Source organism: Rutidosis leptorrhynchoides, chromosome 7, assembly GCF_046630445.1.
Source record: "Rutidosis leptorrhynchoides isolate AG116_Rl617_1_P2 chromosome 7, CSIRO_AGI_Rlap_v1, whole genome shotgun sequence".
NCBI lineage: Eukaryota > Viridiplantae > Streptophyta > Magnoliopsida > Asterales > Asteraceae > Rutidosis > Rutidosis leptorrhynchoides.
In genome coordinates, this window is record NC_092339.1 from 26,847,452 (window position 1) to 26,919,540 (window position 72,089).

The 72,089-nt window shown below is 34.8% G+C and overlaps 1 non-coding gene across 1 annotated transcript; it reads right to left on the reverse strand.

Moving 5' to 3' along the window:
* Positions 1 to 52,538: 52,538 nt before the first annotated feature.
* LOC139860721 (small nucleolar RNA R71) lies at positions 52,539 to 52,645 on the reverse strand. Its single transcript, XR_011763347.1, has one exon. It is a non-coding gene; the product is annotated as a small nucleolar RNA R71 (small nucleolar RNA).
* Positions 52,646 to 72,089: the final 19,444 nt, after the last annotated feature.

The following is a 72,089-nucleotide window of genomic DNA, read 5'->3' on the forward strand; positions in this document are numbered from 1 at the left end:
TCGTGAATCAACCAGTGGCCAAATCTTACTTCCCGACGAAGTAAAAATCTGTGAAAGTGAGTTATAGTCCCACTTTTAAAATCTAATATTTTTGGGATGAGAATACATGCAGGTTTTATAAATGATTTACAAAATAGACACAAGTACGTGAAACTACATTCTATGGTTGAATTATCGAAATCGAATATGCCCCTTTTTATTAAGTCTGGTAATCTAAGAATTAGGGAACAGACACCCTAATTGACGCGAATCCTAAAGATAGATCTATTGGGCCTAACAAACCCCATCCAAAGTACCAGATGCTTTAGTACTTCGAAATTTATATCATATCCGAAGGGTGTCCCGGAATGATGGGGATATTCTTATATATATGCATCTTGTTAATGTCGGTTACCAGGTGTTCACCACATGAATGATTTTTATCTCTATGTATGGGATGTGTATTGAAATATGAAATCTTGTGGTCTATTGTTACGATTTGATATATATAGGTTAAACCTATAACTCACCAACATTTTTGTTGACGTTTAAAGCATGTTTGTTCTCAGGTGAATATTAAGAGCTTCCGCTGTTGCATACTAAAATAAGGACAAGATTTGGAGTCCATGTTTGTATGATATTGTGTAAAAACTGCATTCAAGAAACTGATTTCGATGTAACATATTTGTATTGTAAACCATTATGTAATGGTCGTGTGTAAACAGGATATTTTAGATTATCATTATTTGATAATCTACGTAAAGCTTTTTAAACCTTTATTTATGAAATAAAGGTTATGGTTTGTTTTAAAAATGAATGCAGTCTTTGAAAAACGTCTCATATAGAGGTCAAAACCTCGCAACGAAATCAATTAATATGGAACGTTTTTAATCAATAAGAACGGGACATTTCATTTTATGCTGAGGTCCGTGGATTTCCTACTGATTTTAGTGATGACTTTTCTAGATTTTTCGTCAACCTACAGCTGGTCTGGACGACAACTTCCTGACCTAAATCAAGAAGCGCGTTTCTTTTTCGGAAGACTTTACTTCCTTTTAATGATGGAATTGATTCATCGTGTAGATCCATCTCTTCTTTTCTTTCATCGGGTAAAACAGTTTAGTTTAGTCCAAAGCAAAAGTATTTTTAGTTATTTGTACAAAAATATGTGACATATGTTTTGAATAACTTGGAGAATTTTCCCACACTTGGCTTTTATTTTCCTTTTTATTGTCCTCTATTCCATTTTAAATGAATTTTAACATTTTGGTTTATTTCTCAATTTATGTCCTTTCCGAGGTAACAATAATTTCGGTGTTAAAACCTAGTTTTATCATTCATAAATATGTATAAACATGATTTTGAGTTCATTTAATTGAAAATTTTGAAAAATTTTACTAGAATTGGGTAGTCAGTATATAAGACTAGGGCTGTTCTTTATTATCAGAGAGCACTAGATTCTAATACAACTACTACTTTACTAGTATTTTTTTTTTAATGGTAACCAAGTGTTTAAGATAAAAATTTTAAAAATCCGAAAGAATTTAACCCCTTTCCACACTTAAGATCTTGCAATGCCCTCATTTGCAAGAAATCAGTAACAATTTAAATTATTGAGGGTGATTTGTGTGAAAATGATTAAATTTTACCAAAGTTTCCAAATATATTGGCGTTTGTTTGCTGAATGATAAATGGTGCACATCATTTGTTCATTCCGTCTTGTTGTTATTTCACATATATTTTGCATCTTGTCGTCAAAATTAGTTGCTTTTGCTGAACTTAATGCCAGTCTTTGAAAATGCGTTGTTTTACCCTGTTGTGTACATAAGATAAACTGCAAACATATATACATATTTTTGAAGTTTGGTATATTACCCCACATTCAAAAATTATTAAAATCTAATAATAAAATTTAGAAAATAATAAAACTATTACAAATCCAACATAAGTATTAAATGTATCAACATTACAAATAATAAAATAAAATAAAAAACTAAGTAGACTAGGGATGATACTGATACCAGAAGGGGTTCCATGCATAACCATAGGTGCTATAAAATGCTTCGGCTGGGTTATACGTAGGATACGGTGGTTGAATTTCTATAGACCAGGGAGGGAATATGGGTAATGGAGTAGGAATATAATTTCTACCTATATGTTGGCAATAAGCTATGATTTGGTTTTGATGAACTTGCCAATCTTCAAATGCTCTATGTCTAGCATTTTCATACTCTTGTGAAGCTATAAACCTTTGCATTTCTGCCATTTCATTTCCCCCTTCTACATTACCTTGCTGTTGGTTTCTCTCAACCTGTGGATGTCTACCATGGTATTGTACTGCGGCGTTATTTCGCCTCTTCAAAACTTTCGTACCATGGTATACATTTAAACCTATTGTATCGCGGGGTTCTGGTTCTTCGACTAATAATCCCCCCCCCGGCTTATATCCACACCGAGATATTCAGCAACCAAAGTAATAAATATACCACCTCCTATTATGTTATGCGGTCTCATCCCCCTAACCATAGATGATAAATAATAACCCACACAATAAAGGATACTTACAGCGCTTTGTGGGTCTCGAATACACATATGGTAAAACAAATCCTGTTCATTTACCTTTTCCTTGTTCTTACCTCTTTGTGTAATCGAATTAGCTAAAAACCTATGAATTACTCTTAATTCAGCTCTATCTATATCCAAATAAGAGTAATTTCCCCCTTTAAATCGGTGATGGCTAGTCATTTGACTCCATACACCATGCGTATCAAAATTTTGGTCTATCTTTCTACCATTTAGTATCAACCCTCTACAATCGGCAGATGCTAACTCCTCAGGCGTATATATACGTAAAGCCTGAGCCATGTCTAGTAAAGACATGTGACGCATCGAACCTCCTAACAAAAATCTAATAAAAGATCGATCGGTTAAACTAGCTACCCGATCATTTTATTCTATACTACACAACAATTCTTCACACCATACTTTATATACAGGTCTACGCATGTTGAATAACCGTTCCCAATCGTTAAAAGTAGAATTACCATACCTCTGTGCAAGTAATTCCCTAATTGGCCCGGCCAATTCTACAGCTTCTAATGGTCCCCATTCTATGACCCTAGGTACCTCAACAACTTTAGAATGAAGAGTATGCAAACCCCTTTGGTATTTTGGATAATCTATCCAAAGTCTGTCAAATCTCAGGTTCGGGTACAAATCTTCCAAGTGCATATCAGAAAATGTTATGACTGGATGAGGTATATCTTGTTTGTAGTAGTTATCCACCTCCTGTTGTTTCGCATTCTCAGCAGGAGCATTGCGAGCTTAGGATGAAGATTCACCCCTTTCAGTCTGCAAAACACATCAAACACAATTTTTGTGCATCCAAATATGCATTATTGTCAGCAAAATCATCAATCAAAATAATTACAATGACATGATCAATTTATATCAAACTTAAGCTCATTTTCATATTTTCATCAAATCTACACTTTTTCAAATAAGCATATACGAAAATGTTCGCCAAGTTCATAAGCATTCAACTCAAATAACATGTCAAAATAATCATTACTAGCAATTAAACAAGTTTCAAATGGCATTATCTTTCAAAAATCAAGTTCATGAATTTTAGACTTGAAAAAGTCCACTTTAATTCTCAAAATCATGTTTAGGCTCAAAGTTTGGATCATTTAACTACCTAAATATGTTACACTACTTAATTTAGCAACAATTCATGACAAAAATCGGCCATAACCTGTTTATATCAAAAAGCCCCAAATTGCTCAAGAACACAAACCCTAGATTACTCAAAATTTGAAGTTTAAGGCTTCTAATCATGTTAAATAGCATCAATCTAGGTTATACAAGCATAATACATAAACAATTTAAGCATAATTACACTAAAAAGCATCAAAATCAGATTGGAAAAAAAATTGCTCAAGAACACTAATTTTCGGATTAAATGGTGTTTAGGTGTAGAAATTTACCGTTTTTCTTGAGTAATTCCTTGATAGCATCCTTCTCAACATGATTTTAGTAAAAGATTTGATGATTAACGGTCAAAAATTGTGAATTTGGGGGTGTTTTTTCGGGTTTTTGCGGGTTTTATCGCAGTGTTTTGTGTGTTGTGGTGTTCAACGGATCAGTTTTTTGCGTTTTATTTTTTTTTCTGTATTTCGGTCCCTCCGCGAGTCGCGGAGTTTGTATTTATTATTTTTTTTATATCTTATACTAATTAAAACAATTAAGTAATTAATTTTAAAATTTTGTTTCCCTTGTTATTTAGGACGAGGTCGTTTCGGATCGATGTCCTAGTCCGTCCTTCGACAAAATTTTAAAATTTGTCTTTTTCAAGCGATTGTTTTAAAAGCTTAGATTTTTTTTTAGTTTTTAATGTTTTTGGCATACTTTAATTCAATAAGATTAAAAATAATGATAATAAAAGTTCTCGTCCCTCCCTTGGGTAAAGCAATTTCGGTTTAACGACCTAGTCTTCAACTTACGACGAATTTTAAAAATCATATTTTTAACTTAATGAGATAAGTAAATTTTTATTTTTAAATTCACACCAACTTAAATTAAAAATACATAAAATTCAAAATTAATATTAAAAATTCACACTAAACTTAAAATTTGAAATGCATAAAATTAAAAATTCATATTTTAAAAATTAAAAATTCACACCAAAATTAATTTAAAAATTCATATTATAAATTCACACCGAACTTATATTAATTTTTCAAATATTTACAATTTTAAATATATTGATTTTACAAAGTTTACAATATTAATTTAAGATTTATATATTAATTTTAAAAACTTGGTAAAAATAAAATTAAAAATCTTTTTGGCTTTTTATCCCACTTTAATCAATCAAATATTATCAAAAATATGCGCCCCTTTTTTCGGTAAAGTAATTTCGGTTCCAAGACCTAATTTAACTCATGACGAATTTTTGAAATATTTTGGGTTGATTGATTAAAGATATTTATACCTTAATAATAAACGTTAAATTTCGCAGTGATGTAATAAATTTTTGTATGATATCAATAATTTCGGTCACCAAACCTAATTTTATTTAATACCAATTTAATACTTTATAGCGAACAAATTAGCGTTTATTATCAAAAGGTTAAAAATAAAAATAAAAATAAAAACTGTACAGACTTACCTGTGAGATAGTATTCTTAGTTATATGATCTATCCCATTCATAAGATAGTCGGTTTAATTGGTTTTCCATGGCTACATAGGCGTAACCTCGAGCATTCAGTGTTTTTTCTTCTAAACATATGAACGGTCCATCTCTGCATAAAGTAACAAATTCGATATTTGAATAGGTTTGATTATTTGAACATTTACCTCCATGTGACCATTTTCCGCATTTGTGACATCTTTCTAGGTGTCGTGCTCTTCTTTTCGCTGCGGATTTTGATTTTCCTTTACCAAATTGTAACTTATTATCTTCGCATCTGGATTCTTTTCTTACTCCGTCCAATCTTTCTCTGATTACTGATACTATTTCACTCGGAAGTGTGTCATTATTATGTTTAGTGATCAAAGCGTATAGCATTAGACCATGGTTTATTTCACAGGCATTCTTCATATCGTAAAAACCTAAAAAAATAAAAAATCAGAATGGGAGGAGAAGACTAGTTCTTTAGGGTCTGCTAGGGAAAGACCATTCGGGTTCCATTTTCGAGAACTACACGAAAACAGACAATCTAACTCTAACAGAAATACATATTATCCTTTAAAGACTTGATTCTCCCCACACTTAGTTAGCTGTGGTGTCGAAATTGTGATTAACTTCGTTGTCGACTTCCATCGGACTATCTATGTAGTGTTTAACTCTGTGACCATTAACTTTAAATTCAATCCCATTTGAATTTATCAATTCTACTGTTCCGTATGGAAAAACTCTTTTAACTATGAATGGTCCAGACCATCTTGATTTCAATTTTCCAGGAAATAGCTTGAATCGTAAATTGAAAAGAAGAACTCTATCTCCTTCTTTAAATTCTTTTGAAGTTCTGATTCTTTTATCATGCCATTTCTTCGTTCTTTCCTTATAGATCAACGAATTTTCGTATGCTTCATGTCTTAATTCTTCTAATTCGTTTAATTGATTTAATCGTAGACGTCCAGCTTCATGTAAATCAAGATTACATGTCTTCAAAGCCCAAAATGCTTTGTGTTCAATTTCTACTGGAAGATGACTTGCTTTTCCATAAACAAGTCTAAAAGGTGTGGTTCCAATTGGAGTTTTGTAGGCTGTTCTAAAAGCCCAGAGTGCATCCTCCAATTTAATGGACCATTCCTTCGGATTTGATCCTACGGTTTTCTCTAGAATACGTTTTAAAGCTCGGTTAGTATTTTCAACTTGTCCACTTGTTTGTGGATGATAAGCAGTGGAGATTTTATGAGTTACTCCATATCTTTTAAAAACTTTTTCAAGTTGATTATTACAGAAATGAGTTCCCCGATCACTTATTAAAGCTTTCGGTGTTCCAAACCTTGCAAAAAGATGTTTTAAAAAATTGACTACAACACGTGCATCGTTAGTTGGGAGAGCTTGTGCTTCCGCCCATTTAGATACATAATCAATGGCTACGAGAATATAGAGATTATTATGAGATTTTGGAAATGGACCCATAAATCAATACCCCAAATGTCAAATACTTCACATACTTGGATGACATTTTGTTGCATTTCATCACGTTGACTTATTTTTCCGGCCTTTTGACAAGCATCACAGGATTTGCAAAGAAGGTGTGCGTCTTTGTAAATTGTAGGCCAATAGAATCCAGCATCATAAACTTTTCTTGCTGTTAGTTGAGGCCCATAATGCCCTCCTATTGGTCCTGTGTCACAATGGTTTAATATTTTACTGGCTTCATCTCCGAATACACATCGGCTTATTATTCCATATGGACAACTTTTAAACAAATGTGGATCTTCCCAGAAATAGTGTTTTATATCACTGAAGAATTTTTTTCATTTTTGGTACGATAATCCTTTTTCAAGGAATCCACAAACTAAGTAATTTGCATAGTCTGCAAACCATAGAATTTCTTTATAATCTATCTTCAATAGATATTCATCAGGAAAGTTGTCTTGTATGGCCGATTCATTTAGAACTTCTAATACGGGATTTTCAAGTCGAGAAAGATGATCAGCGGCGAGATTTTCTGCTCCTCTTTTATCTTGGATTTCAATATCAAACTCTTGTAAGAGTAAGATCCAACGGATTAATCTTGGTTTGGCATCTTGTTTCGAAAATAGGTATCTAAGAGCAGAATGGTCGGTATAGACCACCGTTTTTGCTAGAACGAGATATGAACGAAATTTGTCAAAAGCAAAGACAATAGCAAGGAGTTCTTTTTCAGTAGTTGTGTAATTTGTTTGTGCTCCTTGTAACGTCTTACTAGCATAATATATAGGTTGAAATCGTTTTTCAATCCTTTGTCCTAAAACGGCTCCCATTGCAAAATCACTTGCATCGCACATTAATTCGAATGGTAGATTCCAATTTGGTGTTATCATGATCGGCGCATTAGTGAGTTTCTCTTTAAGAATATTAAAAGATTTGATACATTCGTCTGAAAAGATGAATGGAGCATCCTTTTCTAGGAGTTTATTCATAGGAGTGGCAATTTTAGAAAAATCTTTTATGAAACGTCGGTAAAAACCGGCATGCCCTAGAAAACTCCTAACTCCTCTAATATTGGTGGGATGTGGAAGTTTAGCAATTACATCTACTTTAGCTCTATCCACTTCAATTCCTTCTTTTAAAATTTTATGTCCAAGAACGATGCCTTCTTTAACCATGAAATGGCATTTCTCCCAATTAAGTACTAGATTTGATTGTTCGCATCTAATAAGCATTCGTTCCAGATTAGCTAGACATGATTCAAATGTATCACCGAAGACTGAAAAGTCATCCATGAAAACTTCCATGCATTCTTCTATCATGTCATGAAAAATCGCCATCATACACCTTTGAAAGGTTGCAGGGGCGTTGCAAATTCCAAATGGCATGCGTTTGTAAGCAAAAGTACCATAAGGGCACGTGAATGTGGTTTTCTATTGATCTTCGGGTGCTATTGGAATTTGAAAATATCCGGAAAATCCATCTAGAAAACAATAGTAACTATTTCCGGCTAATCTTTCCAACATTTGATCAATGAAAGGTAAGGGAAAGTGATCTTTTCTGGTGGCGTCATTTAATTTTCTATAATCAATACACACACACCATCCTGTTACAGTCCTAGTAGGAATAAGCTCATTTTTCTCATTTGTAATGACAGTCATGCCACCCTTCTTAGGCACGCATTGAACTGGGCTTACCCATGGACTATCAGAGATTGGATATATCAAACCTGCATCTAGCAGTTTAATAATCTCTTTCTTAACTACATCTTGCATATTAGGATTTAGTCTTCGTTGGTGTTGCACATACGTTTTATGACCTTCTTCCATAAGGATTTTATGTGTGTAATACGAAGGACTTATTCCTTTAATATCATGAATCTTCCATGCAATGGCTGGTTTATGAGCTTTCAACACAGAAATGAGTTGTGATTTCTCATTTTCAGTAAGAGAAGACGATATTATTACAGGTAATTCAGATTCACCATGTAAATAAGCGTATTCCAAATGGTTTGGAAGTGGCTTTAACTCTAATTTTGGAGGTTCTTCTATCGATGATTTATATCGATATTTGTCTTCTTCTTTTAGCATTTGAATTTCTTCTGTTGTTGGTTCATATCCATTAGCTATAAGTGTAGCTAACATTTCAGCTTCATCAATTGGTTCATTACCTTCTCCTAAAGAACATTCTCCTGTTCCTTGTAATTCTGGAAATTCTTCTAATAATTCTGCATGTGCATCTATAGTTTGAATATAATAACATGTATCATCTGCAGATTGCGGTTGTTGCATTGATTTATCAATTGAAAAGGTAACACTCTCGTCCTCTATACTTAGGGTCAGTTTCTTACCGAATACGTCTATCATTGCTTTAGCCGTGTTTACGAATGGTCTTCCTAATATGAGAGGAACTTGAGAATCTTCTTCCATGTCCAGAACAACAAAATCTACTGGAAATACTAAAGTACCAACTTTAACTAGCATGTTCTCCATTATCCCTCTAGGATATTTTATTGATCGATCAGCTAGTTGTATACTTATTCTAGTTGGTTTCAATTCTCCAAGGTCTAGTTTAGCGTATAGTGAATACGGCATTAAATTTATACTAGCACCTAAGTCTGCCAATGCTTCTATTGAACTAAGACTACCCAGAAAACATGGAATTGTGAAACTTCCTGGATCAGATAGTTTTTCTGGTATCTTATTCAACAGTACTGCTGAACAATTAGCATTCATAGTAACGGCCGAGAGTTCTTCCATTTTCTTTCTATTCGTGATCAGATCTTTCAAGAATTTAGCATATCTAGGCATTCCTGAAATCACATCAATGAAAGGAAGATTTACATTTATCTGTTTAAACATATCCAAGAATTTGGATTGCTCGGCTTCAAGTTTCCCTTTCTTCATTTTACTCGGGTAAGGAAGTGGTGGTTGGTATGGTTTAACGTAAGGTTTAGCCTTAGCTGTGTTATCTTCATTAATCTTTTCAACTACCGGTTCTTTTTCCTTATCTTGATTAGGTTGTGGTTCTTGTGGAGTAGGAATAGCTTCATCAGAAGTTACAGGTATTTCAGGTGGTTTAAGTGTTGTATCACTTCTTGTGGTAATAGCTTTAGCTGTTTCATTCCGGGGGTTAGCATTTGTATCACTAGGTAGACTTCCCGGTTTTCTTTCACCTATTAACCTTGCTAGGTTACTTACTTCTTGTTCCAGATTTTGAATAGAAGCTTGTTGATTTCTAAATGCTTGAGCATTTTGTTCATTAGTTTGTTTCTGAGATGTGAAAAACTGCGTTTGAGTTTCAACTAGCTTCGTCATCATATCTTCTAAATTCGGCTTTTTATCATCGGTTTATTGTGGTGGTTTGTTTTAAAAATTAGGTCTTTGCTGGTTGTAAGTATTATTGGATACTTGTTGATTGCTAGGACCTTGTTGGTTGTTGTATGGAATATTTCGGTTATAATTCTGATTTTGATTGTAAATCGGTCTTGGCGGTTGATAATTATTCTGATAATTATTTCCAGGCCTTTGGTTTATGTATGAAATATTTTCTCTTTGTTCCATTGTTAATTCAATATTGAGACAATCTTTTGTCAAATGTGGTCCTCCACACTGCTCACAACTAATTCGTATTGAGTGAATATCTTTAGTCATCTTTTCCATTCGTCTCTCGACAGCATCTATCTTTGCGGAAATGGAATCTAAGTCATGGCTAGAATCGGCTCTAGCTGCTTTAGATGATCTAACGATATCTTTTTCTTGCCACTCATGTGAGTGGGAAGCAGTGTTATCAATAATTTTGTAAGCATCAGTTTCGGTTTTCTTCATAATAGAACCACCAGCTGCTATATCTATGTCTTTTCTTGTAGTGATGTCGCATCCTTGGTAGAATATTTGTACTATTTGACAGGTATCTAAACCATGTTGCGGACATCCTCTCAATAACTTTCCAAATCCTGTCCAAGCCTCATATAGAGTTTCATTTGGCTTCTGTGTGAATGTAACAATTTCTCCTTGAAGTCTTACGGCTTTAGATGCAGGAAAGAATTGTTTAAGAAATTTTTCAACTAAAACATCCCATGTATCGATCGCCCCTTCAGGTAACGATTCCAACCAATCTTTGGCTTCTCCCTTTAAAGTCCAGGGAAATAACATGAGATATATCTGTTCATCCTCTACTTCTCGGATTTTAAATAGTGTGCAGATCCTATTAAAGGTACGTAAATGTTCATTTGGATCTTCCTTCGGCGCACCACTAAATTGGCATTGATTAGTCACCATGTGTAGAATTTGTCCTTTGATTTCATAATCTGGCGCATTAATGTCTGGATGAGTAATTACGTGACCTTGGCCAGTGCGTTTAGCTCTCATTCGGTCTTCCATACTTAAAGGTTCCAGATTCTCCATAATTGAATTTGTTGAATCGGAATCACTAGAGGATTCTGATTTAATGGTTCGTTCCTCAACAATCTCTGTTTGAATGATTGGTGGTTCCGGAGGAAAATTTAATGGTTCAGGATCTATGAATCGTCCCTGAATATTCTCCTGATTCTCAATTGTGAGGTCGGGTTCAAAAAATGGATTATCGAAAATTTGAACTGGAGTACTTGGTCGACTGGATGACGATTCTAAAGAAAAATCAACGGCAGTAATATTTGCTAAATGTCTTGATCTAGTTACAGGTGGTGAACGTACAAAAGGTGGTGAACGTCTTGCTCCGTGCATTCACTGAATATCCTATTAGTTTTTAAAAGGAAAGAAAAATTATATAAGTTATCCAATCAATAGACTTTTCTGATTTTGCCCACTTTTCGAATAGCCAAAAGATGCAGCAGAGGGGCAGGATTCGTTTGGTCTCAATATAATTGAGGACTGTTTGGCTCCAATAACCCGGTCCACGTACAAATCCAACTATTACTACGAACCAGAAAATTTTGATGTCTATCAATTTAACTACTTAAAATAAATTTTCGTAATTTTAAGAAATTTAGATAAGAAGTAGAATAAAAATCTATGTCCTAAAAACTAGAATGACGAGAAATAAGAAAGAAAAAGAGCGTGTTGGAAAAAGATCGAAAAATAAAAATAAGAAAGAAAAAGAGTGACTTATAGAACTTAAAAACACTAGACTAACCCAACCTTATTACTATCACTAACTTAAAATTATAATCGCAAATTGAGATTACTAATTGGAATGATAATTGATACATAGTAAAAGGTGTCTAAAAATATTAAAGCTTACAAGAAAAACTATATCCCAAATGGCAATAACTTAAAAAGAAACTAAAACTTAAAAAGGCGTCGCAAAATTCTAAAGTACCTAAATCTTAGTCTAAAGAAAAGCACTTAAGGGATTTTAAGGCAAAGCCTAAAAATCTATAAATAAAAAAATAACTATGGCAAAAACTATGAATTAAAACTAAATACGAGCGAAAAATACAAAAGTTACGCTAAAACTATTAAAAAGGGACAAAATATAAAAATATACAAAAAGTTGTAAAAAGTACAATTTTTATAAATATAATATTTTTATATTATTTATTTTATAAAACTATTAATTTTATATATATTAAACTAATTAAAACTAAATAAAATAAGAAAATTAAAACTAAATATTATACTAATAATACCCTAATTAGGGTTTAAATAATAATAATTAATTAATTACTCCGTATTAAATGCGAGATTAGGGTTTCAGTCACGGGTGTCAGAGCTGCTCCGCGAGTCGCGGTATTCGAGGCTGCAAACTCCGCGAGTCGCGGGGTTTCAATTTTCAACTCAGGTACAGTTTAAAATTCGACGCGTTTTTTTTCTCTCTTTATTTTCTGTTTAAATAAAAATATTTATATAATAAAAACTTATATTTAAAAACTAAAATAAAAATAGAACTACTTTATAATTTTAAAAATATCTTAAAAATAGATTTATATATATATTAATTTTTTTTTAAATAAAAATATTTAAATAAAACTTATATTTTTATAAAATAAAAATAAAGAAACTTTATAAAACTTAAATATTTGACAAAATATTAAAAAAAATATATAAATTTTTTTTCTTTTTATATTTTCGAATAATAAAAAACGTATTTTTACAAAAGTGAATTTTAATAAAAGTAAACTAAAAATAAAAATCTTTTTTTTTATAATTATTAGCGTTGCGCTTCCGGCTTTTAAGCTAGATTTCCCCGGCAGCGACGCCAAAAATACTTGATGGTTAAAGCTAAGGGGTATAAAATACTATTATATTTTAGCAGGAAATACTATTAAATACGATACAATTTTACACAAGATATTTATTTATTTAGAGAATGGATATACATAAACCTTGCTACAACACTTATAGGCAGTGTACCTAATCGTACAGTAGTGTAGTTTTTAGTAAGTCCGGTTCGTTCCACAGGGAAAATCTTTAAACAAAGCTTAACGCTATATTAGTTTACTTTTATAAAAATACAAATATATATATAAGTAATATTATTATTATAAAGGGGGGTTTTTACCGTTTAATGACCGGTTTGTCGATTTTAAAACTTTAGTCGCAGTTAAAACCAAATGTAAAATAATAAATAAATACAAGACTTAATTTGAAGCGTAAAGTAAATAACGATAATGAAATTACGAATAATAAAAGTGCGATAAAATAAACTTGCGATTATTAAAAGTACGATAATTAAAAGTGCAATTAAATACAATAACAATAAAAATGCGATAATTAGAAGTGAAATTAAATATAAAATAAAGGAAATTAAATATGAAATAAAAGAATTATGCTTATTTAAACTTCCGTAACCATGATGTTTGATGTGTTAATTTTAGTTTTATGCCCATGGGTTAATTGTCCTTTGTCCTGGATTATTTAATATGTCCGTCTGGTTTTTGTCCATAACAGTCCATCAGTCATAAATATAAAGAGCGAAAGCCTTCGTCAAATTATTCTTATTCCCGAAGTCAAATATTCCAACTAATTGGGGATTCGAATTGTAACAAGGTTTTAATACTTTGTTTAATGAATACACCAGGTTATCGACTGCGTGTAAACCAAGGTTTTACTACTTTGTTAACAATTACACCAATTACCCTTGAATGTAATTCACCCCTGTTTCAACAAGTCTATTAACTATTAATCCAGTTCTGTGTCCGGTAAAATGAATAATTATTGGTATTTATAGATATCCCGCCCACCGTACCCAGTCAAGCGTATGTGGTTATATATAAATACGTCGAATTATAAGTTTGTATATTAAATTAACAAGGTATTGTTTTGTTAATATAAAACTCATTAATAGCCCATAGTTTAATTTCCATAAGTGTCGTTCTTTTATCCAAACCCCAATTATGGTACAAAGCCCAATTACTCAATTTTAGTAATTAGCCCAACATCATGATTACTTCGGTATTAAATAAGCATAATAATAACTTAGCTACGAGACATTAAATTAAAAAGGTTGAACATAACTTACAATGATTAAAAATAGCGTAGCGTTACACGGACAGAATTTCGACTTACCCCCTTACAACATTCGCTAACATACCCTTATTATTAGGATTAAAATTAAAATTAAAATTAAAATATAAATTATAAATATAAATATTACGTTTAGATAGATGGATGGATATATATGTTGTTTTTTTTACGATCAGAATGCGCGAGCTTTATAGGCAGTTTCTAAATTTGGGGCTCCGCGACTCGCGGCCCTTTCCTTCTTCAAACTCCGCGAGTCGCGGAGTTTGTTTTTACAGCTCACCCACATTTGGCTCTTTGTTTGCCGACGATTTATTTTATAAATATAATATATATATATATATATATAATTAATATAATTAATTATATATTATATTATATTTATATACATAGTTAACTTGTAATTTTTAGTCCGTTGCGTCAAGCGTTGAGAGTTGACTATGGTCCCGGTTCCGGATTTTTGAACGTCCTTGCGTACTATTTTATATCTTGTACTTTGCGTTTTGAATCTTGTACTCTTGTAATTTCGAGACGTTTATTATCAATAATTGAAACCTCTTTGATTGTATTTTGTACTTTTGAGCTTTTTGGTCGTTTGCGTCTTCAATTCGTCGAATCTGTCTTTTGTCTTCACCTTTTAATATTTAAACGAATATCACTTGTAAATAGAACAATTGCAACTAAAAGCTTGTCTTTCTTGGGGAATAATGCTATGAAATATATGATCGTTTTTAGCATTATCATAAATACATCGGGAAATTCTTTTGCGACGGGAACATCATTGATGCTATTTTCTTCAGTTTGTACTTTCTCGACGTGTGCTAGAACAGCATAGTAACCTTTTCTTATTAGTTTTTGTGCCTTCAAATTACTAATAAGATGTAGCTTCGTGTTGCCCTTTTCTTCGTACACCATTAAGGGTTTTCCTTTTTCTCGGATAATGCGAATTGCATTTTTGTAACAAACGATCTCTGCTTTCACTTCTTTCAACCAGTCCATACCGATTATCACATCAAAACTCCCTAACTCTACTGGTATCAAGTCAATCTTAATTGTTTCGCTAACCAGTTTAATTTCTCGATTCCGGCATATATTATCTGCTGAAATTAATTTACCATTTGCTAATTCGAGTAAAAATTTACTATCCAAAGGCGTCAATGGACAATTTAATTTAGCACAAAAATCTCTACTCATATAGCTTCTATCCGCACCCGAATCAAATAAAACGTAAGCAGATTTATTGTCAATAAGAAACGTACCCGTAACAAGCTCCGGGTCTTCCTGTGCCTCTGCCGCATTAATATTGAAAAATCTTCCGCGGCCTTGTCCATTCGTGTTTTCCTGGTTCGGGCAATTTCTAATAATGTGGCCCAGTTTTCCACATTTATAACAAACTACATTGGCATTACTTGCTCTGACACAACTTGCTCCGCCATTACTCGTTCCGACACCATTTGTTCCTTTCTTTCTGTTAACCCCTGGTCCGTAGACCTCACACTTCGCAGCGCTATGACCATTTCTTTTACACTTGTTGCAAAATTTGGTGCAGAACCCCGAGTGATACTTTTCACACCTTTGGCATAGCTGCTTCTGATTGTTGTTGTTGTTGCGGTTATTATTATTGTTGGGATGATTGTTGTAGTTGCTGTTGTTGTTATTGTTGTTGTTGTTGTTGTTGTTGGACCGTTTGTTGTAGTTGCGATTGATGTTGCGATTGTTGGGATAGTTGTTGCGATTATTGTTGTAATTGTTGTTGTTGTTGTTGTTGTTGTTGTTGTTGTTGTTGTTGTTGTTGTTGTTGTTGTTGTTGTTGTTGTTGTTGTTGTTGTTGTTGTTGTTGTATTGGTGATTCTTATCACCGTTTTCCTCCCACTTTCTTTTGACTTGCTTCACATTGGCCTCTTCAGCAGTCTGTTCTTTAATTCTTTCTTCAATCTGGTTCACTAGTTTGTGAGCCATTCTACATGCCTGTTGTATGGAGGCGGGCTCGTGTGAACTTATATCTTCTTGGATTCTTTCCGGTAATCCTTTCACAAACGCATCGATCTTCTCTTCCTCATCTTCGAACGCTCCCGGACACAATAGGCATAATTCTGTGAATCATCTTTCGTACGTGGTAATATCAAATCCTTGGGTTCGTAACCCTCTAAGTTCTGTCTTGAGCTTATTGACCTCGGTTCTGGGACGGTACTTCTCGTTCATCAAGTGCTTGAATGCTGACCACGGTAGTGCGTAAGCATCATCTTGTCCCACTTGCTCTAGATAGGTATTCCACCATGTTAACGCAGAACCTGTGAAGGTATGCGTAGCGTACTTCACTTTGTCCTCTTCAGTACACTTACTTATGGCAAACACCGATTCGACCTTCTCGGTCCACCGTTTCAATCCGATCGGTCCTTCGGTTCCATCAAATTCCAAAGGTTTGCAGGCAGTGAATTCTTTGTAGGTGCATCCTACACGATTTCCTGTACTGCTAGATCCAAGGTTATTGTTGGTATGTAGCGCGGCCTGTACTACGGCTATGTTTGAAGCAAGAAAGGCACGAAATTCCTCTTCACTCATATTCAAGGTGTGTCGAGTAGTCGGTGCCATTTCCTTCAAAATAGTCAAATGAAACGAGTTAATCATATAGAATATCAAGAGTAGTCAATAGTATTTCGTAGCGTAATATGAACTTATTTATAAAAGCTCTTTCTTCATATTAGCGTTTTATACTCTTTAATTCAGGTAGTACCTACCCGTTAAGTTCATACTTAGTAGCTAACATACCATTTCAACTACTACAATTCTATATGAAAAACTAATCACAAAAAAATATATATATCATATTCAAACCTTTATACAATAACTTGCAAACTTACAATACCGCTATTTTACATATAGCATGAAATATAGCACATAAAACTTTGATACAAAGTAGTTGCGAAGATAATTCTAGTTAATAAATAAGGCGTTCAGCAAAGGTAACAAAGACACGTAATTCATACGTCCAGAAACAAGTCATGCATTCTGGTTTTACTAATACCACTTCCCATCCTTGGTCTTGTGGAACGTAACCGTTGTGACCGATAGTATGACAACGTGTTGTAACGTCGTCAAAAGGACGAAGGTTACGTAATGACCAACAGTCTCGTAATAACCTAAAAACCTCATTTCTTACCCCAATTACCGACTCCGTCACTTGTGGGAACGTTTTGTTTAATAGTTGTAGCCTGATGTTCTTTTTCTCACTTTGGTGAGAAGCGAACATTACTAACCCGTAAGCATAACATGCTTCTTTATGTTGCATGTTAGCCGATTTTTCTAAATCATGAAGTCCTATATTCGGATACATTGAGTCAAAATAATTTCTTAACCCGTTGCGTAAAATAGCATTTGGGTTCCCCGCAATATATGCGTCAAAGTAAACACATCGTAACTTATGGGTTTCCCAATGTGATATCCCCCATCTTTCAAACGAAAGCCTTTTATAAACCAAGGCATTCTTGGAACGTTCTTCGAATGTCTTACAAACTGATTTTGCCATAAATAGTTGTGCCGAGGAATTCTGACCGACTCTAGACAAGATTTCATCAATCATGTCTCCGGGTAAGTCTTCTAAAATATTGGGTTGTCTATCCATTTTGTGTTTTTATACTGTAAAATAGACAAGAGTTAGATTCATAAAAGATACTTATTAATACAAGCAATTTTTACATATATCGTAAAGCATAAGCACACTATATTACATATATTACACCACACGAATACAACTATCTTATTCCGACTCGCTCGTTTCTTCTTCTTCAGTTTTGGTTCGTTTTGCCAAGTTTCTAGGGATATATGATGTTCCCCTAATACGAGCCGTCGTTTTCCACATTGGTTTAGAAAAACCTGGTGGTTTAGAGGTTCCCGGGTTATTGTCACAACTTAAGAAATACGGGTGTTGACGATACATATAAAGTTCATCGGGTTTGGAATCAAATTTCTCTATTTTTATGCCCTTTCCCTTATTGTTCTCTTTTGCCTTATTAAATTGTGTTGGGGTAATTTCTATAACATCATCGGAATCCTTGTCGGGATCCGATTCATCAGAGAATTGGTAATCCTCCCAATACTTTGCTTCCTTGGCGGAAACACCATTGACCATAATTAACTTTGGTCGGTTGGTTGAGGATTTTCTTCTACTTAACCGTTTTATTATTTCCCCCACCGGTTCTACTTCTTCATCCGGTTCCGATTCTTCTTCCGATTCCGATTCTTCTTCCGGTTCCGACTCTTCTTCCGGTTCCTCTTCGGGAACTTGTGAATCAGTCCACGAATCATTCCAATTTACATTTGACTCTTCATTATTATTAGGTGAGTCAATGGGACTTGTTCTAGAGGTAGACATCTATCACATAATATCAAACGCGTTAAGAGATTAATATATCACATAATATTCACATGTTAAAAATATATAGTTTCCAACAAAATTTGTTAAGCAATCATTTTTCAAGTAAACACGGTCGAAGTCCAGACTCACTAATGCATCCTAACAAACTCGATAAGACACACTAATGCAAAATTCTGGTTCTCTAAGACCAACGCTCGGATACCAACTGAAATGTCCCGTTCTTATTGATTAAAAACGTTCCATATTAATTGATTTCGTTGCGAGGTTTTGACCTCTATATGAGAAGTTTTTCAAAGACTGCATTCATTTTTAAAACAAACCATAACCTTTATTTCATAGATAAAGGTTTTAAAAAGCTTTACGTAGATTATCAAATAATGATAATCTAAAATATCCTGTTTACACACGACCATTACATAATGGTTTACAATACAAATATGTTACAACAAAATAAGTTTCTTGAATGCAGTTTTTACACAATATCATACAAGCATGGACTTCAAATCTCGTCCTTATTTAAGTATGCGACAGCGGAAGCTCTTAATAATCACCTGAGAATAAACATGCTTAAAACGTCAACAAAAATGTTGGTGAGTTATAGGTTTAACCTATATATATCAAATCATAAGAATAGACCACAAGATTTCATATTTCAATACACATCCCATACATAGAGATAAAAATCATTCATATGGTGAACACCTGGTAACCGACATTAACAAGATGCATATATAAGAATATCCCCATCATTCCGGGACACCCTTCGGATATGATATAAATTTCGAAGTACTAAAGCATCCGATACTTTGGATGAGGCTTGTTGGGCCCGATAGATCTATCTTTAGGATTCACGTCAATTAGGGTGTCTGTTCCCTAATTCTTAGATTACCAGACTTAATAAAAAGGGGCATATTCGATTTCGATAATTCAACCATAGAATGTAGTTTCACGTACTTGTGTCTATTTTGTAAATCATTTATAAAACCTGCATGTATTCTCATCCCAAAAATATTAGATTTTAAAAGTGGGACTATAACTCACTTTCACAGATTTTTACTTTGTCGGGAAGTAAGACTTGGCCACTGGTTGATTCACGAACCTATAACAATATATACATATATATCAAAGTATGTTCAAAATATATTTACAATACTTTTAATACATTTTGATGTTTTAAGTTTATTAAGTCAGCTGTCCTCGTTAGTAACCTACAACTAGTTATCCACAGTTAGATGTACAGAAATAAATCGATAAATATTATCTTGAATCAATCCACGACCCAGTGTATACGTATCTCAGTATTGATCACAACTCAAACTATATATATATATTTTGGAATCAACCTCAACCCTGTATAGTTAACTCCAACATTCACATATAGAGTGTCTATGGTTGTTCCGTAATATATATAGATGGGTCGACATGATAGGTCGAAACATTGTATACGTGTCTATGGTATCTCAAGATTACATAATATACAATATAAGTTGATTAGGTTATGGTTGGAATAGATTTATTACTAACTTTCACGTAGGTAAAATGAGTAGTTTTTATCAATCTTGTTTTACTCGCCATTTCTTCGTTTCTAATCCGTTTTGAGTGATTCCAGTGGCCACGGTTTCGTATTGAACTCAACTTTATGAATCTAAATATAAAAAGTATAAGTTTATAGTCGGAAATACAAGTTACAAGTCGTTTTTGAAAGAGGTAGTCATTTCCGTTGAAAGAACGACATCTTGATGACAATTTTGAAAAACATACTTTCACTTTGAGTTTAACCATGATTTTTGGATATAGTTTCATGTTCATAAGAAAAATCATTTTTCCAGAAGTATAGATTTTAAATCAAAATTCTTCTTAGCTTTTAATTATCCCAACCAAAACAGCCCCCGATTTTACTACGACAGCGTATATCCAGTTTTATGGTGTTTATCGTGTTTCCGGGTTTTAAATCATTAAGTTAGCATATCATATATATATAGAACATGTGTTTAGTTGATTTTAAAAGTCTAGTTAGAAGAATTAACTTTATTTGCGAACAAGTTTAGAATTAACTAAACTATGTTCTAGTGATTACAAGTTTATAACGTTGAATAAGACAGCTTTTTATGTATGAATCGAATGATGTTATGAACATCATTACTACCTCAAGTTCCTTGGATAAACCTACTGGAAATGAAAAAAATGGATCTAGCTTCAAAGGATCCTTGGATGGCTTGAAAGTTCTTGAAGCAGAATCATGACACGAAAACAATTTCAAGTAAGATTTCCACTCGAAATAAGATTGTTATAGTTATAGAAATTGAATTAAAGTTTGAATATGATTATTACCTTGTATTAGAAATATAACCTACTTTAAGTAACAAAGGTTTCTTGATCTTGGATGATTACTTGGAATGGATTTAGAAAACTTGGAAGTAAACTTGCAATCTTGGAAGTATTCTTGATTTTATGAAACTAGAACTTTTGGAATTTATGAAGAACACTTAGAACTTGAAGATAGAACTTGAGAGAGATCAATTAGATGAAGAAAATTGAAGAATGAAAGTGTTTGTAGGTGTTTTTGGTCGTTGGTGTATGGATTAGATATAAAGGATAAGTAAGTTTGTTTTCATGTAAATAAGTCATGAATGATTACTCATATTTTTGTAATTTTATGAGATATTTCATGCTAGTTGCCAAATGATGGTTCCTACATGTGTTAGGTGACTCACATGGACTGCTAAGAGCTGATCATTGGAGTGTATATACCAATAGAACATACATCTAAAAGCTGTGTATTGTACGAGTACGAATACGGGTGCATACGAGTAGATTTGTTGATGAAACTGAACGAGGATGTAATTGTAAGAATTTTTGTTAAGTAAAAGTATTTTGATAAGTGTCTTGAAGTCTTTCAAAAGTGTATGAATACATATTAAAACACTACATGTATATACATTTTAACTGAGTCGTTAAGTCATCGTTAGTCGTTACATGTAAATGTTGTTTTGAAACCTTTAGGTTAACGATCTTGTTAAATGTTGTTAACCCAATGTTTATAATATCAAATGAGATTTTAAATTATTATATTATCATGATATTATGATGTATGAATATCTCTTAATATGATCTATATACATTAAATGTCGTTACAACGATAATCGTTACATATATGTCTCGTTTCAAAATCATTAAGTTAGTAGTCTTATTTTTACATATGTAGTTCATTGTTAATACACTTAATGATATATTTACTTATCATTTAACATAATTAACCAAGTGTATCAATATCTTAATATGATTCATATGTACCTAGTAAGACGTTATAACGATAATCGTTATATATATCGTTTTCGAGTTTCTTAATTTAATAGTCTCATTTTTATGTATATAACTTATTGTTAAAATACCTAATGAGATACATACTTATAATAAAATCATGTTAACTATATATATAACCATATATATGTCATCGTATAGTTTTTACAAGTTTTAACGTTCGTGAATCACCGGTCTACTTGGGTGGTCATTTGTCTATATGAAATCTATTCTAATTAATCAAGTCTTAATAAGTTTGATTTCTTAACATGTTGGAAACACTTACTCATGTAAATATCAATTTCATTTAATATATATAAACATGAAAAAGTTCGGGTCACTACATCCCACATGTGTTAGGTGACTCACATGGGCTGCTAAGAGCTGATCATTGGAGTGTATATACCAATAGTACATACATCTAAAAGCTATGTATTGTACGAGTACGAATACAGGTGCATACGAGTAGAATTGTTGATGAAACTGAACGAGGATGTAATTGTAAGCATTTTTGTTAAGTAGAAGTATTTTGATAAGTGTCTTGAAGTCTTTCAAAAGTGTATGAATACATATTAAAACACTACATGTATATACATTTTAACTGAGTCGTTAAGTCATCGTTAGTCGTTACATGTAAATGTTGTTTTGAAACCTTTAGGTTAACGATCTTGTTAAATGTTGTTAACCCATTGTTTATTATATCAAATGAGATGTTAAATTGTTACATTATCATGATATTATGATATATAATATATCTTAGTATGATATATATACAGTTAAATGTCGTTACAACGATAATCGTTACATATATGTCTCGTTTCGAAATCATTAAGTTAGTAGTCTTATTTTTACATATGTAGTTCATTGTTAATACACTTAATGATATATTTACTTATCATTTAACATAATTAACCAAGTGTATCAATATCTTAATATGATTCATATGTACTTAGTAAGACGTTATTATAACGATAATCGTTATATATATCGTTTTCGAGTTTTTTAATTTAATAAACTCAATTTTATGTATACAACTCATTGTTAAAATATCTAATGAGATACTTACTTATCATAATATCATGTTAACTATATATATAATCATATAGTTTTTACAAGTTTTAACGTTCGTGAATCACCGGTCAACTTGGGTGGTCAATTGTCTATATGAAACGTATTTCAATTAATCAAGTCTTAACAAGTTTGATTGCTTAACATGTTGAAAACACTTAATCATGTAAATATCAATTTCATTTAATATATATAAACATGGAAAAGTTCGGGTCACTATAGTACCTACCCGTTAAATAAATTTCGTCCCGAAATTTTAAGCAGTTGGAGGTGTTGACGTATCTTCAGGAAATAAGTGCGGGTATTTCTTCTTCATCTGATCTTCTCATTCCCAGGTGAACTCGGGTCCTCTACGAGCATTCCATAGAACCTTAACAATTGGTATCTTGTTTTTCTTAAGTCTTTAACCTCACGATCCATTATTTCGACGGGTTCTTCGATGAATTGAAGTTTTTCGTTGATTTGGATTTCGTCTTTCGGAATAGTGAGATCTTCTTTAGCAAAACATTTCTTCAAATTCGAGACGTGGAAAGTGTTATGTACAGCCGCGAGTTGTTGAGGTAACTCAAGTCGGTAAGCTACCGGTTCGACACGATCAATAATCTTGAATGGTCCAATATACCTTGGATTTAATTTCCCTCGTTTACCAAATCGAACAACGCCTTTCCAAGGTGCAACCTTAAGCATGACCATCTCTCCAATTTTAAATTCTATATCTTTTCTTTTAATGTCGGCGTAGCTCTTTTGTCGACTTTGGGCGGTTTTCAACCGTTGTTGAATTTGGATGATCTTCTTGGTAGTTTCTTGTATTATCTCCGGACCCGTAATCTGTCTATCCCCCACTTCACTCCAACAAATCGGAGACCTGCACTTTCTACCATAAAGTGCTTCAAACGGCGCCATCTCAATGCTTGAATGGTAGCTGTTGTTGTAGGAAAATTCTGCTAACGATAGATGTCGATCCTAACTGTTTCCGAAATCAATAACACATGCTCGTAGCATGTCTTCAAGCGTTTGTATCGTCCTTTCGCTCTGCCCATCAGTTTGTGGATGATAGGCAGTACTCATGTCTAGACGAGTTCCTAATGCTTGCTGTAATGTCTGCCAGAATCTTGAAATAAATCTGCCATCCCTATCAGAGATAATAGAGATTGGTATTCCATGTCTGGAGACGACTTCCTTCAAATATAGTCGTGCTAACTTCTCCATCTTGTCATCTTCTCTTATTGGCAGGAAGTGTGCTGATTTGGTGAGACGATCAACTATTACCCAAATAGTATCAAAACCACTTGCAGTCCTTGGCAATTTAGTGATGAAATCCATGGTAATGTTTTCCCATTTCCATTCTGGGATTTCAGGTTGTTGAAGTAGATCTGATGGTTTCTGATGCTCAGCTTTGACCTTAGAACACGGCAAACATTCTCCTACGTATTTAGCAACATCGGCTTTCATACCTGGCCACCAAAAATGTTTCTTGAGATCCTTGTACATCTTCCCCGTTCCAGGATGTATTGAGTATCTGGTTTTATGAGCTTCTCTAAGTACCATTTCTCTCATATCTCCAAATTTTGGTACCCAAATTCTTTCAGCCCTATACCGGGTTCCGTCTTCCCGAATATTAAGATGCTTCTCCGATCCTTTGGGTATTTCATTCTTTAAATTTCCCTCTTTTAAAACTCCTTGTTGCGCCTCCTTTATTTGAGTAGTAAGGTTATTGTGAATCATTATATTCATAGATTTTACACGAATGGGTGGTAACGAATCTCAAAGTCGTAGTCATTCAACAATTCAATCCATCTGCGCTGCCTCATGTTCAGTTGTTTCTGATTAAATATGTGTTGAAGACTTTTGTGGTCTGTATATATAATACTTTTGACCCCATATAAGTAGTGCCTCCAAGTCTTTAATGCAAAAACAACCGCGCCTAATTCCAAATCATGCGTCGTATAATTTTGCTCATGAATCTTCAATTGTCTAGACGCATAAGCAATTACCTTCGTTCGTTGCATTAATACACAACCGAGACCTTGCTTTGAGGTGTCACAATATATCACAAAATCATCATTCCCTTCAGGTAATGACAATATAGGTGCCGTAGTTAACTTTTTCTTCAACAATTGAAATGCTTTTTCTTGTTCATCCTTCCATTCAAATTTCTTCCCTTTATGCGTTAATGCAGTCAAGGGTTTTGCTATTTTAGAAAAATCTTGGATGAATCTCCTGTAATAACCAGCCAGCCCTAAAAATTGGCGTATGTGTTTCGGAGTTTTTGGGGTTTCCCACTTTTCAACGGTTTTTATCTTTGCTGGATCCACCTGAATACCTTCTTTGTTTACTATGTGACCGAGGAATTGAACTTCTTCCAGCCAAAATGCACACTTTGAAAACTTAGCGTACAGTTTTTCTTTTCTCAGCAACTCTAGCACTTTTCTCAAATGTTCCTCGTGCTCTTGATCATTCTTCGAGTAAATAAGTATGTCATCGATGAAAACAATGACAAACTTGTCAAGATATTGGCCACACACTTGGTTCATGAGGTCCATGAACACGGCTGGTGCGTTAGTCAATCCAAACGGCATAACCATAAACTCGTAATGACCGTAACGCATCCTAAAAGCAGTCTTTGGAATATCATCCTCCTTCACCTGCATTTGATGATATCCAGAACGTAAATCGATCTTCGAATAAACAGACGAGCCTTGTAGTTGATCAAATAAGTCGTCGATTCTCGGTAGTGGGTAGCGGTTCTTGATGGTAAGTTTGTTCAACTCTCGGTAGTCGATACACAACCTAAATGTACCATCCTTCTTCTTGACAAACAAAACAGGAGCTCCCCACGGTGATGTGCTTGGTCGAATGAAACCACGCTCTAAAAGTTCTTGCAATTGGCTCTGAAGTTCCTTCATTTCGCTAGGTGCAAGTCTGTATGGAGCACAAGCTATTGGTGCAGCTCCCGATACAAGGTCTATTTGAAATTCAACGGATCGGTGTGGAGGTAGTCCCGGTAATTCTTTCGGAAATACATCGGGAAATTCTTTTGCGACGGGAATATCATTGATGTTATTTTCTTCGGAATTGACTTTCTCGACGTGTGCTAGCACAGCATAGCAATCTTTTCTTATTATTTTTTATGCCTTCAGGTTACTAATAAGATTTAACTTCGCATTGTTCTTTTCTCCGTACACCATTAAGGGTTTTCCTTTTTCTCGTATAATGCGAATTGCATTTTTGTAACAAACGATCTCTGCTTTCACTTCTTTCAACCATTCCATTCCGATTATCACATCAAAACTCCCTAACTCTACTGTTATCAAGTCAATCTTAAATGTTTTGCTAACCAGTTTAATTTCTCGATTCCGACATATATTATCTGCTGAAATTAATTTACCATTTGCTAATTCGAGTAAAAATTTACTATCCAAAGGCGTCAATGGGCAACTTAATTTAGCACAAAATTCTCTACTCATATAGCTTCTATCCGCACCCGAATCAAATAAAACATAAGCAGATTTATCGTCAATAAGAAACATACCCGTAACAAGCTCCGGGTCTTCCTGTGCTTCTGCTGCATTAATATTGAAAACTCTTCCACGGCCCTGTCCATTAGTATTCCCCTGATTTGGGCAATTTCTAATAATGTGGCCCGATTTTCCACATTTATAACAAACAGCGTTGGTATTACTTGCTCCGACACTATTCGTTTCGGCATTACTTATTTCGACATTATTTGTTCCTTTAGTTCTGTTAAACTTTGGTCCGTAGACCTCACACTTTGTCGCGCTATGACCATTTCTTTTACACCTGTTGCAAAATGTCGTGCAAAACCCCTGATGATTTTCTTCACACCTATGACATGGCTCTTTTTAGTTTTTGTTGCCGTTGTTGTTATTGAGGTTGTTGTTGGGATTGTTATTGTTGTTGAAACAGTTGTTGTAGTTGTTGGGATGTTTGTTGTAGTTATTGTTAAGATTGCGATTATTGTTGCGATTGTTGTTGCGGTTGTTGGGATAGTTGTTGCGATTGTGGTTGTAATTGTTGTTGTTGTTGTACTGGTGACTCTTGTCACCGTTTTCCTCCCAATTCCTCTTGAGTTGTTTTGTGTTGGCTTCTTCGGCCGCCTGCTCTTTAATTCTTCTCTCAATCTGATTTATGAGTTTATGAGCCATTCGACTTGCCTTCTGTATAGAAACGGGCTCGTGTGAACTCAGATCTTCTTGAATCCTTATTGGTAACCCTTTTACAAATGTGTCGATCTTCTCTTCTTCATCTTCGAATGCTCCCGGACACAATAGGCACAACTCTGTGAATCGTTGTTCATATGTGCTAACGTCGAACCCTTGTTTTCGTAACTCTCTAAGTTCTGCCTTGAGTTTATTGACTTCATTTCTAGGACGGTACTGCTCGTTCATCAATTGCTTGAATGCCGACCACGGTAGTGCGTAAGCAGCATTTTGTCCTACATGTTCAAGATAGGTGTTCCACCACGTTAACGCAGTACGTGTGAAGGTATGCGTAGCGTACTTAACTTTGTCCTCTTCAGTACACTTACTTATGGTAAACACCGATTCGACTTTCTCGGTCTACCGTTTCAATCCAATTGGTCCTTCGGTTCCATCAAATTCCAAAGGTTTGCAGGCAGTGAATTCTTTGTAGGAGCATCTTACACGATTTCTTGCGCCGTTAGCTGCATTGCTAGATTCAGAGTTATTGTTGGTATGTAACACAGCTTGTACTGCGGCTATGTTTGCAGCAAGAAAGGTACGAAATTCCTCTTCACTCATATTCATGGTTTGTCGAGTAGTCGGTGTCATTTCCTTCAAAATAGCCAACTGAACCGAGTTAATCATATAGAATATTAAAAGTAGTCAATAGTATTTCGTAGCATAATATGAACTCATTTATAAAAGCTTTTTCTTCATATTAGCGTTTTATAAGTTTAAATTTGGGTACTACCTACCCGTTAAGTTCATACTTAGTAGCTAATATACAATTCAACTACTACAATTCCATATGAAAAACTGATTATAATAATATATCACATATAAATATTCTTCAAACTTACAACATCGCTATATTACATATAACATGAAATATAGTACACTTTGATACAGGACAGTTTTGAAGATAAACCTAGTTAATACGCAAGTCGTTCAGCAAAGGAAATAAAGACACGTAATTCATAAGTCCAGAAACAAGTCATGCATTCTGGTTTTACTAAGACGACTTCCCATCCTTGGTCTTGTGGAAAATAACCGATATGACCATTGGCTAGGCAGCATGTTGTAATGTCGTCAAAAGGACCTGGGTTTCGTAATGTCCAACAGCCCCGTAATAATCTAAAAACCTTGTTTCTCACCCCAACTACTTAATCTGTCACTTGCGGGAAGATTTTATTTAAAAGTTGCAATCCGATGTTCTTTTTCTCACTTTGGTAAGAAGCGAACATCACTAACCCGTAAGCATAACATGCTTCTTTATGTTGCATGTTAGAAGCTCTTTCTAATTCACGAAATCCTATGTTGGGATATGTTGAGTCAAAATAGGTTCTTAACCCGAAGCATAAAATTGCATTTGGGTTCCCCGCATTTAATGCTTTAAAGAAAACACGGCGTAACTTACGGTCTCCCCAATGTGATATACCCCACCTATCAAAGGAAAGCCTTTTATAAACTAAGGCATTTTCGGAAAGTCTTTCGAATGTTTGACAAGTTAATTTCGCCATAACTAAATATGCTGATGAATTCTGACCGACTCTAGACAAGATTTCCTCAATCATATCCTCTGGTAGGTCTTCTAAAATATTCGGTTGTCTACCCATAATGTCCATTTTGTTTTTATACTATAAAATAGACAAGGATTAGATTCGTAAAAGATAATTATCAAACAATACAAGCAATTTTTACATAGAACATAAAAGTACAAGCACAGTACAATACATACAATACACAACATGATTACAACCCTCTAATCTGAATCACTGGTTTCTTCTTCTTCGGACTTGGTTTGTTTTCTTAATGCTCTAGGAATATATGATGTTCCTCTAACACGAGCCGTCGTTTTCCATAATGGTTTAGAAAAACCTGGTGGTTTAGAGGTTCCCGGGTCATTGTTACATTTTAGGAAATACGGATGTTGTCGATACATATAAAGTTCATCGGGGTTGGAATCGGGTTTCTCTATTTTTATACCTTTTCCCTTATTATTTTCTTTCGCTTTATTAAATTGGGTAGAGGTAATTTCTATAACATCATCGGATTCCTCATCGGGATCCGATTCATCGGAAAATTGGTAATCCTCCCAATATTTTGCTTCCTCGGTGAAAACACCATTGACCATTATTAACTTTGGTCCGTTGGTTGAGGATTTTCTTTTATTTAATCGATTTACTATAGGTATCAATATTTCTTCCTCCGGAACCTCTTCTTCTTCTGGTTCCTCCTCTTCCGATTCCTCCTCTTCTGGTTCCTCTTCTTCTGGTTCCTCCTCTTCCGGTTCCTCCTCTTCCGGTTCCTCTTCGGGAATTTGTGAATCTTCCCAAAATATATTTGATTCTTCATTATTATTAGGTGAATCAATGGGATTTGTACTAGAGGTAGACATCTATACATAATATTAAACACGTTAAGAGATTAATATATCACATAATATTTACATGTTAATAATATATAGTTTCCAACAACAAAAATGTTAAGCAATCGTTTTTGAAGAAAAACACGGTCGAAGTCCAGACTCACTAATGCATCCTAACAAACTCGGTAAGACACACTAATTCAATTTTCTGGTTCTCTAAGACCAACGCTCGGATACAAACTGAAATGTCCCGTTCATATTGATTATAAACGTTCCATATTAATAGATTTCGTCACGAGGTTTTGACCTCTATTTGAGACGTTTTTCAAAGACTGCATTCATTTTTAAAACAACCATTACCTTTATTTTATCGATAAAGGTTTAAAAAAAGCATTACGTAGATTATCAAATAATGATAATCTAAAATATACCGTTTACACACGACCATTACATAATGGTTTACAATAAGAATATATTACATCAAAAATAAGTTTCTTGAATGCAGTTTTTACATAATATCATACAAGCATGGACTCCAAATCTTGTCCTTATTTTAGTATGCAACAGCGGAAGCTCTTAATAATCACCTGAGAATAAACATGCTTAAAACGTCAACAAAAATGTTGGTGAATTATAGGTTTAACCTATATATTATCAAATCATAATAATAGACCACAAGATTTCATATTTCAATATACATCCCATACATAGAGATAAAATTCATTCATATGGTTAACACCTGGTAACCGACATTAACAAAATGTATATAAGAATATCCCCTATAATTCTGGAAAATCCTTCGGACATGATAAAAACGAATTCGAAGTACTAAAGCATCCGGTACTTTGGATGGGGTTCGTTAGGCCCAATAGATCTATATTTAGGATTCGCGTCAATTAGTAGATCGGTTTACTAATTCTTAGGCTACCAAGCAAAAGGGGCATATTCGGCTTCGATCATTCACCCATATAATGTAGTTTCATTTACTTGTGTCTATTTCATAAAACATTTATAAAACTGCATGTATTCTCATCCCAAAATATTAGATTTTAAAAGTTGGACTATAACTCACTTTTACGGATTTTTACTTCATCGGGAAGTAAGACTTGGCCACTGGTCGATTCACGAACCTATAACAAACATGTACATATATATCAAAGTATGTTCAAAATATAATTACAATATTTTTAATACGTTTTACTATTTTAAATTTATTAAGTCAGCTGTCCTCGTTAGTAACCTATAACTAGTTGTCCACAATTAGATGTACAGAAATAAATCGATATATATATTATCTTGAATCAATCCAAAACCCAGTGTATACACGTCTCAGGCTAGATCACAACTCAAAGTATATATATATTTGGAATTAACCTCAACCCTGTATAGCTAACTCCCACATTACTGCATATAGAGTGTCTATGGTTGTTCCAAATAATATATATACATGGGTCGATATGATATGTCAAAACATTTGCATACGTGTCTATGGTATCCCAAGATTACATAATATATTAGAATACATGTATAATACAATATAAGTTAGCTAGGATATGATTAATATAGATTTGTTACCAATTTTCACGTAGCTACAACAAGAAAAATTATCCAATCTTGTTTTACCCATAACTTCTTCATTTTAAATCCGTTTTGAGTGAATCAAATTGCTATGGTTTCATATTGAACTCTATTTTATGAATCTAAACATAAAAAGTATAGGTTTATGGTCAGAAATATAAGTTACAAGTCGTTTTTGTAAAGGTAGTCATTTCAGTCGAAAGAACGACGTCTAGATGACCATTTTAGAAAACATACTTCCACTTTGAGTTTAACCATGATTTTTGGATATAGTTTCATGTTCATAAGAAAGATCATTTTCCCAGAAGAACAACTTTTAAATCAAAGTTTAACATAGTTTTTAATTAACTAACCCAAAACAGCCCGCGGTGTTACTACGACGGCGTATATCCGGTTTTACGGTGTTTTTCGTGTTTTCCGGTTTTAAATAATTAAGTTAGCATATCATATAGATATAGAACATGTGTTTAGTTGATTTTAAAAGTCAAGTTAGAAGGATTAACTTTTGTTTGCGAACAAGTTTAGAATTAACTAAACTATGTTCTAGTGATTACAAGTTTAAACCTTCGAATAAGATAGCTTTATATGTATGAATCGAATGATGTTATGAACATCATTACTACCTCAAATTTTCTGGATAAAGCTACTGGAAATGAGAAAAATGGATCTAGCTTCAAAGGATCCTTGGATGGCTTGAAAGTTCTTGAAGCAGAATCATGACACGAAAACAGTTCAAGTAAGATTTTCACTCGAAATAAGATTGTTATAGTTGTAGAAATTGAATCAAAGTTTGAATATGAATATTACCTTGAATTAGAAAGATAACCTACTGTAAATAACAAAGGTTCCTTGATCTTAAATGATTACTTGGAATGGATTAGAAAGCTTGGAAGTAGACTTGCAAACTTGAAAGTATTCTTGATTTTTATGAAACTATACTTATGGAATTTATGAAGAACACTTAGAACTTGAAGATGGAACTTGAGAGAGATCAATTAGATGAAGAAAATTGAAGAATGGAAGTATTTGTAGGTGTTTTTGGTCATTGGTATATGGATTAGATATAAAGGATATGTAATTTTGTTTTCATGTAAATAAGTCATGAATGATTACTCATATTTTTGTAATTTTATGAGATATTTCATGCTAGTTGCCAAATGATGGTTCACACATGTGTTAGGTGACTCACATGGGCTGCTAAGAGCTGATCATTGGAGTGTATATACCAATAGTACATACATCTAAAAGCTGTGTATTGTACGTGTACGAATACGGGTGCATACGAGTATAATTGTTGATGAAACTGAACGAGGATGTAATTGTAAGAATTTTTGTTAAGTAGAAGTATTTTGATAAGTGTCTTGAAGTCTTTCAAAAGTGTATGAATACATATTAAAACACTACATGTATATACATTTTAACTGAGTTGTTAAGTCATCGTTAGTCGTTACATGTAAATGTTGTTTTGAAACCTTTAGGTTAATGACCTTGTTAAATGTTGTTAACCCATTGTTTATTATATAAAATGAGATGTTAAATTTTTACATTATCATGATATTATGATATATAATATATCTTAGTATGATATATATATACAGTTAAATGTCGTTACAACGATAATCGTTACATATATGTCTCGTTTCGAAATCATTAAGTTAGTAGTCTTATTTTTACATATGTAGTTCATTGTTAATACACTTAATGATATATTTACTTATCATTTAACATAATTAACCAAGTGTATCAATATCTTAATATGATTCATATGTACCTAGTAAGACGTTGTTATAACGATAATCGTTATATATATCGTTTTCGAGTTTTTTAATTTAATAAACTCAATTTTATGTATATAACTCATTGTTAAAATACCTAATGAGATACTTACTTATCATAATATCATGTTAACTATATATATAATCATATATATGTCATCATATAGTTTTTACAAGTTTTAACGTTCGTGAATCACCGGTCAACTTGGGTGGTCAATTGTCTATATGAAACCTATTTCAATTAATCAAGTCTTAACAAGTTTGATTGCTTAACATGTTGGAAACACTTAATCATGTAAATATCAATTTTATTTAATATATATAAACATGAAAAAGTTCGGGTCACTACAGTAGTATCACTTGCAAATATGTAACAAAAATTGAAAAATGGAACTCCCCATGCCATCCCCAAAGTGGACAGTTTTCAAGGCTCCCAAAGGGGAAAGTCACATGCTAACTTTCAAACATGGGAGAATGGTGTTAGTTTGAAATGGTATTAAAGAAAATTGGTATGGGAAAGTGGTGTAAGTATACTTGTAACTAGCCTCCTCATAACACTAACTAATCTAGTTTTATCTTAATGTAATACTTACATAAAAATGGGCTAATTAGTCCATTAAGAAAGTAGGGTGGGCTTCCAAGTCCATTAATCATGAGTCCATTAATAAAAGACCAAGTATGTAACAAATTAAATAAATAAGCCCAAGTAATTAACTACTAATATTAGTTAATTAAAAATGATTAATATTAATTAATCATGAACGTAAATAATATCCGAAATATTATTCGTGAAAAGCACGTATGTCACAAAGACAAGTCGGGACATGCAAAGTCATGTACGGTGTTAAGTCCATTAAGGTAACTAGTAAGCATTAGTAAACACTAAGCTTAATTAAACAAGCCCTTAAGCCAAGTAATTGTTATAATAAATAACAATCAAGTTTACGCAGTCATAATATTCCAATTACGACAAAAGTTTAACGTGTACCAAGTACGTATCTCGTTTAAAATGATAAGTGACACCAACGGTCGTAAAAGCATTCGGGGATCAAGTTAAGTGACACACTTAATAGCACGTTGTAAGATATTAATGAGAGTAATTAATCATGATTAAAGATCCTAGAGCATAAGCAAGCTCAGTACGCATAAATACGCAGTTTCGTGAAAGCACAAAGCACGAAAGCAAGTCGAAAAAAAGCCGGTTCGTTACATTACCCACCTGTTAAAGAAAATTTTGTCCCAAAATTTTGAGGAGTGACCAACAGTGGTACCGTATTCGAATAAGAAGGAGCGTATCAAAGTTCCGTGAGACTCGTGGGCTCAGAAGTAAGTTATTTACCTTGAAAGGTACTTCGGCGTATGAAAGTAAGAATAGGCATATGCCATTAATTAAGTTTCTTGTCTTAAGAGATCAACAATTTGATTTCGTTTCTGATTAACATGAGTATGTCATCTGAATATATATCCATAAAAGGAAAGATGGTGTTTTTAGCCTTACATGCATCTTCAGTAAGCCGGATGCGTGAAATGCATCATGAATGTTTCTAACTCATCTAAAACATTGAGCGCTTATGTCGCAATACAAAGCTGACAGGTAGAATGGGAAACATGGTGATCGCAACCATGCGATTTGATGTCTGGATAATGTTAGCCACGGATTTTACCAACCCCTTGATTTCGGAAGGAGGCCATAGGCATAAAGAAGCCGATTCTTAAGAATGTTTGCAATCCATAATTACTTATAGTGCCTTCAGAATGGTCTGAACGAACAATGAAAGATATCACCCAGTTTAATATACAACGTGTGAACTTATCCTTAGTTGGAATGAAAACACAGTTCCATAATGTAACTTTATCCTTTCAGTTACATGTTGAAGTTAGGGTTTACATTAACTAGGACAACAGATAGTTGCAACCAACAAAGGAAGGAATATGTAGAGTAACCACATCGGTGTCGTAGATGTTTTAAGCAGCCTCCTTCCAAGAGGATAACAAGATTCCTAGATTCTTAAAGTATCTTACATTACATTTCCGAAAGAGAATCGCACGAAAGGTGTGATCTTTGAACGAGAGTGAACTCTTCGAGTCGTCCGTTTTGAATTTATCTTTATACTTAGGGGGATGTGCGAATGAGAAGATACATGAACTCTTGGTCCTAAAGAATGGTTTACTCCGAGTGAAAGGAATCTCCAAAAATGATTCATGTACCTCTACATACAGATTTATAGAGATGAGGTTTACGAGGGTGTTGCGATTAGTTGTGAAACATTGAGAGTTGCAACCTGCCTAGTGCTTTTCCTAACATAGGGTGACCACTGAGTGTATCATGGAAAAACTAATTTATTGGCCCGCGTTTTTGCTATGTCTAGCCTTAAAAGGAACATTCTATGAGCGCAAGGACTTCCGGACAAATTTTATAAAATTGCCATCCAAAGAGGCTCAAGAGTTTTTAATAAAGATCTTTATAGTAAGTTTCATCCCTAACGGAGGGCGAGAAAAGTGTGATCCATACATGGTGTAGTCTAATACGAAAACCTTTAATAAAATCAACCAAGGAAGTTTTGAAAAACCTTTAAACGTTTGATGCGACAACATAAACGGAATGAAGTTCTTAGTAAATTTAGAAGTAGGTACAACGTGTACCATTTTGCACAAAACTATTTGACTTAATTTGAATAACTCGATAAAGGAGCAATTTTTAAATAATTTGAAGATATAACTTAGTATGTACTAACCAAGTAAATTTATGGACTTAATTATATACATACATATATGATTTTATAAATCGCATAGGTGACAGAAATTTTTTTTATTACTTTCATTTGTCCATAAATCTCGTGAGGACCACACAAATAATCAACGTGTAAAAATCAACGTGTAAAATTTTTGATAAACATAGCTTTTCATATTTCAGAGGTTGCGATTTGAAAAAGATTGAGTGGAAAATCTTTGAATCATCGGGTGACCAGTTACTAGGTAATGAAAACTAATGACATAAATGTAGTTTTGATAATTATCAGGACATAAGACTTTGGGCCAAAAATGTGCATGAAGTCGTTGCTAAAAGGTGAGGTATGAGGACGAGAAGTTAATCGCTTCTTGACTTTGCAAAATGCCAAACAAGTCATGACTAATAATAAAGTCGAAATACTGATGGTGTTAATATCACTAAATGAGAGTTTCTTGGAATGAGTCAGGACTTAGAGTTATGTAAGAAAGAGCATTGTTCCAACAGGTGTGGTGAAATAGATCCATAGGGTAACGCAATAATTTTAAATGGTTTAAGTGTCAGTGGATGCCCAAAGGCTCTGAATGACGTGGCAGTAAGTGTCTTCAACACATACACACATGAATCTCTTGATTTCGACGGTTGTAAAGTCTTCATGATGACTTGGGTACGAATGAGCAACGAAGAATTTTATATAGCAAGCAACAAAAATTTTATCTAAATCGTTTAAGGTGACAATGTAAGAAAAGAAACGAAGTTCTTAGTAAATTAAGGGTTACGTGCAACACGTACCATTCAAAGTATAATATCTTTTGAATAAAAGATTTGATTTGTAAAAGTGAAAGTAAAGTTTCATATGTATTTGTCAAAAGTAAGTAATCATTTACTTTATTTTATATAAAGTATACGATTTCAAAAAAAAATTTTGCATGAGTGGCAAATAAAATAAATTTATTTTTACAAAACTTGAGAGGATCACACAGTAAAACAGTGTGTGAGAAATTTTGGCAAACAAAATTTTCATTTTTCGGAGGTTACAAGTTGAAAAAAATTTGATGAGAATCGAGTAAAGACTTTTAAAAATCTCGGGTGATATTTGGGCAAAAATGTTACGAGGTAATGAAAACTGTTGGATTCAAATGTGGTTGATGACTATTTGTAGGGCAGAAGTCCTTTGACCAAAAATGCTTGTGTGAAGTTGTTGCTTATAAGTGAGATACGAATGGGAGAGTATGAGGATGAGAATTAACTACTCATTAATTTTAGGAAAAATTTCGAACTGGTATGACTATTATTAACACCTATTTCCTTATGAGGTAAGGCTTAGTATGTCAACAAGAGACTAGAAGTGATCTAGCTTTTAGGAGGGCGGAGTGTTGTCGATTGATTTTTACCCTCGGGAAATAATCCCTGCAGACCCGATACACAAGTGTAGAAACTTGTGGGGTGGCTTAATCAATCTGTCATCCGTAGAGTGTAAGATTGCTAGCCGGATGACTTCTAGTGAAAGAAGATAGAGAGAGAAAGAGAAGTGAAGTCTCAGCTCTCAAAGTTGTCAGAATATCTGAACTTATGTAAAATGACGACCCAAGGGGTCTATTTATAGTGTCAGATCTACCAGATTTGTTTGGGGACACGTGTCAAATGATGATACGTTCTGTTACATGTGCTCCAAAATTTATGCTAAATGCGGCGCTCTCCGGCCAGGGCTTATGCGCTAGGCGGCCTTCAGGGCTTACGCATGACGGAGCAGCCTGTACAGCGGAGAACGCTGGACGGACAACTCCACAAAACTGTTGTTTCCAGCCTTCCTGATGCTAATTTTATGCAACCATTATGCCTTTTATGTATGTATACGATAGGATACACCATTAAGTCCCCCCATTTTAAGGACTTAAGCATTTGAAAAATGATTAAGCTGTTAAACTTTTGATAACGCATGCCAAACCAGCCTGTTCATTGCCCACTTGCATCGGGGAAAAAATTTTAGGCATTAAATGCAGACGAATTTTACTGACACTGTTATGATTGTCTTCTTATGGCTGAGATCATCCACGCGCCTCTAGTTGTAAAAAGTGTTATTTCGTACCCTTCGTTTAAACTCGCCCATACACGTGTCTCAATCATGACCATAAAAATTGCACCGATGAACCCTTATAAAAACCGTCATAACCCTGTTACCATCACTTTTTTACCTTTGCCAAGATCCAAAAAGCATATTTCTCCCAAATCTTCATCGCCTTCTTCAATCTTCAACGTTTTAAGGTTCACCGTCTTCCAAGGTCAGTACACTTCATCTTACTGCTATTTTCTTGTTGTTGATATCTGTTACTGTATTATCATGGCTTCTTCACGGAGTACTGGCCAAGAACACGCCAAGCCTTCTTCATCAAATACTGCTGACATTCCAGAAGTTAACACGATGGCTTCATCATTGACTAGTGAATATTTAGATGGATTAAAGATTGCCTTTCGCCATCTCAATCAATACAACCCTGTTCTTCCCACCATCGGACAAACTACTGACAACCCTCCTGAGGGGAAAATTACTTTATACGCTTTACAAATTACCCACGGCAACCTCCGTGTTCCCCTTACTAACTTTCTTCTTCGCCTTCTTAGATATTACGGGGCCTGTCTTAGTCAGATACATCTCCATGGTCTTCAAAAAATCATCCTTTTTGAAATGTACTGCAATGCTATTAATATAAAGCCTCGCATTAATGTTTTTATCTCTTTGTTTAGAATCCGCACGATTAGCAATTGCTGGCTTACTATTGATAGTAAGAAAAATAATCATTTTGTTGGTCTAAATAGAGTTTCAAACTTGAAGGACTGGAAAAGTCCATTTTTCTTTGTTGATGAAACTGTTATTCCGGAAGAATACTTCGTTGTCTGGGAGTGGGGTGCTATTGATGCTGGCATAGGAAAGGGTGTTAAAATTTCTCCCGCAGAACAGCGGATAGTAAATAGCTTGAAAGGACTCCGTATTCCACCCAGATCATACGAAAGGTATGAGGAAATCCTTGTGCTGTGCAAAGTGAGCCAAGAATGGCCAAGCAATTCTGTGCCAGTACTTCGTGAGAAAAAACAGGGTAGGATGTGATATGATCATCCTATTATATATATAGATCTTTATCTACTGTTTGTCATATGTACTTATATTTCTATTAATCTGTAATCTTTGCAGGCAACTCCGTGATGCAGGTCCGCTCTTCTCTTTTATCCCCTGATCTTGATGATGATGTGGAGGTCACTGCTCGTGACAAAACTGTTGAAGAGCTTGAGGCGGAGAGAGTTGCAGCTGAAGCTAAAGCTGCTGCTGATGCTGAAAAGGGGAAAGAAATTGCTGTGAGCAGCTCAGACAGCGAATCCGGGTCTGATCATACAGACACTGAGCGGACAACGGATGACACCACCACCGCCGATCAGCAAACATCGGCATCAATTGACATCACGGGTGAAACCAACCCTACCCCTCCTCCAACCCAAAAGACAAGAAAGAAGAGCATAGGCTCTAAAAGGGTGAAGAGTACTGAGGAGGGAAAAAAGCAAAAATGTAAGAGAAGTATGTCCATTCTGCTCTCTTTTGAAAATGCACATGTTTTTGCTTATAACTGTTATGTTTGTTCATAATACTAATTTGTTTTTGTTAGTAATTTTAGCAGAGTCAGATGATAGCCAAGGGAAGGCTACGGAGGGCGGTGACCGGAGGCCGGAGAGGAATCTTGAAAGTGAAAGAGAGAAGGGCCTGAAAATGCCTGACCCAAACTTTGCCCCCTTCGACGAATCTGAATTTCATGAAGATAGGATTGAAGGCAACTCTGTTTATGACTCTCCTCTTCCTAATATTACTAATCCTGCTGTCACCTCCTCCAATGTCCAAGAGCCAACTCTTCCCGCTCATGTGAGGGCTTTGCAAGCCATCATTGCAAACCTCGCCACTAAAGATAAAGAATTTGCAACTCTAATTCAGGTATGAACGATAAGACCCTCTGCATATATATATATATATATATATATATATATATATATATATATATATATATATATATATATATATATATATATATATATATATATATATATATATATATATATATATATATATATGCTTATAATTTATTGATGTGAACTGTTTAAAATAACTCATAAAATTTTATTGATGTACAGGGTTGTGTTATCCCCGAGCTGAAACCCCAATTCTCTGCTCTCCATTCTCATCAACTCAGGGAATCCACTATGGCAGCTCATGTACTGCTAACCAACCACCTGGACTCTGTGCTGCAACTGCAGGAACATCAAGAGTCTATTCTTGCCTTTACTCGTAAAGACATAGCTGAAAGTGCAAATGCTCGTAAAAGAGCTGCTGATGCTGAGCGTGCCTTAAATGATGCACAGAAAATAATAAAGGCTAAAGAAGTTGAGTTAAAAAGTACTCAAGATGTTGCTGCTGTTCTGCAAGGGGAAAAGGATGCTTAGCAGGTGAAAGTGGGTGAGCTGGAGAAACAGCTGAGGGAAGAGAGAGAAGTCTGCTGAGCTACTCCGGAGGGCGGAGAAAGGCGAGGGCAATTTTGCTGAGCTTAAGAAAGGTGTGCCAGGTCTGATAGCTAAGGTGCTTGGATCCAGTCTTGTAGGGACTCCCTACAATGATTATGTTGATGTTCCATGCGCCCACGCTATTGCTGATGTGACCGGCAAGCTGTTCAAACGCCTTCTGCTGCCATTGCCAAACTTATGCCTCCTGGTACTCAAGAAAAAGTTGATGAGGCCAAGAACAAATTGATAAATCTGAAGATAAATGTTTATGATGAAGTATGCAGCAAAGAAGACTCTTCTGCTCAAGATGTACTTGGCGTGCAGTTTAATTGATCTTTGTAAAAATTTCAAACAATGTTTTGTAATAAACTTCTTACTGACTTTAACATTATATATATATATATATACTGACTTTATTGTGATGACTATGTGTGCTTATATTCTTGTTGCAAATATTTTTATGCTTAACGCTTTAAAACCAATCAATTATGCACCTGAGCATAAAATTTCTATACACAATTGTACAGTGTATAATTTGAGAAAATCATTTTGAAAAGTGCATAAGGTAACTCATATGTAAATGCCTTGCAGTATCAAGGATACGATGTCTGATTACGCCTTCCATCATAAAATTAATGAGGAAGAATTATGAAGTGTTTTAGAAGAATGACTATAAATCAATAAACTCTCCGTCTTACGCCTTCCGTCATAAAGTATATGAGGAAGAATTGCTAATTATTTTGCCTTCATACATAAAATATATAACTTCGTTCTGTGAAGTAATTTTTTTTAATGTTTGTCATGACAAGTATCTGAGTTTTGTATCATGCCTCGGTGCGTTTTAGTAAAACTTAAACGTTTTCTAGCCGATCCCTTGTGCCTTTACTGGCCGGCACAAAAGCTTCCGCCATCGGAGGTATTTAAAAATACGATCCTTCTGTGGGCAGGTTATAAATGTAATGTTTTACATTTGTCACGGGAAGCACTTTGTTTAAGAAAAATATAAAATTATTGCTCAGTACTGTGCAGTACATAAACGATTGATGACGAATTTTAGGTGGATCAAGCCTAATTAGTACGTCATGAATGTTTAATGTATGCAATTGCTAATGTATGCACTGCAAAATAACCACAATGGTTCACAGTAAGTTTGATAAACGCTGCTTCATCTTATAATTCGAAATGTGTTCTTCAAATGCCAAACAGGCATGAGTACAACGATTGTAAAAGACTGCATTTATTGAAATGCTAAATGAAACTGCTCTTTATTGAAAAGATAAACACTGTTCTTGATAACATGTTGACAAATTGCTTCTTCATATGCCGAGCGCCCAGCGCTGTCCGGCCTTCACACTTGTTTACGGAATAAAAAACTCCTGAACTTCTTCCTCGCTGAATAACCTATCAGGCCTTCTCTGATTCATTCTGCCCTCTGGCCCATTTGCAAACGTTGATCTTTCCCTTGTTGGCTGCACATACTGTGAATGTATGGCTGCGACTCCATTTGGAGTGGGTAATCTGACCTCTGCATGGGCCGTCGATGTTATTGCCCCAAACTTAGCCAAAGCTGTTCTTCCAAAAAGGACATTAAAACGAGAATTGCCATCTATGATTGTGAAATCAATTGTTTCCGTTCTCAACAATGGGAATGTACCCATAACAACTTCCAAACGAATCTGCCCCATGGAATTTATCGGTGCTCCTGTTAGTCCAGAAACTTTCAACCTCGTTTGCCTAGCTCTGCTCTGCACATGCCTTGGAAAAGTTCTCAAACAATGCCAATAGATGATGTCAGCTTCACTTCCTGTATCTGTGTAGATACAATTGACAAACTTATTTGCTATCTCTGCTGAAATGATCACTGGTTGTACAGACAACGCCCAATTTTGAATTGGCTGAAAAATAATTGGGGCATATCTCCAGCTGTCCAAATTGCTGTTTGATGATTCACCTTCTTCATAATGACCATCGTTAATCCAAACCATCCTGATTACAAATTCTGGAGTTGTCTCACGCTCTGTGATCCGTTCTCCGTACTGTGGTTGGTTCCAATTATCTCTTCCGCCATGCTGCTCTCTTCTATTCTCTCCACGGCGTCCTCTGCTACCATCATTCCTTTGCCAAGCAAATTTTCTGCGAGGATCATTCCTCCTGTACTGTTTTCCAGGCAACAAATGATTCAATTCTCCTGCCTTGATTTTCGATATAATTTCTCTCATCAAAGATTTGCAATTTTCCGTATCATGGCCCCAAGCCTCATGGAAATCACACCACAACTCACTCTTTGGACCCTCCCTCTCTTCCACAGGTGCTGGAGCATTGAAAGTGGTCCGAATTGGTTCAGTGAAAAGGATCTCTTTCGGCGTTTTAGTAAGCGCCATTATCAATGGGTGCCTTTCGATTGGCTTTCTGTTGTGGTGGAAATCATTAGGGTGATTGTTTCCTCTCCATCCTCCATTTGAATTATCATTCCTTCTCTGATTTCTGTCAAAATACCGTCCTCCGTTGTGCGACTTGCTACTACTGCCAGTATCAAACTTGTTCAACCCACGCTCACCAGCTCGAACATGCCTCTGTGCAACCTCCAAAGCTTGATGCAATGTTTTTGGCAAGTCATACCGTAATGCATGAACAAGTGTACTAAACCGTCGCTGGTCCAAACAGAAAATGAAACCAGATACAAGCTGTGATTCTGGACAATCAGGAATCTTCTGTGCTTCAAGTGTATAACGCTTCATAAAATTGCTCAAAGATTCGTTATGATGCATTGTGATCTCGTGTGCATCAAGATGTGTTAGAGTACAGCTCCGTAGATTTTGGTATTGCATCACAAATTTTGCTCTCAAATCAAGAAAACTGGTAATACTCCTTGGCGGCAAACTAGCAAACCATTCGCGTGCCATTTTCTGCAATACCATAGGAAACATATGGCACGCAGTTTCATCCTCCCAATGCTGCAACCTCATAACACCTTCAAACATAGTCAAAAAATCTTCCGGATCCATTGTGCCATCATAAACTCCAATTGCTGGTATAGCAAGATTTCTGGGCAATGGATAATTAGCAATTCGATCAATGAAACACTGCGTTGATTCTGCCATCGCTGGTGGCTTGGTGGCTTGTTCTCCAGTAATGAGGGCAAAAAAGTTGTCCACAGCCACAGCACGGACGGCGGGCTGCGCTAAGCGTTGCTTGTATTTTGCTGGAGCTGTCTGCTTAAGAATGTCATTTAAAAGTAACACTGCCTGTTTTTCTGACATGAACTCATCTTTGTCAATTTCATCATCAGAGTCATTATTATCACAACTCAGGTCATTATCATCCCCAGAATCATCAATAAGACTGCCCATCTTGTCAAGTTGCCTGGATAACTTGTACTTTGATATAGATTGCCTTTTCATTATCTGCTTGTCTTTGCCATCCGCCATCCGCTGAAAAGGTATAAATGACGGACATCGCCGTGGTTGCATCAATGGTCGTCGCTCTGGATTAGTAACAAAATTTGGAAGTCTTTCTGTACTTTTAGCTGTCACTTCTTCGATTACTGGTATTTTCTCCGAATTAGTTGCCAAATGTTTAAGCCTCTCTGTAGTTTCAGCAACTGTTTCTTCAATCGTACCATCTAGTGGTGAAATAGGTACATCTACAACAGTGACCATGTCGTCAGTTGATGGATGATTGACTGCTTCAAGTACAAATGGAACTTCAGCTGCTTTCGTTCCTTTTCCGTTTCGTGTGTTCTTTGCATTAGTGGATGGCGCCATTGTTAACACCTATTTCCTTATGAGGTAAGGCTTAGTATATCAACAAGAGACTAGAAGTGATCTAGCTTTTAGGAGGGCGGAGTGTTGCCGATTGATTTTTACCCTCGGGAAATAATCCCTGCAGACCCGATACACAAGTGTAGAAACTTGTGGGGTGGCTTAATCAATCTGTCGTCCGTAGAGTGTAAGAGTGCTAGCCGGATAACTTCTAGTGAGAGAAGATAGAGAGAGAAAGAGAAGTGAAGTCTCAGCTCTCAAAGTTGTCAGAATATCTGAACTTATGTAAAATGACGACCCAAGGGGTCTATTTATAGTGTCAGATCTACCAGATTTGTTTGAGACACGTGTCAAATGATGATACGTTCTGTTACATGTGCTCCGAAATTTATGCTAAATGCGGCGCTCTCCGGCCAGGGCTTATGCGCTAGGCGGCCTTCAGGGCTTACGCATGACGGAGCAGCCTGTACAGCGGAGAACGTTGGACGGACAACTCCACAAAACTATTGTTTCCAGCCTTCCTGATGCTACTTTTATGCAACCATTATGCCTTTTATGTGTGTATACGATAGGATACACCATTAACTAGTATCGAAGTAAGAAGGATGATGTTGTGATTATCATCGAATAAGTAATTTCTCGTAATAAGTTAGGTTTTAGAGTCGTGTAAGGATGAGTATCAAATAAGATTCTTGGGTAATCTTTAATATAGAATTTGAATTGCTGAAGTGACGGGATACTATTCCCTTTATGTATCGTTGTGCAAGATTTGTTCATTGTACCGGCTTCTTTCATGGCTAGAAGGTGAGCAGATTTGGTGAGGCAGTCACAATAACCCAGATGGATTTTAGCTTACCATTCTCACGAGGTATATGAAAAATTTTCTCACTATAAATATCCCTCGCTTTCATCCTTGAAAGCCAGTTCATTCCAACTTTTATGTCAAATTTCCTAACTTGATAAGTATTAGTTTAAATCTTAAGTTTCATTCCAACCAAATCTTATTATACTATCCCGAAAAAAAAATTCTATCAACCTCCTCAAATAACATTTGTTTGTTCATAGGTAACTAATCCTTCCCAACTACTGTTTTAAAACTTCCAAGTTTTATTGACATGAGGTTATCTAAGATACTACCTTAAATCATTCCTCTATCTCTGCCAGCTTACCATTAGCTTATCCTATAGAATACTTAACTCTCATGGTTGTTAATGGCTTATTAGTCATAACACTAAGATTCTTAGATGTAAGGTTTCTATCGCTCCTGTATTAAACAACCTTGAGTCAATAAAACGTTGTGATGAAACGTACCCTAACTAAAATCAAAATCCATGCGAGGTTCCATAACTAAGATAACGATTGCTCTACCGCAAGTCAGTGCAAAGTTTTTCCTATTTGAGGACTTTTTCCATAAATGTCCAGGGTTTCGATATTTATAACAATTTTCGGGTTATCAATTCTGCAATCAAGGCCCTTCTGGTACAGTGTCTGGGCTACGTGGTTATTCTTTCCCTACCTTTAACAGACTATAACGTGTATGCTCAAGTGATCCCTGCCAAAATTTTTCCTGGATCACCTCATATTCCTCATGTAGTAACATTGGAATTTCTGCATGATTTACTTCAATATAATCACGCTGGCCTGGCGTCATTATATTGTACTAAATCATACGTTCATTCCAATATCATTCCATATGGTCAATGTAACGTGATGACTTCCAGTTATACTCAATTTCATCTAACAATGCTTTATCTATGTCATCTCAAAACAGAATCTATATAATTAATCTCACAGTTTCTCAATGTGGGGGCGTAGGTTCCGTAGGTCATGCATCAATGCCTAAATGTCCTGAAATTTCTTCGAAATGTTAGGGTTCAGGTAATGTCGTTAGGTTCCTCTGTAGGAATTTAATCTGGGTCTCGCGTCGAGCCGTATGTGTAGCAAGTAGTGATACGATATGTCTCAAGGCAACTCCCAAGTCTTTGGGTATGGCTGAGCATCTGTAGAAGGCACTCTGACCTTGTGAAAGGAGATGTCCTCCCGACTTCTCTAATGCCCAAGAGTGGTTGGAACCTAAGTCCAGAAGTGTCGTTAGATCATCGATCAGTGGTGAAGAATGAAAGAGTTAAGTGACGGTCATGAAAGCATACAGGATATGTGTCAACTGAACAACCTTCAATGGTTCATACGTTGTACGTGGCTAATTAGTGCGAGCTCGGGGTGCGGTTACTCCGACAAGTCCTCCAATTTTTCCTCCTCTGAGGATCAACTTTAGTGGGTGCGTAATCCGAGGGGTACTCCTTCTAGATTGCTTGAAGTAATGTTTCGATCTCTGGAATGGTGGAACAGTAGTAACAGGTGGATTACACTACTAGTTCTTAGGGTTAGACGAGTGGGAGAGTAGTTCAGAAAAACATCTGAACTGGGAAGGATAAGTTCTCCAAGTCGGTATAGCGAATAGCAGTCATGTAGCAAGAGCGTAATCAGGCATATCAGCTACAGCAGCCTAGATCATCTACAGCAGTACGTAGCATGGTAATAGTAACAGTATTACACCGAAGTAACATACTAAAAGCAGATAGTGGTATGCAGTAGTGAGAATAAGCAAAGGCATACATCGAGTTTACATAGCAGTAAAAGGAAACGGTAGCATGCAACAAGTTCATACAGCATTAGAAGTAAGTAGTGGCATGCAGTAGTAAGCAGTAACATGCAGTAATATAACACAGTAGCATGCAGCAGGTTTCGCAGAAACAAGTAAACGAGCAAGTTGTAGATTAGTCCTATTAGCGAATCCTACTCGACTCGGTCAAGACTCACTAATGCAACCTAATTCTATACAACCAATGCTCTGATACCAAATGTGATGCCCCGTACTAAATCAACATGTACGGACCATCAACAACAGGATCATTACAAGGTCAAACACTATATGATATTTCGAAAGACGTTTGCATTCATAAGACGTTTGCATTTATGACCCAAAGTATGCTTCTATGAATAGAAGCAAGTAATAATATTACGTGACCCAATGGTCGTTACAAATCATTGATTCAAAAGTAATAAAGTTATGAATGCAAGATAAACGTTTCATGCGAAGACATCTCTAGTAAGCGCAGCGGGAGTCTAATAAGCATGACAACTACACCAGAAGCAAGCAAACCTTAAGCGCCTGAGAAAAACATGCTTAAAAACGTCAACACAAAGGTTGGTGAGCTATAGTTTAAGTATAATAGTAATGTAAGGTAGGCCACGAGATTTCAGTGCTTCAACAGCGTTTCAAAACAGTATGAAAAGTATATGTATAACCGTGGGCACTTGGTAACTAACTTAACGTAAATAACACCCCCTAAAAGTACACTTAGCGAGTGCGTATGTTTACGAAGTATTAAACACTCGTTAAATGCTAGCGCGACTAGCCCGGGTGGGGATGTCAAACCCTATGTATCCATATCTAAGATTCGCATTCACCGCTTCAAAAACCAATGACTAAACGTTACCGAGCTAAGGGGAAAGTTTATGCCGTTGTATAACCCACACATATATAAAGTTTAAGTACTCGTGCCTAGTATGTAAAACATATAAAGCGCATGCATTCTCAGTCCCAAAATAGTTAAAGTAAAAAAGGGATGCTATAACTCACAGTGAAAAGTAGTAGTAAAGTTGATTCGGGAAAGTAAGCAAGTAGTTTGTCCAAAAGGTCCTCAACCTAAGTCAAAAGTTACTAAGTCAGTAAATTGTTCTCAAAGATTTAAAAGTATGTAAATTAGGTCTTAAGTATCATCATCATTCATCATAAGTCAAAAAGGGTAAAGTAAGTTTCATTCTAGAATAGAGACCGAAGCAAAGGCTGACTTTGATCAGCTGCTACGACCTCTACGTAAATCGAAAAGACACAAATTTAGTGACTATGGCTCCGTGTGTGAGTCCCACAGTTGTTGACCAAAATTCAGAACCAAACTCGTCTTCGTTTGACCGTGGCGACGGTTTAAGTGCGAGTAGGTCAGAATTTTCAGCACAACGTTAAAAGGGTGTAGTGACTTTTGGAAGGCTATAAATCCTAAACCGTAAATCGGATTAAGACGAGTCTTAAATGAAAAGTCATCTACTCGAACCCATCTATCTGGAAATTAACTTTTCTAGTAGCCCAGGTTAATGATCAGTTCCAGAAAACAGTAAGAAAGGTGTTCCGGTGGGTTCTTGGAGCTTGATGCTCATCACGATTCTCATCCTTGATGCTTGTAGCTTCAAGTGTACAACTCGTTGATGTGTTTGCATCATTTTAACCAAGGTTTGACCATCATAACACTAGTGTATGTCTAAGATATGTAGCACAACTCATTTAAGTGTTGTAAGTAGTTTGATGAACCAAAGTTACATCAAGATCTTAGATCCGACACATACAAGAGTTCTAATAGTTAAAGTAAACTAAATAAACAAGATCTCAAGTTGTAGAACTTAGATCTTAGTTAGATCTTAAAGATCCTAGACTAGAAAGTCTAGATCTAGTGTTCTTAAGTTAGATCCTAAGTCAAAATACTTGGATCTTTACTTTAATAAAACCATAAGTTATAAAACTTAGATTTTTGTCTTGTTGATAATGCTAAAAACGAACATATATTTCATAGCATTATTCCTCAAGAAAGACAAGCTTTTAGTTGCAATTGTTCTATTTACAAGTGATATTCGTTTAAATAATAAAAGGTGAAGACAAAAGACAGATTCGACGAATTGAAGACGCAAACGACCAAAAAGCTCAAAAGTACAAAGTACAATTAAAGTGGTTTCAATTATTGATAAGAAACATCTCAAAATTACAAGAGTACAAGATTCAAAACGCAAAGTACAAGATATTAAATTGTACGCAAGGACGTTCGAAAATTCGGAACCGGGACGTGAGTCAACTCTCAACACGCGACACAACGGAGCAAAAGTTACAAATTAATTACATATATAAATATAATATAATATATAATTAATTATATAAATTGTATATTTATATTATATTTATATTATAAAATCCGTCGGCAAGAAAGGATCCAAAGATGTGTGAGCTGTAAATATTACCTCCGCAAGTCGCGGAGTTCGAAGGCAACAAGGGCCGCGACTCGCGGAGCCCCAAATTTCAGTGTGGGCCTATAAAAGGCAACGCATTTTTCTGAATTCAACACATCTTTTTCTCATTCATCATACGTAAAATATATATATATTTATATTTTAATTTTAATTTTAATTTTAAATCCTAATAATAAGGGTATGTTAGCGAATATTGTAAGGGTGTAAGTCGAAATTCTGTCCGTGTAACGCTACGCTATTTTTAATCATTGTAAGTTATGTTCAACCTTTTTACATTAATGTCTCGTAGCTAAGTTATTATTATGCTTATTTAAAACGAAGTAATCATGATGTTGGGCTAAATATTAAAATTGGATAATTGGGCTTTGTACCATAATTGGGGTTTGGACAAAAGAACGACACTTGTGGAAATTAGACTATGGGCTATTAATGGGCTTTATATTTGTTTAACTAAATGATAGTTTGTTAATTTTAATATAAAGATTTACAATTGGACGTCCCTATAAATAACCATATACACTCGATCGAACACGATGGGCGGGGTATTTATATGTACGAATAATAGTTCATTTAACCGGATACGGGAATGGATTAATAGTCACTAGAATTATTAAAACAAGGGTGAAATTATGTACAAGGACACTTGGCATAATTGATAACAAAGTATTAAAACCTTGGGTTACACGCAGTCGATAACCTGGTGTAATTATTAAACAAAGTATTAAAATCTTGTTACAGTTTAAGTCCCCAATTAGTTGGAATATTTGACTTCGGGTATAAGGATAATTTGACGAGGATACTCGCACTTTATATTTATGACTGATGGACTGTTATGGACAAAAACTAGACGGACATATTAAATAATCCAGGACAAAGGACAATTAACCCATGGGCATAAAACTAAAATCAACACGTCAAACATCATGATTACGGAAGTTTAAATAAGCATAATTATTTTATTTCATATTTAATTTCCTTTATTTTATATTTAATTGTACTTTTAATTATCGTACTTTTATTTATTGTTATTGTATTTAATTGCACTTTTAATTAATTGTACTTTTTAATTATCGCAAGTTTATTTTATCGCACTTTTATTTATCGCAATTTCATTATCGTTATTTACTTTACGCTTTAAATTAAGTTATATTTATTTTTAATATTTTACATTAGGATTTAACTGCGACTAAAGTTTTAAATCGACAAACCGGTCATTAAACGGTAAAAACCCCCCTTTTAATAAAAATATTACTTATATATATTTGTATTTTTTTATAAATTAAAACTAATATAGCGTTAAGCTTTGTTTAAAAGATTCCCTGTGGAACGAACCGGACTTACTAAAAACTACACTACTGTATGATTAGGTACACTGCCTATAAGTGTTGTAGCAAGGTTTAAGTATATCCATTCTATAAATAAATAAATATCTTGTGTAAAATTGTATCGTATTTAATAGTTTTTCCTTGTAAAATATAAGCTATTTCATATACACCTCTGCGCACATCAAGTATTTTTGGCGCCACTGCCGGGATCACCGAAGCGAAACGCTATAGAAAAAAAAAATTATTAAGTTTTAATTAGTTTTTTTTTATAAAAATATATTTTAAATATTAAAAATATAATTAAAAAATTAAAAACCGAATAAAAAAATAAATATATAAATTTATTTTTAAGATTTTTATAAAATTATAAAGTATTGTATTTCTATTTTAGTTTTTAAAATATAACTTTTATTTAATTTATATAAATATTTTAATTAAATTAAAAACAGAAAAGAAAAAATATATAAAAAAACTGAAACTATCGAATTTATACCTGCACCTCATTTGAATTTTCAAACCCCGCGACTCGCAGAGTTATTCTGGTACGTGGCACCGCGACTCTCGGAGCTGCCCTGACACGCGTGTCCAGCAACCCTAATTCGCATTTATTACGGAGTAATTATTATTTATTATTTTTTTATTTAACCCTATTTACTTAATTATTATTATAATTAGTTTAAGTTTTTAAATTAAATTGTATTTTAAATTTTAATTAGTTTTATTATATATAAAAATTAATACTTTTATAAAATATAAAAATAAAAATATAAAAATAATATTTTTATAAAAATAAGTAATTTATCACTTTTTATATTTTTTTTATATTTTATATCTTTTAATCGTTTATTCGTAATATTTGTATTTTTCGCTCGTAATTAGTTTTAAGTCATAGTTTTTGCCATAGTTATTTTTACTTCTAGATTTTTAGGCTTTGCCGTAAAATCCCTTAAGTGCTTTCTCTTTAGACTAAGATCTAGGTGCTTTAGAATTTTGCGACGCCTATCTAAGTTTTAGTATTCCTTTTTAAGTTATTGCCATTTGGGATATAGTTTTACTTGTAAGCTTTAATATTTTTAGATGCAACTTTTAATTCTTAGTTTTTTTTTTTTTTTTAGTTTAGACGCGCTACTTTCTTATTTTTATTTTTCGACGCCTTTTACCTATGTATCAATTATCACTCCAATTAGTAATCTCAATTTTCAATTTTAATTTTAAGTTAGTGATAATAATAAGGTTGGGTTAGTCGAGTGTTTTAAAGTTTTATAAGTCACTTTTTTTCTTTCTTATTTCTCCAATTTTTACTTTTAATTTCGACGCGCTCTCTTTCTTTCTTATTTCTCGCTATTCTAGTTTTTAGGACTTAGAATTTTCTCTATTTCTTATCTAAATTTCTTTAAATTACGAAAATTTATTTTAAGCGGTTAAATTGATAGACATCAAAATTTTCTGGCTCGTAGTAAAAGTTGGATTTGTTCGTGGACCGAGTTATTAGAGCCAAACAGTACTCAATTATATTGAGACCAAACGAATCCTGCCCCTCTGCTGCATCTTTTGGCTATTCGAAACGTGGGCAAAATTAGAAAAGTCTATTAATTGGATAACTTATATAATTTTTCTTTCTTTTTAAAAACTAATAGGATATTCAGTAAATGCACCGAGCAAAACGTTCACCACTTTTTGTACGTTCACCACCGGTAACTCGATCAAGACATCTAGCTAATATTATCGCCGTTGATTTTTCTTTAGAATCGTCATCCAGTCGACCAAGTACTCCAATTCAAATTTCCGATAATCCATTTTTTGAACCCGACCTCACAATTGAGAATCCGGAGAATATTCAGGGACAATTCATAGATCCTGAACCATTAATTTTTCCTCCGGAACCACCAATCATTCAAACAGAGATTGTTGAGGAACGAACCATTAAATCAGAATCCTCTAGTGATTCAGATTCAACAAATTCAATCATGGAGAATCTGGAATCTTTAAGTATGGAAGACCGAATGAGAGCTAAACGCACGGGCCAAGGTCACGCAATTACTCATCCAGACATTAATGCACCAGATTATGAAATCAAAGGACAAATTCTACACATGGTAACAAATCAATGCCAATTTAGTGGTGCGCCGAAGGAAGATCCAAATGAACATCTTCGTACCTTTAATAGGATCTGTACTTTATTTAAAATAAGAGAAGTTGAAGATGAACAGATATATCTCATGTTAATTCCCTGGACTTTAAAGGGAGAAGCCAAAGATTGGTTGGAATCGTTACCTGAAGGGGCGATTGATACATGGGACGTTTTAGTTGAAAAATTTCTTAAACAATTCTTTCCAGCATCTAAAGCCGTAAGACTTCAAGGAGAAATTGTTACTTTCACACAGAAGCCAAATGAAACTCTATATGAGGCATGGACCAGATTTGGAAAGTTATTGAGAGGATGTCCGCAACATGGTTTAGACACTTGTCAAATAGTACAAATATTCTACCAAGGATTCGACATCACTACAAGAAAAGACATCGATATAGCAGCTGGTGGTTCCATTATGAAGAAAACCGAAACTGATGCTTACAAAATTATTGATAATACTGCTTCCCAATCACATGAGTGGCACCAAGAAAAAGATATCGTTAGATCATCTAAAGCAGCTAGAGCCGATTCTAGCCATGACTTAGATTCCATTTCCGCAAAGATAGATGCTGTCGAGAGACGAATGGAAAAGATGACTAAGGATATACACTCAATACGAATTAGTTGTGAGCAGTGTGGAGGACCACATTTGACAAAAGATTGTCTCAGTATTGAACTGACAATGGAACAAAGAGAGAATGTTTCATATCTAAACTAAAGGCCTGGAAATAATTATCAGAATAATTATCAACCGCCAAGACCGATTTACAATCAAAACCAGAATTATAATCGAAATGTTCCATACAACAACCAACAAGGTCCTAGTAATCAACAAGTATCCAATAATACTTACAATCAGCAAAGACCTAATTTTCAAAACAAACCACCACAAACCGATGATAAAAAGCCGAATTTAGAAGATATGATGATGAAGCTAGTTGAATCTCAAACACAGTTTTTCACATCTCAGAAACAAACGAATGAACAAAATGCTCAAGCATTTAGAAATCAACAAGCTTCTATTCAAAATCTGGAACAAGAAGTAAGTAACCTAGCAAGGTTAATAGGTGAAAGAAAACCGAGAAGTTTACCTAGTGATACAAATGCTAACTCCCGGAATGAAACAGCTAAAGCCATTACCACAAGAAGTGGTATTACACTTAAACCACCTGAAATACCTGTAATTTCTAATGAAGATATTCCTACTCCACAAGAACCACAACCTGAACAAGATAAAGAAAAAGAACCAGTAGTTGAAAAGGTTAATGAAGATAACATAGTTAAGGCTAAACCTTATGTTAAACCATACCAACCACCACTTCCTTACCCGAGTAAAATGAGAAAAGAGAGACTTGAAGCCGAGCAATCCAAATTCTTGGATATGTTTAAACAGATAAATGTAAATCTTCCTTTCATTGATGTGATTTCAGGAATGCCTAGATATGCTAAATTTCTGAAAGATCTAATCACAAATAGAAAGAAAATGGAAGAACTCTCGGCCGTTACTATGAATGCTAATTGTTCTGCAGTGTTGTTGAATAAGATACCAGAAAAATTATCTGATCCAGGAAGTTTCACAATTCCATGTTTTCTGGGTATTCTTAGTTCAATAGAAGCATTGGCAGACTTAGGTGCTAGTATAAATCTAATGCCGTATTCACTATACGCTAAACTAGACCTTGGAGAATTGAAACCAACACGAATAAGCATACAACTAGCCGATAGATCAATAAAATATCCTAGAGGGATAATGGAGAACATGCTAGTTAAAGTTGCTACTTTAGTATTTCCAGTAGATTTTGTTGTTCTGGACATGGAAGAAGATTCTCAAGTTCCTCTCATTTTAGGAAGACCATTCTTAAACACGGCTAAAGCAATGATAGACGTGTTTGGTAAGAAATTGACCATAAGTATAGAGGACGAGAGTGTTACCTTTTCAGTTGATAGAGCAATGCAACAACCGTAATCTGCAGATGATACATGTTACTATATTCAAACTATAGAATCACATGCAGAATTGTTAGAAGAATTTCCAGAATTACAAGGAACGGGAGAATGTTCTTTAGGAAAAGGAACAGAACCAAGTGATGAAACTGAAATGTTAGCTACACTTATGGCTAATGGATATGAACCAACAACAGAAGAAATTCAAATGCTAAAAGAAGAAGACAGATATCGATATAAATCATCGATAGAAGAACCACCGACATTAGAGTTAAAGCCACTTCCAACCCATTTGGGATACGCTTATTTACATGGTGAATCTGAATTACCTGTAATAATATTGTCTTCTCTTACTGAAAATGAAAAATCTCAACTCATTTCTGTGTTGAAAGCTCATAAACCAGCCATTGCATGGAAGATTCATGATATTAAAGGAATAAGTCCTTCGTATTGCACACATAAAATCCTTATGGAAGAAGGTCATAAAACGTATGTGCAACGCCAACGAAGACTAAATCCGAATATGCAAGATGTTGTTAAGAAAGAAATTATTAAACTGCTAGATGCAGGTTTAATTTATCCAATTTCTGATAGTCCATGGGTAAGCCCAGTTTAATGCGTGCCTAAGAAGGGTGGCATGACTGTCATCACAAATGAGAAAAATGAGCTTATTCCTACTAGGAATGTAACAGGATGGCGTGTTTGTATTGATTATAGAAAATTAAATGACACCACCAGAAAAGATCACTTTCCCTTACCTTTCATTGATCAAATGTTGGAAAGATTAGCCCGAAATAGTTACTATTGTTTTCTTGATGGTTTTTCCGGATACTTTCAAATTCCAATAGCACCCGAAGACCAAGAGAAAACCACATTCACGTGCCCTTATGGTACTTTTGCTTACAAACGCATGCCATTTGGACTTTGCAACGCCCCTGCAACCTTTCAAAGGTGCATGATGGCGATTTTTCACGACATGATAGAAGAATGCATGGAAGTTTTCATGGATGACTTTTCAGTCTTCGGTGATACATTTGAATCATGTCTAGTTAATCTTGAACGAATGCTTATTAGATGTGAACAATCAAATCTAGTTCTTAATTGGGAGAAATGCCATTTCATGGTTAAAGAAGGCATCGTTCTTGGTCATAAAATTTCAAAGGAAGGAATTGAAGTGGATAGAGCTAAAGTAGATGTAATTGCTAAACTTCCACATCCCACCAATGTTAGAGGAGTTAGGAGTTTTCTAGGGCATGCCGGTTTTTACCGACGTTTTATAAAAGATTTTTCTAAAATTGCCACTCCTATGAATAAACTCCTAGAAAAGGATGCTCCATTCATCTTTTCAGATGAATGTATCAAATCTTTTAATATTCTTAAAGAAAAACTCACTAATGCGCCGATCATGATAACTCCAAATTGGAATCTACCGTTTGAACTTATGTGCGATGCAAGTGATTTTGTAATGGGAGCCGTTTTAGGACAAAGGATTGAAAAATGATTTCAACCTATATATTATGCTAGTAAGACATTACAAGGAGCACAAACAAATTACACAACTACAGAAAAAGAACTCCTTGCTATTGTCTTTGCTTTTGACAAATTTCGATCATATCTCGTTCTAGCAAAAACGGTGGTCTATACCAACCATTCTGCTCTTAGATACCTATTTTCGAAACAAGATGCTAAACCAAGATTAATCCATTGGATCTTACTCTTACAAGAGTTCGATATTGAAATCCGAGACAAAAAGGGAGCAGAAAATCTCGCCGCTGATCATCTTTCTCGTCTTGAAAATCCTGAATTAGAAGTTCTAAATGAATCAGCCATACAAGACAACTTTCCTGATGAATATCTATTGAAGATAGAATATAATGAAATTCCATAGTTTGCAGACTATGCAAACTACTTAGTATGTGGATTCCTTGAAAAAGGATTATCGTACCAAAAACGAAAGAAATTCTTTAGTGATATAAAACACTATTTCTGGGAAGATCCACATTTGTTTAAAAGTTGTCCCGATAGAATAATACGCCGATGTGTATTCGGAGATGAAGCTAGTAAAATCTTAAACCATTGTCACACAGGACCAACAGGAGGGCATTATGGGCCTCAACTCACAGCAAGAAAAGTTTATGATGCTGGATTCTATTGGCCTACAATTTACAAAGATGCACACCTTCTTTGCAAATCCTGTGATGCTTGTCAAAGGGCCGGAAAAATAAGTCAACGTGATGAAATGCCACAAAATGTCATTCAAGTATGTGAAGTATTTGACATCTGGGGTATTGACTTTATGGGTCCATTTCCAAAATCTCATAATAATCTATATATTCTCGTAGCCATTGATTATGTATCTAAATGGGCGGAAGCACAAGCTCTCTCGACTAATGATGCACGAGTTGTAGTCAACTTTTTAAAACGTCTTTTTGCAAGGTTTGGAACACCGAAAGCTTTAATAAGTGATCGGGGTACTCATTTCTGTAATAATCAACTTGAGAAAGTTCTCAAAAGATATGGAGTAACTCATAAAATCTCCACCGCTTATCATCCACAGACAAGTGGACAAGTTGAAAATACTAACCGAGCTTTGAAACGTATTCTAGAGAAAACCGTAGGATCAAATCCGAAGGAATGGTCCATTAAATTGGAGGATGCACTCTGGGCTTTTAGAACAGCCTACAAAACTCCAATTGGAACCACACCTTTTAGACTCATTTATGGAAAAGCATGTCATCTTCCAGTAGAAATTGAACACAAAGCATTTTGGGCTTTGAAGACATGTAATCTTGATTTACATGAAACTGGACGTCTACGGTTAAGTCAACTAAACGAATTAGAAGAATTAAGACATGAAGCATACAAAAATTCGTTAATCTATAAAGAAAGAACGAAGAAATGGCATGATAAAAGAATCAGAAGTTCAAAAGAATTTAAAGAAGGAGACGGAGTTCTTCTTTTCAATTCACGATTCAAGCTATTTCCTGGAAAATTGAAATCAAGATGGTCTGGACCATCCATAGTCAAAAGAGTTTTCCCATACGGAACGATAGAATTGATAAATTCAAATGGGATTGAATTTAAGGTTAATGGTCACAGAGTTAAACATTACATAGATAGTCCGATGGAAATTGACAACGAAGTTAATCACAATTTCGAGACCACAGCTAACTAAGTGTGGGGAGAATCAAGTCTTTAAAGGATAATATGTATTTCTGTTAGAGTTAGATTTTCTGTTTTCGTGTAGTTCTCGAAAATGGAACCCGAATGGTCTTTCGCTAGCAGACCCTAAAGAACTAGTCTTCTCCACCCATTCTGAATTTTTATTTTTTTAGGTTTTTACGAAATGAAGACTTCCTGTGAACTGAACCATGGTCTAATGCTACACGCTTTGATCACTAAACGTAATAATGACACACTTCCGAGTGAACTGGTATCAGTAATCAGAGAAAAATTGGACGGAGTAAGAAAAGAATCCAGATGCGAAAATAATAAGTTACAATTTGGTAAAGGAAAATCAAAATCCGCAGCGAAAAGAAGAGCACGACACCTTGAAAAATGTCACAAATGCGGAAAATGGTCACACGAAGGTAAATGCTCAAATAATCAAACCTATTCAAATACCGAATTTGTTACTTTATGCAGAGACGGACCGTTCATATGTTTAGAAGAAAAAACATTAAATGCTCGAGGTTACGCCTATGTAGCCATGGAGAACCAATTAGTCCGACTATCTTATGAGTGGGCTAGAGCATATCACTAAGAAATACTATCTCACAGGTAAGTCTGTACAGTTTTTATTTTTATTTTTATTTTTTTTAACCTTTTGATAATAAACGATAATTTGTTCGCTATAAAGTATTAAATTGGTATTCGATAAAATTAGGTCTTGCGACCGAAATTATTGATATCATACAAAAATTTATTACATCACTGCGAAATTTAACGTTTATTCTTAACGTATAAATATCTTTAATCAATCAACCCAAAATATTTCAAAAATTCGTCATGAGTTAAATTAGGTCATGGAACCGAAATTACTTTACCGAAAAGAGGGGCGTATATTTTTGATAATATTTGATTGATTAAAGTGGGATAAAAGCTAAAAAGATTTTTAATTTTATTTTTACCATGTTTTTAAAATTAATATATAAATCTTAAATTGATATTGTAAACTTTTTAAATCAATATATTTAAAATTGTAAATATTTGAAAAATTAATATTTTTAATATAAGTTTGTATGTATAAAAACAAAATTAAATTTAAGTTTGGTGTGAATTTTTAATATTAATTTTGAATTTTATGCATTTTAAATTTAAGTTGTGTGAATTTAAAAACAAAAATTTACTTTATCTCATTAAGTTAAAAATACGATATTTAAAATTCGTCGTAAGTTGAAGACTAGGTCGTTGAGCCGAAATTGCTTTACCCGAGGGCGGGACGAGAATTTTTATTATCATTATTTTTAATCTTATTGATTTAAAGTATGCCAAAAAAATTAAAAAAACCCAAAAATCTTTGCTTTTAAAACCGCGCTTTAAATTGACAAATTTTAAAATTTTGTCGAGGGACGGACTAGGACATCGTTCCAAAACGACCTCGTCCTAAATAACAAGGGAAAAAAATTTTAAATTAATTAATTAATTATTTTATAAGTTAAGGTTTTTATAATAAAAAAAATTATTTTAACACTTGGTTACCATTAAAAATACTAGTAAAGCAGTAGTTGTATTAGAATCTAGTGCTCTCTGATAATAAAGAATAGCCTTAGTCTTATATACTGACTACCCAATTCTAGTAAAATTTTTCAAAATTTTCAATTAAATGAACTCAAAATCATGTTTATACATATTTATGAACGATAAAACTAGGTGTTAACACCGAAATTATTGTTACCTTGGAAAGGACATAAATTGAGAAACAAACCAAAATGTTAGAATTCATTTAAAATGGAATAGAGGAGAACAAAAAGGAAAAATAAAAGTCAAGTGTGGGAAAATTCACCAAGTTATCTTAAACATATGTCAAATATTTTTGTAACAAATAATTGAAGATACTTTTGTTTTGGACTAATCTAATCAGTTTTACCCGATTTACTGTAATATATTTAAAAGAAAGATGGATCTACACGATGAATCAATTCCATCATTAAAAGGAAGTAAAGTCTTCCGAAAAAGAAACGCGCTTCTTGATTTAGGTCATGAAGTTGTCGTCCAGACCAGCTGTAGGTTGACAAAAAATCTAGAAAAGTCATCTCTAAAATCAGCAGGAAATCCACGGACCTCAGCATCAAACAGGGTCACCAAGTGGTCAGACTTATCCTAACCATGAGAGAATCTGTCTCGTAAAATGGGGAGGGCGCCGTGCAAATTAGCTTGATAAGACTAATGAATCAGACCCCCAGAAAGGATAATCTCCTTAAAGATTAGAAATCGGCTTTTAAGCCTGATATTACTCAATCCTTGAGATTGACTTTAAAGATTGAGAATTACAAACTCATGGAATTCGATGATATCTGAACTCGAGCTTGAACGAGAAAATATTTTGATCAAATTAAAACCGATTTGTTTTCTGAAAACCCATTTTCAATGCGTTCATTACCATTGAACGTAAAATCCTAGGAATTCACCTGGAATTCATTAGGTCACCTGAACCAATTCGGGTGTCAACCGTAAGAACGGTGGTTGCATAGCATGGTCAAAGACAGGACCTTGTGCCAGACCGAAAAATTATAAGGGTGAGCTTTACTGTTGCTCCTACAAAGGATAGTAATTGCGTCCGACACGTTATAGACCATAATTAAAAGAATGTCAGGGGACATTGCCTTAACAGATGCTTGTTCAACGCTTTCCTTTACAACCGGACGGTAGTTTACCAAAAGGTAATATACGGAGCAAGTATACTGGACGTGTTGCTTTCCCGATACAAGGTTAGCAAGTGGGTGACACAAAACCACAAGTTTTGAGCTAAAAATTTCAAATATGAAACCCACCAAACCCACAAAAAGAATTTGCAAACACCGGTGAAGGGTTATTCCGGAAAAATTATCTAGGGTAAAAGCTAGATTTAATTTTCAAAAGATCAAATGTTTTCATAAAGATCCAATTTCCTTAATGGATCTAAATTTTCATAAGTCATGTGGGACTGTAAACCACATCGTTACTACCATTGTTTATACCGCCGTAAAGAAATCACTGATGTACAAAGTGTGAAGAATAAAGAAGTGATTCTAGTATTTCAAGACTATATTGCTTGAGGACAAGCAACGCTCAAGTGTGGGAATATTTGATAATGCTAAAAACGAACATATATTTCATAGCATTATCTCTCAAGAAAGACAAGCTTTTAGTTGCAATTGTTCTATTTACAAGTGATATTCGTTTAAATAATAAAAGGTGAAGACAAAAGACAGATTCGACGAATTGAAGACGCAAACGACCAAAAAAGTTCAAAAGTACAAAGTACAATCAAAGTGGTTCCAATTATTGATAAGAACGTCTCAAAATTACAAGAGTACAAGATTCAAAACGCAAAGTACAAGATATTAAATTGTACGCAAGGACGTTCGAAAATCCTGAACCGGGACATGAGTCAACTCTCAACGCGCGACGCAACGAAGCGAAAGTTACAAATTAATTATATATATAAATATAATATAATATATAATTAATTATATAAATTATATATTTATATTATATTTATATTATAAAATCCGTCGGCAAGAAAAGATCCAAAGATGTGTGAGCTATAAATATTACTTCCGCAAGTCGCGGAGTTCGAAGGCAACAAGGGCCGTGACTCGCGGAGCCCCAAATTTCAGTGTGGGCCTATAAAAGGCAACGCATTTTTCTGAATTCAACACATCTTTTTCTCATTCATCATACGTAAAATATATATATATATATATATTTATATTTTAATTTTAATTTTAATTTTAAATCCTAATAATAAAGGTATGTTAGCGAATATTGTAAGGGTGTAAGTCGAAATTATGTCCGTGTAATGCTACGTTATTTTTAATCATTGTAAGTTATGTTCAACCTTTTTACATTAATGTCTCGTAGCTAAGTTATTATTATGCTTATTTAAAACGAAGTAATCATGATGTTGGGCTAAATATTAAAATTGGATAATTGGGCTTTGTACCATAATTGGGGTTTGGACAAAAGAACGACACTTGTGGAAATTAGACTATGGGCTATTAATGGGATTTATATTTGTTTAACTAAATGATAGTTTGTTAATTTTAATATAAAGATTTACAATTTGACGTCCCTATAAATAACCATATACACTCGATCGGACACGATAGGCGGGGTATTTATATGTATGAATAATAGTTCATTTAACCGGACACGAGAATGGATTAATAGTCACTAGAATTATTAAAACAAGGGTGAAATTATGTACAAGGACACTTGGCATGATTGATAACAAAGTATTAAAACCTTGGGTTACACGCAGTCGATAACCTAGTGTAATTATTAAACAAAGTATTAAAATCTTGTTACAGTTTAAGTCCCCAATTAGTTGGAATATTTGACTTCGGGTATAAGGATAATTTGACGAGGATACTCGCACTTTATATTTATGACTGATGGACTGTTATAGACAAAAACCAGACGGACATATTAAATAATCCAGGACAAAGGACAATTAACCCATGGGCATAAAACTAAAAGCAACACGTCAAACATCATGATTACGGAAGTTTAAATAAGCATAATTATTTTATTTCATATTTAATTTCCTTTATTTTATATTTAATTGCACTTTTAATTATCGCACTTTTATTTATTGTTATTGTATTTAATTGCACTTTTAATTAATTGTACTTTTTAATTATCGCAAGTTTATTTTATCGCACTTTTATTTATCGCAATTTCATTATCGTTATTTACTTTACGCTTTAAATTAAGTTATATTTATTTTTAATATTTTACATTAGGTTTTAACTGCGACTAAAGTTTTAAATCGACAAACCGGTCATTAAACGGTAAAAACCCCCCTTTTTAATAAAAATATTACTTATATATATTTGTATTTTTTTATAAATTAAAACTAATATAGCGTTAAGCTTTGTTTAAAAGATTCCCTGTGAAACGAACCGGACTTACTAAAAACTACACTACTGTACGATTAGGTACACTGCCTATAAGTGTTGTAGCAAGGTTTAAGTATATCCATTATATAAATAAATAAATATCTTGTGTAAAATTGTATCGTATTTAATAGTTTTTCCTAGTAAAATATAAGGTATTTCATATACACCTCTGCGCACATCACTTGTAAAATGTATATAAGCTTTTAAGCTCGTATTTATAACAAAATTGAAAGACCATAAGCTATAGAAACTTAGATCTAACATAAGTGTATGAAGTTGTAACTAGAAAGTTAAACTTCCATGTTTTTGAACTTATAAAGTTTCAAGAATAATGAGATCAAGATTAACTTGTAAATACTTGACCAAGAACACAAATCACGAATTGAAACTTGTACAAAAGGAAGAAATAAATTAAATCTACAAGTAATAAGTTCATGGTTGTTCATACTTAGAAAGATTCAAGCCAAGGCTTTGATCCTTAAGAAAGTAAACCTTAAGTTTACAAACATGAACACAAGTATGTTATAAACTCATGAACTTTTAGATCTTTAAAACATTTAAGTGTAGAACCATAAACTAGAAAGTTTAGATTCTTATTCTTGGTTCTTTACAAACAAAAGATGGAAGTAACCAAGATTACATGAAGATGCAAGTTAGAAAACTTGATCTTTAACAACAAGTAACAAACAACAACAAGAAGTAAGTGAGATGATGATGATTGTATACGGTTTTGTTGGAAGAAAAATAGAGAAAACCAAGCTTTGTTACTTACAAGTTTGAGAGAAAATGAGATGAGAGAAAGTTGAGAGAAAGTGTAAGTATGTGTGTGTGAAGAAATGAGGTAGTATCACTTGCAAATATGTAACAAAAATTGAAAAATGGAACTCCCCATGCCATCCCCAAAGTGGACGGTTTTCAAGGCTCCCAAAGGGGAAAGTCACATGCTAACTTTCAAACATGGGAGAATGGTGTTAGCTTGAAATGGTATTAAAGCAAATTAGTATGGGAAAGTGGTGTAAGTATACTTGTAACTAGCCTCCTCATAACACTAACTAATCTAGTTTTATCTTAATGTAATACTTACATAAAAATGGGCTAATTAGTCCATTAAGAAAGTAGGGTGGGCTTCCAAGTCCATTAATCATGAGTCCATTAATAAAAGACCAAGTATGTAACAAATTAAATAAATAAGCCCAAGTAATTAACTACTAACATTAGTTAATTAAAAATGATTAATATTAATTAATCATGAATGTAAATAATATCCGAAATATTATTCGTGAAAAGCACGTGTGTCACAAAGACAAGTCGGGACATGCAAAGTCATGTACGGTGTTAAGTCCATTAAGGTAACTAGTAAGCATTAGTAAACACTAAGCTTAATTAAACAAGCCCTTAAGCCAAGTAATTGTTATAATAAATAACAATCAAGTTTACGCAGTCATAATATTCCAATTACGACAAAAGTTTAACGTGTACCAAGTACGTATCTCGTTTAAAACGAGAAGTGACACCAACGGTCGTAAAAGCATTCGGGGATCAAGTTAAGTGATTACACACTTAATAGCACGTTGTAAGATATTAACGAGAGTAATTAATCATGATTAAAGATCCTAGAGCATAAGCAAGCTCAGTACGCATAAATACGCAGTTTCGTGAAAGCACAAAGCACGAAAGCAAGTCGAAAAAAAAGCCGGGTCGTTACAACTTCCTTAATTTAGATCTGAGCCAACTTCTCCATTTTATCAGTTTCCCTTATCAGTAAGAAGTGTGCGGACTTAGTGAGACGATCCACGATAACCCAAATGGTATCGTGACCTCCCGCAGTTCTCGGCAGTTTCGTAATGAAGTCCATGGAAATTCCTTTCCACTTCCACTGGGGAATCTCTGGTTGAATTAATAATCCTGATGGCTTCTGATGCTCAGCCTTGACTTTAGCGCAAGTCAAGCACTTCCCTACATTAGTGGCAATGTCAGCTTTCAACTTCGACCACCAATAAAATGCCTTCAAATCTTGGTACATCTTATCTGATCCCGGTTGAATTGAGTATCTCGACTTGTGTGCTTCCTCCAACACTAGTTCTCTGTAACATCTGTGTTACATCCATCCCACATCGGTTGGATAGGGGAACGAAGCATGCCTTATAACAGTGTGGAGACCTTTCCTAGCATGACGCGTTTTGGGACCACAAGCGCAGCAGATCCCATGAGAACTCTGTAGTTAAGCGTGCTCAGGCGAGAGCACTACCAGGATGGATGACCTCCTAGGAAAGTGCTCGTCGTGTTTGGTCGCCAAGAAAAATCCGTGCGCCTACGGGCAAAGTGGACAATATCATGCTACGGGGAACGTGTTACCTGAGATGTTACAGATGGTATCAGAGCCAGGCCCCGAACCAAACGTGCACAGCGAGGACGCTGTGTCTCATTAGGGGGGAGGATTGTAACATCCGTGTTACATCCGTCCCACATCGGTTGGAGAGGGGAACGAAGCATGCCTTATAAGGGTGTGGAGACCTTTCCTAGCATGACGCGTTTTGGGACCACAAGCGCAGCAGATCCCATGAGAACTCTGCAGTTAAGCGTGCTCAGGTGAGAGCACTACCAGGATGGGTGACCTCCTGGGAAAGTGCTTGTCGTGTTTGGTAGCCAAGAAAAATCCGTGCGCCTACGGGCAAAGCGGACAATATCATGCTACGGGGAACGTGTTATGTGACGATCGCTCCAAATCCATATGGACGAACACGTCATTCATTGATTTCATTGCGAGGTATTTGACCTCTATGTGATACGTTTTGTAACATTGCATTCGTTTGAAAAGGTATTTCATAAATGAATATATAAATTCCATGTTTTTTTACATCTGATGATTCCTACGTATAGACAATCACCATTTAAATGGTTTACAATAATACATCTGTTGACAATACAGTCAAAATAAGATACATGGTAATGGTTTGATGAATGCAAGTTTCTTGTATATAGCATGTATGACTCCAAGCACATAACTTGTATCACGTATGAGCAAACAGCGGAAGACTTCTAGAAACCTGAGAATAAACATGCTTCAAGTGTCAACACAAAGGTTGGTGAGTTCATAGTTTTAATATTACACATAATCCGTATATCAATGTGGATTACAAAAGTTCAGTTGTTTTATTCAAAACGTTTATCATTATGTTTTAAATAAAAGGTGGATCACAAGATTTCAGTTGTTTCATCCGAAACGTTTATCAATCGGTTCTACAAAATTGAGCACCCTGGTAACTAAACTTTAATGTTTATATAATTTGTACCCTTTGTATAATTATCTTAATATTACACGCAAACCAACGTGTACGCTTCTCAAATAGCATACGTCCGTTAAAAGGCTAGTGCTCTAGCTCGGACGGGGATATCAAGCCCTATGGATCCATATACTACTACTCGCGCCCACCAGTTCTTATAACTGGCAGTTAACAGTTACCAAAGCTAAGGGATTTTCGGTTCAAACTCAGTGTAGAATTTAGTATGTACTTGTATCCATTGCGTTTAAAATAAAGTGCATGTATTCTCAGCCCAAAAATATAGATTGCAAAAGCAATTAAAAAGGGAGCCAATGAAACTCACGCATATAAATATTGTAAATCAGTTTATAAAGCATTTGCATGTATTCTCAGCCCAAAAATGTAGAGAGTAAAAGGGATCTTATGAAACTCACACAAAATCAGTTTTAGTATTTGTATCCAAAAATATAATTTGAAAAAGGGATCATATGAAACTCACTGTTTAATATTGATATACAATATTGCAGGAAAGCACGTAGACGCATCGGAGATGATAAACACGAGGTTTGATTCACAAAAAAATACCCCCGAACATTACCCATAACCTCCTTGGCAATAACCCATAATTTCCTTAGCTCTAGCTTGCTCGAAAACTCATTTTGAAAAATACTTGGACAGCACTCCGTCGTAATATTTTATGTACATTATTATTTTTGTATCGCAAAAATAATAACACTAACAATAAAAATAATAAGATTAATAATAATCTTATTATTAATAATAATAATAATAATAATAATAATAATAATAATAATAAAATAAATACGGAGTAAAAATAATATATATGTGTGTGTGATTTATCTGGCCAAAACTCGAGAATTTATAGCACTTGGCCTGAAATCTGGAGTCATGCGACTCGCATGGAAATGGCCTTCTGGCCATGCGACTCGCATGAGGACCAGGGACAGCTCACATTGATTTGTAATTTAGCTCGTCGACATAATTAAATATTAATATAATTTATATAATTTAAATAATTAATTATATATTATATTAAATTCACGTGCATAGTTGACTTGTAATTTTTGTTCCGATAAGTCGTACGTCATCACTCGACTTATGTCCCGGTTCTGGTTTTTCGAATGTCCTTTCGTACGCTGAGAAAACTTGCATTTTACGTTTCGTGACACGTACTTTTGTCAAAATATAGCCTTAAGTTATCCATAAACTATACCACTCATAGTATATCTTAAACTTTCGAGTATTTTGGTCATTTACTTCTATAAATCATCATCTCGTTATTTGCTAAAAATACATTTTAAAATAGTGTTTTACTGTAGCAAAGTCAAATTTTACTGTAGCAATTCACTGTAGCAAAGTCAATTTCACTGTAGCAAATAGTGATTTTCGAAAACACTGTAGCATTTTGAGTAATGTGGCAATTTGAAAACACTGTAGCAAATTAGTGTTTAACTGGTTCATCTTAAACGCTTTAGTTAACTTATCTAAATATCAATTGAATCAATAAACGAATGTTACTATCGTTTATTATATATATGTATATATCTTTTTAATATACATAAATCAGTTTTTAAATACACATTGGACGTTATTTATAAATAAATTTTAATAATAATTATTTAAATTTATCATATACATTAAAATAGATATTTAAACCAATAAGTTTAATGTACGGTATCAAACAATTAATACATTGTTACCTTTTCATGTTATAGTATATATGTATCTTTTTACATATAATTGTTCGCGAATCGTCGAAAACAACCGAAGGTATTTAAATATATAAAAGTAATTCAAAAATTTTGAGATTCAGTTTTACAGACTTTGCTTATCGTGTCGGAATGTTAATCATACAAAGATTAAGTTTAAATTTAGTCGAAATTTCTGGGTCATCACATGTTACCTGAGATGTTACATTCTCTCAATCCACCAAACTTTAGTACCCAAATTCGGTTAGCAAAGTACCATGTTCCGTCCTCCTTGATGTCAAACTTCTTATCTATCCCTTTGAGAAATTCAACATCAACATTCTCCTGTTTCATGGCTTCTTGTTGTGCTTCGCGGATTTGTGATGCGAGATTCGTATGGACAACTATGTTAAGTGCCTTAATCCTAAGAGGTTTCTCTCGCTCCTTTCTGCTCAAGGCATCTGCCACAACATTCGCCTTGCCCGAATGGTATTGAAGTTCGCAGTTATAATCGTTAAGTAGTTCCATCCAACGTCGTTGTCTCATGTTGAGCTGATTCTGATCGAATATGTGCTGTAAAATCTTATGGTCGGTGAAGATAGTGAACTTGGTTCCAAACAGGTAGTGTCTCCACATTTTAAGTGCAAAGACAACAGCTCTTAACTCAAGGTCGTGCGTAGTGTAGTTCTGCTCGTGAATCTTTAACTGACGCGATCCATAAGCAATAACTTTGTTTCGTTGCATAAGCACGTAACCCATTCCTTGACGTGAGGCATTTCAATAAACAACAAAATCTTCACTTCCCTCGGGTAGAGACAATACTGGTCCAGTTGTTAACTTCTCCTTCAACAACTGAAATGCAGTCTCTTGCTGTTCTGACCACTCAAACTTCTTGCCCTTATGAGTCAATGCGGTTAATGGTCGGGCGATCTTAGAGAATCTTTCAATGAATCTCCGGTAGTAACCAGCTAGACCCAAAAATTGCCTAATCTACGTTGGCGTCTTTGGAGTTTCCCAATTCTTAACCGACTCAATCTTTGCTGGATCGACCTGTATTCCATTGGCCCCTACAACATGGCCAAGAAATTGTACCTCTGGTAACCAAAAGTCAGACTTAGAGAACTTTGCATACAACTGCTCTTCTCTAAGCATAGTCAATATCGAGCGTAGATGATGTTCATGCTCTTCTCTATTCTTGGAGTACACCAATATATCATCAATGAACACAATGGCGAATTTATCTAGGTATGGCTTACACACAAGGTTCATGAGGTCCATGAACACTGCTGGTGCGTTTGTCAAACCAAACGACATCACTGTAAACTCATAATGTCCATAACGTGTTCTAAACGCTGTCTTCGGGACATCAGCTTCTTTGACTTTCGTTTGATGATACCCGGATCTCAAATCAATCTTCGAATAACAACTGGATCACTGCAACTGATCAAATAAGTCATCAATCCTCGGTAGCGGATACCGATTCTTGACTGTCAGCTTGTTCAATTCTCTATAGTCGATACACAATCTCATCGACCCATCCTTCTTCTTAACAAACAGGACCGGAGCTCCCCAAGGCGAAGACCTCGGTCGAATAAATCCCTTATCTAACAACTCTTGCAATTGACTAGACAACTCTTGAAGTTCTGGGGGTGCAAGTCTGTACGGTGTGCGAGCCACCGGTGCCGCTCCTGGCACTAAGTCTATCTGAAACTCAATTTCTCGATGCGGTGGGAGACCAGGTAATTCCTCCGGAAAAACTTCAAGAAATTCCTTAAATATAGGAACGTATTCGGGTCTCCTTTCTTCTGGTACAATTTAGCTTACATAAGCCAAGAACGCGATACATCCCTTTCTCACATACTTCTGGGCTTTCAAGCAGTTAATGAGATGTAATTGTGAGCCATTCTTTTCACCATAAATCATCATAGGTTCACCGTCAGCAATAGGAATACGAATAGCCTTTTGGTCACAGACCACCTCGGCTTTGTTATCAGCTAACCAGTCCATTCCAACCACAAGGTCAAAACTTCCCAGTTTAATAGGTATCACATTAATGCTAAAGGACTTACTTTCTAACGTCGAAGTACAATCACGATAAATCTTATCAGCTCTCATCAAGTTACCATTCCCTAGTTCTATGGAATATACGTTATCTAGGGGAGAAACGGGTTTCTTAACATTGTGACAAATATCCTTAGATATAAAACTTCTATCGGCGCCAGTATCAAACAAAACATAAACAAGTTGATCATCAAGTGAAAACGTACCCGTGACTAGTTTTGGATCATCACGAGCTTCCGCAGAATTGATGTTGAACGCCCTTCCTCGAGCATTCCCATTGTTGTTCTTAGGACAGTCCTTCTTGAAATGACCCGGCTGTCCACAACCATAACAGTTCTTACCACCATTAGCATTGTTCGTGTTGCTTGCAGTGCTGTTGTTGTTGGTGTTGCCGTTGAGATTAACCTTGCAATCTTTTGACAAATGACCAAACTTCTTACAATGCTTACAATTTAGAACAGAACAATTTCCAATATGATGCTTGCAACACTTCTGACATTGTGGCTTCTTGCCCTTATACCCAGAGTTAGTTCCTGTGGTTCCAGTGTCGTTACGGTAAGAATCTTGCTTTTTGAATGGCTGTTGATTGAAATTCTTGTCCTGACCACCGTTCCACTTCCTCTTACCATCGTTTGGCTTATTCTCATTCACTGTAGTGCCCTTCCCTCTCTGGGAAATCTGATCCAACAGCAAACTAGCCATGTCAATAGCTTCCTGCACATTTGCGGGTTTTGAAGTAGTGACCCCGCCTTAAATATTCTCACTCAGACCTTCAATGTATAGTTCTACCTTACGCCTTTCCGGAGTAACCATTTCAGGACACATTAACGCCAGCTCAAAAAACCTCTTGTTATAGGCGGTGAGATCGTTGCCTACTAACTTCAGCTCTCGATACTCGCGTTCCATTTTCTTAACCTCGTTCCTCGAACAATACTCCTCGATCATTCTTTACTTCAGTGTGTCCCAAGGTAGGGCATAAGCCTGATCACGACCTAGGGATTGAGCATAGTTGTTCCACCAAGTGAGCACACTGTCTGCCAGTGTGCCCGTTGCAAAGCCTACACTGTCGTTATCATTACATCCACTAATGCGGAAAACCGATTCGAGCCTTTCAAACCACCTAGTGAGACCAACTGGTCGCTCAGTTCCGTTGAAAGAATGCGGGTTGCAACTAGTGAACGTTTTGTAAGAACATCCATTACGGCCTTGTGTGCCGTTTCCATTGGTGTTGCTCGAGCCACCACGATCATTACTGTTTCGAGCGTTGTTGAATTCTCTCTGTAGTTCAGCTCTTTCAGTCGCGATTCCTTCGGCGACCATTCTCCTGATTTGGGCGGCGGTTGATTCCTTCGGAGGCATCTTCAACACAGAAAAACACACCAGGTCAGTGTCAAAACAACGCTATATATGAAAATATACTAGCAACGAGTGTTGAAGACTAGTAAATAATAGTACGAAAAGATTCGTTAGTAGTGAGAAGTAGTGTAAGTAGTGATAGTAGTGTTAGTAGTGTTAGTAGTAACACTAGTGGTAGTAGTAGTGGTACTAGTGTCATGTAGTGATGGTAGTGGTAGTAGTAACACTAAGTAGTAACATTAATGGCAATAGTAGTAGTATAACATAACACAAGTATTATGATCATACAAAGTTACTAAATATAGAATATTACCGCATGCAATAAAAGATAATAGTTACTAACAGCATAATCCACCATTAATATAAATAAAATCCAAGAGTGATAAACCAAATTCCAAAGTAGTAAACCAAACAATAAACATAATGTGCTAATAGCCCGGTTTATAACACCCAGTAAGTCTTATATAAAGAAAGTATGGCGGATGGAAAAGGAAAAGAAGCTCATGGTCAACAACCCTTCACTTCCTCTTTTGTCGGGTACGGAAGGCAGGTCCATCATTCCTCGGCCTATTACCTTCCACCTCTAACGCAGCAACCCTGGCAGTTAAGGCTGCTATCAATCTTGCCATCTCAACGAACCTCGCTTCAGCCTTGTGCGTATAAGTATTTATACCCGTGACTCTTTCCTCCATTCTCTCAAGATCATCGGGGTGCGGATATGTCCTATCAATATCACTCAAGGCATTAACACGATCAACAATATCCCTGTTACAGTTAGTATGAACCAAATCCAATGCATAAAGGTTCACGGGATGGTTAGGTATCCAATACGGAGTAGGTGCTGGTGCTGGGGCTGGAGCATTCACCTCAGCCACACTGGAGTCGCTGTCACTGCTTCCTGAATCCTGTGACATCTAACTCATAGTACAAGAACACAAACAAAACAGATTAGTCAAGTAAATAACGTTAATCACAAAGTACTCATGTAATGACTAAGTCCCGGTCGTAGTCTAGACTCATCAAGGTGTTCTAATGACCAAATCAGACACACTACTACAAGTCCTAGTTTCCCTACGAACCGTTAGCTCTGATACCAACTATAACACCCCGCCAAATTACCATCTGACGGCGTGTTAATTTCGGTCCCACAGTTAACAGTTACACCCTTTATATGAGACGTTTAAAGCAATCGCATTTAATTTTATTTAAAAATATTAACTTTCAAAAACATAAGTCAATAATCCCAAATTAGAAACACTGTTGTGATCGTAACCACAATCCAACAGTATTTAAACAATATAAAAGTTTTAAATGCGAAGATAAATAATGTTCT